This window comes from Cyprinus carpio, chromosome A22, assembly GCF_018340385.1.
Source record: "Cyprinus carpio isolate SPL01 chromosome A22, ASM1834038v1, whole genome shotgun sequence".
In the NCBI taxonomy this organism is placed as follows: Eukaryota; Metazoa; Chordata; class Actinopteri; order Cypriniformes; family Cyprinidae; genus Cyprinus; species Cyprinus carpio.
This window is the reverse complement of record NC_056593.1, coordinates 17,888,062-17,960,150: the sequence shown is the minus strand read 5'-3', so window position 1 is coordinate 17,960,150 and position 72,089 is coordinate 17,888,062. Positions and strand designations below refer to the sequence as shown.

General features: G+C 36.1%; 1 long non-coding RNA gene across 2 annotated transcripts; it reads left to right on the top strand.

Moving 5' to 3' along the window:
- Positions 1–17,703: 17,703 nt before the first annotated feature.
- LOC122134920 lies at positions 17,704–55,970 on the top strand. Of its 2 annotated transcripts, none has more exons than XR_006153219.1 (5): positions 17,704–18,092; positions 42,892–42,915; positions 43,020–43,206; positions 51,320–51,395; positions 52,737–55,970. It is a non-coding gene; the product is annotated as an uncharacterized LOC122134920 (long non-coding RNA). The 2 variants fall into 2 exon arrangements; XR_006153218.1 differs by having other exon boundaries at positions 52,636–55,970.
- The last annotated feature ends 16,119 nt before the right edge of the window (positions 55,971–72,089 follow it).

The following is a 72,089-nucleotide window of genomic DNA, read 5'->3' as shown; positions in this document are numbered from 1 at the left end:
ATAAAAAAAGAAAAAAAAAAAAGAAAAACAACCTTATTATTATTATATTATTATTATTATTATTATTATTATTATTATTTTTTTTCAAGGATATTGTAAAAATGAAAAAGAGTTTTTAAAGGTTTTTTTTTTTTTTTTTTTTTTTTTTTTCAAGGAAAAAGTATTTATTATTACAACTGGCATGAATTCATTATTTGTACACAACCGTTCAAAAGTTTGAGGCCTGTACTTCTGTACTTGTTTGAAGAAATTAATACCAATACCCAATTCCAATATTACAGTATATATTTATTAAAATATATTTATATTTATATATAAAAAAACATACATACAAAAAAATGACCAAAAATATATTTGTATATATTATGTAAATATATTTTGAAAGATATATTAGCTAATATATTTTTTGCCCAGATTTTGAATATGTTTAAATATAATTGAAAATATATATTTTAAATTGCTTAGTTAAAATATATTTTATTATGTTTTATTTGTCGGGATCAGCACAAGTACAAAAAAAAGTTTCCCATGCAGATTTCGCCTGTGTTAAAGGGGTCATATGATGCTATTTTAAAGATCATTATTTTGTGTATTTGGAGTAACAGAATATTTTGACATGCTCTGAATCACACTGATTTAGTTTGGGCTGAATAGATTCTACAGCCCTCTTCAGAGCTTTAAGTGAACAACCCCTGCTCAGAGTGTACAAACTTACTTTGCTCTGAAATATAGCGGTCTGAGGGCAGCTGTGTTCTAGCCTGGCTTCTATGACGAGGTTAGGTTCCCCTTGGCACAAAGACTTTTGTAAGTCTTTGTCTAGGAATCTGCTAATAGAGGATAGCTGTGTTCCAGCCTGTAGACTTCTCACCTTGTTAGGGTTTAGGGTTTTTAACAGTAGATGGCCCCCTTTTGGGTGTAGTTTGGGCAGGCTTCAGCCTTATCTGAGGGAACTGCTGTTCAAGCATAGCTGTGTCCAGCCCTCTACTGTAGTGTTTATTGCCACTGCTTGCATCAGGCTTTGATCTTGGATTAATGATGTTTTATGTGTTTGCTCTTTAGTGAATCATTACTGATGGTCCAGATCTCCCACATGTGAGCTTCTGGTCAATAACATGGTAGTTGCTAGCCCCTATGGGACTGACACTAAATTAGGGACCTGCATAGTATTGTGCATCAGAGGATGGATATATTTCCGTACAGACATACTTGATACAGCTATCTGAGGCTAGCTGTGTTTTAGATTGTAGTTGCTGTGAGCGCTATCCTGATAACATAGCTATCTGAGGATAGTTACTGTATGTGGTAGCTCTGTGATTGCTCCCCTGCTTAAAGTTTTTAAGTAGCGGTCTCCTTGAGTCCTTGCTTAGGCAGTTCTATCTCTCCTGCTAGGGTAGTAAGCCGATACCCCACTTTCTGTGGTCTGGGCAGTTTTGAGGGAAGGTCTTACTTGATGGCTATCTGAGGCCAGCTGTATTTTGTTTGTCTTGGTCTATGAGTCTTTCATAAGACCCATAGAATATATAGCTATCTGAGGATAGCTATAGCTATCTGAGGATTACTATAACTCTTCTTGCTTGGGCATTAAGTAGCGAGTTCACTAATTTGTCTCTTCGGTGGTCTTGTGTATCCAGGCTAGTATTGCTCACATAGCATAGCTATCTGAGGTTAGCTGTGTTCTTAACTTTGGTTTGGTTTTTCCTCTTTATCTTAATTTAAAAAAAGTGGAAATTTCCATACACCTTGGCGAGGGGCCCTCAAAAAGTTCGAAGGGTTGTGTGGCCCAGGTTGCAAAAATGGCTATATCACCTCCTTGGTCTCTCACCAGGTGGATATGGTTCTCCATTTCTGCCAAGTTATGTGAGCAGCCCAGGGCATCAGTGGCTTGGCCCCTTTCTGAGCAAAGGTTAGGTGTATGTCTGTCACCTCCTTGGTCTCTCACCAGGTGGATAGGCATGCACCTCAGCATGGCATAGTTGGCATTTTGTTCCCCATAGTGTCCGCTATGCCTTCGCCCTGCCTATTTACATCTCCTTCAGACAAATAAGTTGGTGACATATTCAGCAGGTGCCCTTTTATACATCCAGGCACCCGCATATGATGTCAATAGGATACTGGCAGCATTCCCCATAGTGTCCACTAGAGGATGCAGCGCCTCAGGGAACTATGGTTACATGCATAACCCGAGACGATTTTTGGGAAAAAGTAAGGTCCACACCCTAAACCTAACCATCAGGCATAAGTAGATTGTATGAAAACACTTGAATGACATTGCACGAGTTCATACGAATTAGCCACCATTTTGGCCACAGTAAAACACTAACAAACAAACAAACAAACACATTCATTTCATTCACTAAAAAAAACACACAGTTGTTACATTAAACTCATCTATAAAATAAAACTCATACTAATAATTATCAAACAAAACTCACAACGATGTAGATATTACAGCAGAGATTGATGGGGCTACGTGACGGCGAGAGAAAGAATGTTACAGGGATGCCGACAAAAACAGATCCATTTTAAATAGGCAGGGCAGCTCTTCTATGAGTCTTCAGAGGGGAAAACTTACATCTGCATCTGTCTTCTGATGCCAGACCACAGAGAGTTCAGAATGACGCAGGGAGAAGTATTTTTAGGGTGTGTATGAATTTCAAACAGATCAATCTGGAGGTTAGTCAGACTCTTAAGTCAATTGATGTTTCAGCAAGCTGGAACAGCAGATCAGATACAAGCAAGCCTGAAGACATACAGTGGCCTCATAAAGTATTTGGACATGTAAGGCTTGCTTAAAAATGCATGAATGTCTTCACATTATATAACAAAATATCAAACCCACATAATATATTTTAAAGAAATATAGCCCTTTTTAAGCAGATCGTTTTTGAAAAAGAATTTGTGTGGTTTAAAATGAAAAGAATAATGGCTATATTGTTCAAAATTAAGACTTAAGTACACTTTCTAGTTGTCAAAAGTTGGTGGGACATTTATTAAAAGATACTGTGATATCTAGCAGAATGAAATTCATACATTTTAAAAGTGTTTTCAGCTGCTTGTAATGTGTTTGAGTGCACTGGTTAAAGGGATAGTTCGCCCCAAAATGAAAATTTTTTCATCATTTACTCACCCTCATGTAGTTCCAAACTTGCATGAAAAAACATCCAACCAAAAAAAAAAAAAAAAAAAAAAACACTATTAAATCAATAGCTACCGTTAACTGTTTGGTTACCAACATCGTTCAGAATATCTTACTTTGTGTTCAACAGAAGAAAGAAACTCATACAGGTTTGTAACAACATGAGGGTGAGTAAATGATGACATCTTTAATCCACAAGATTCTGAAAAATTGAGCTTGTAACAATTGCTTGCATCAGTTACAAGCTTTGATGCATTTATGGGGTTTTCAGGTTCAGTCCAGCCTGCATCATGTCCTTATTACATTCGTCTTCACTCCTCTGCCTATGGATTTCAAGTATTCTACTATTTCTGTCCAGTAATGTGAAAAATCTCTTCTACAGTGCATGAGAGTTTGGGAAACACATTCACATCAAAATGTCATAATGTTTTACATTGCTCCAAAAAACTATATATGCATATATTTTATTTGGTCGAACTCTTGTTTGGCTATCACTTTTTTGTCCTTCAGACTATAGGTACAGTCACATTTATGTTACATCACATTATGTTGTTCAGTGAATTTTGGGTTCAAATTGGTCACATGAATTTGCCATGCTGACCAACAGAAAGTTACTTTGAAAGTAACTTCTGTGTGAGCTGTGCATCATACATCACAACACTTTTGACATATTTGGACAATGGACCATTGTTGCCTAAAAAAAAAAAAAAATTGCCTACAAAAATTTGGACAATGGGGCACTGTTGTCCATTAAATTTCATGAAAATTTGGTCAGTGGACCAGTTTTGCCCACAAAATCTCACCAAAATTTGGATAATGGGAAATTTTTGCCTGCAAAATTTTATTTCTATTGCCTACAAAATTACTATATTTATCAACAAAATGTTGTCAAAATGTGGACAATGGACCATTAATGTGACAACAGGTATCAGGCCGATTTGCAGAATGGTTTCTGTTTCTTCCTTTTAGTGGTGAGCACATCTATCCTCTTCATTTTTTTCTTAAATAACTTGACTTTAGTTCATCCAGTGACGTTTAAAGGTGCTGGTTTTGGGTCTGGTATTGGCTGAATATTGACTTTTGTGATTACAGGTTGTTTTAGAAACATTTGTGCCATTTTTGCCAGGGTTATACTGCACGACAGGTTCCAGGTGTCTCTTTGAAGACAGTAATTTTGTAACCTAGAAGTGTTGCATCTAAGTCGACATGCCCATTTAAGAAGTTTTTGAATACAGCTGTCAAGTGTAACAGTGTTTATCTTACCTTTTTAGAAATGTTTCACTTCAGTTGCTTTGTAGATTGTAGTTTGTAATGGACAGATTGCATGCTTACCCTCTAATTCATGTCATGGTTGTAGGTTTGAGTATTCACTCCTGAATGTACAATTCACTCATTGTGAATAAACTACACTATTAGCATGACAAGCTAAAATAGCTTTCTCCTTTCAGGATCATTTGTAACCATCTCTCATCTTTTTTTTTTCCTCTGAGTGGAACAGGTCTTGTCCATCTTTTTAAACAGGATGTCCATTTGACCTCTTAAGCTTTGAAGTTTCATGTGTATCCATGTGGTTTTCATCTGGATTTCTGTTTTTCTAGGAGAAAAAGGGGGGAAATTACAAAGAGGAGACAATATATGTGAACTGAAAGGAATTAAAAACCATTCTGTCATTTCGTTTTTTTTTTTTAAGCTGTTTCTCATATAAACGCATCCCAGACCATCTTATTACCGCTTCCCAAATTTATTCAGTTCATTTCAAATTCAAGCTTTGCTGAGCAAACAAGGAGTAATTGAGAAAGGATGAACAAACGTAGAATGAAATGTATAAGTGTGAGAAGTGACAATAAAAGTTGATACTGCAACTTGTAGCAACTTGCAGTTGTAAATCCCATTTTAATTTCCTTTTAATGCTCATGTTTTGGTGTTATCATGGTTTCCATTTTGTCTGTTTGATCATAGATAGGATGTTTATTATTATTTATTTATTTTTTTGGGAAAGCAAAACTATCTACTGATTTGCTCCTCAATACATAGTCTTATATGGTACAACTGTTCATATCTCTAAGAAGTTTCTCTGCATAACTTTCTTTTCTGCTGTAAAGTTTAGCAGAAATTAAAAGCAAAACACTCACAAGTTTCATTAAAGCATATGCTGATGTCACATATTGTATCAACATATGTTTTTTCAACAGATTGGTTCCAAAAGCTAGTGAGATCATTAAGGAAGCATTGACGCAAAGGCTGTTCAAAATCATGGACATCTTAGCTTCTAAAACACCTTGTTTTTGTGACAAGCTGAATGGAAAAATAAACCCAGGGTGGTGGACAAGCAACACATATTTTGTATATTTTATATATACACAGTCATGGTCAGAATTACTGGCACCCTTGTTAAAACATTTGCGATCAGAAGCCAAAAAAGCTATAATATCTTTGATAGCTAAACAAGTTGCAAGAGAGGTGTCACCACCAACATGACAAAGCAATTTAATTGAATAGATCGTTGAGATCGCGAACACAATTCAAACACCAACGTGATTTTATTCCTAAATTACAATGATTCGTCTGTTTCATTCCTCAACCTTTGACGTGTGCGATTACAATGTTGTGATCACTTGTTGGTTCATCCGTGCAACTGTAGCATTTGGACCAATTAGGCACACAACTATTTCTTATATTTAACAAAATCACTAACGCCCCCTTCACCTAATCAAAGGGCCAACTATGAGGGTCTATGGACCCTTCCCCTGAAATGCAACTAGACAAACTATCTGATAACACTAGTTTTATGGCTCAAGGCAACTCTTACTCAAGTCTCTCTAAACAGACACATAATGCCCATAAAAATTGACTCTTCTCTAATTAATTCATAGGAAAACCTTTCTTTGAATGAACACACATATACTTCAGGGAATTGTGTATGTTGTTACTCTTCTTGTATATTGTCTTTGGTATTGTATACGGTTTTATGCATGCTTTTGATAGAACCACTCGTTCATGTAATCTTACCTGTATCTAATCTTATCATGTTTAGTATCTATGTATTCGTCTTCTGATGATCTAAACGAGATTGTATATTATATGTTTGTACATAGGCAATATATTAGTGTTCTAAGAACCCTTAGTAATTTTGCATTAACACTCAATCGAGTTCCATTTGCAAATTACCATGCTCTCAGACAAAGGGCCGTAAAACTCTTCATTATTTCCAACCTCCCGCTTGGAATTTCAGCCTTTCTCATTGGACAAGCCCATCCTGAGAGGCGTGAATCTTCTCAGAACTTAAAAGGCTCATGCACAGTTCCACCCAGGTCTTCTTCTGCTAAAATCTTTTGATTGCGGCCCGTGTGGAGAGCCTGAGCTGGTGCGGGCATGCCCGGTGAGCTCCAAAACATAGCTCAGTCAGTCTGCGGTTCTGTTAGATTCTGAGAAGATGAGGATATGAGCTAGTCTTCTAAGGACACCCTAAGTTCGTGCCAGGCCTCTGCCTTGACTTTCCATTCACCAAAGATCCTAGGATCTCAGCTGATGTCTCTCATAGCTATTTTTCACTTTCCAATGGGAAGAAACTCCCAATCACCATCGAGTCAGAACATCTTTGGAATTCATCACTCTTCAAACCCGGAAGAAAGTGATCGCGAATCTCACACCACAGAACCTCCAAACCATCAAGACTTTCATCCGAGGCTGCATCCCAACACTCGTTCCAGGATAAGGCAATGCAAGTATCGCACATTTAACTAAACAAAACAGAGGTTTAGTATAAGCTATAGACCCCATTAAAAGCGGCGCTTATGGTTTTACTCAGGTGGTTAACTGACTCTTTTCATAGCTTCATACTCTGGTTTTTCCTGATGGTTTCATTCATCCACTTTAGCTCCCCTTTTGTATGCACGCGTGAGTGTATGTATGTTTGTTTGTTAGACTAGTTTGTGTTAGTGTTTAGTTAATAAAACTCTTGTGCACAAATGACATGAGTTTCTGATTCTGCCTTGCAAATTAATTGTCCCTTTACGATTTTGATCCTTGCTACATACTCTAATGCATTATTAGGCTACTGTAGGAAGGTTGTTTTCTGTGGCCACAAAAATATCCTTTCTTAGAGTTGATATGAAATTACACTAAATGTTCGCTGGACGAACAGATTAGTTGATGGGAGTTTAATTCTGCTACAGTTACCACTGGCAGCTCATATAAATAATTGTCATTAATCATAATTAATTGTAATTATTTATATACATTTCCCTTTTGAGCTAATTTACTATACAGCGTACAATCACATCAGTGTGATTTGAACATTTAAATTTGCGTTCGCCCTGCCACTGACCTAAAGAGAGCAGCTGTCTGTCATGAATAGGGTTGGGTTATTGTTTGACTTTTATCTATTCCGATATCCCAGCTGATGATCTATTATTAATTTCCTGTCTCTTCTACTGTACCATTCTATTGATTAGATAATGAATATCAAACATGATCCTGTGTCTCTAATTTCCTGTCTCCATTACTTATTGGAGCTGAATACCATGAACAAAAAAATCAACAGGTTAATAAAAAACTGGACTCTTTAAGAGGTGGTGGTGTGAAAAATAGAACTTTTTTCTTTCAGTGAAGTTGCATTGGTGTCTCTCACGCGCAGTTCTAAAGAAAAAAAAACAGACAAACTAAACAAAATGACATTTTTTATGTAATTAAAGCTGTTTTGTTCATGATAGACAGCTGCAATAACTCTTTAAAAAAAATGGCAGCGCAAACGCAAATTTAATGTGATCGTACACTCACATGGAAAACCAACAAAGTGGATCAAAAATGAATTGGAATCGCAAGCAAATCGGAGAGGTTAAGGAATTCAAAAAGACGAATATCATTTTTATCGTAGGAATATAATCGCAGTGTGGTGTTTTTGAATTTTGTTTCGCGCAGTTCTATTTTGGTCACACCAACAGCTCAGTAAAGAGTCAAAGTTTTTATGTATTACCTGTTGATTTTTGTTCATGGTGGATTTGGTTTGCAAAAAAAAGATTACCCACAGGATAAAGGTTTGATACTCATTATTAATTACATCAGTGAACAATGGAACTGGTTGAAAAGATTGATAAAATTCAAAAGTTTGTGATAGCACAGTTTAGTATCGAATATCATAGTGTCAGTGTTTTTTTTTTTTTTTTTTTTTTCTCGTACCTATAGGTTTTCCTTTAACAAGTCTAGTGAGTATGTTGTCAAAATTTCATCATTAAAATAAAAATTTAGAGTATCTCCCGTTATTTCGCTTGAGCAACATGTAACATTACCCCATAAAGTTTTGTACTGAGTTCATCATCATTTGGTGGATCATTGTTGAAAAAGTTAGCTGAAACTTTAGCTTTTGTGATGTACCTTTAGTATCAGGTCGATCAGATTCTTTTCTTTTAAGGTTTTATTGACTTTTTCTCTCCTGATTTGTTAAGTAGGCCACAGTCTATCCATTTATATTTTTCTTGAACTAGGAATTTTTAGAGTGCTCCTACTAGCTTAGCAACATGCCTAACACAAAACTAAGTCTCACAACATTTAACACTTAGGATCAGGAATTTGAACAAACTCACAAAATTAAATCTCCCAAATGGACAACAAATTATGCTGGATGAGCTACACTGTAACATTTAACACTTAGGATCAGGAATTTGTTCAAATTCATAACTTGAAATGGAATAATTAGTGAACATTCTGTCATAATTTTCTCCCTCACGTCATTTATAACCTGTGATAGTGTAGCTAGCTTTAGCAAACACTGCTAATGAATTTTTGCTGTATGCTGCCGGTTGACACATTAATATATAATTCAACTAGTTTGTGGTCACAGCTCTGTGTATATCGCATAACAGCTCTGAATGTGGCTCATCTGATCAGATTTTGGAGCCACAACTGTGCTTTACTAAATTATACATCAATGGAATGGAAGTATCTGAGGACATTTGGCCAATATTACAGAGGTAATATTAGTGGTTAACATAGAATGGTACAGTAGAAGAGACAGGAAATTAATAATAGATAACCAAACTGAAAACTTTCAAATTTGTTTTCAGCAATGTTCATCAGTTAGTTAGGCCAGAATGTTGCTGTATGTATAGTCAGCTGAAGTGTTTGTAAGTGTTAAAGTGCTGATGGCTGACTGTTGCTAACTGTTGCTATAGTTACCCATAAATGTGGGCAGAAGAGGGGAATGCTGTTTCTAATGCGCAGATCCTGGTATTTACAGACAGGTCGAACCAGCACTTTTCAGATAATGGCAATGTGACAACTATGCTGCAATGTTTGGACTGAAGACTATAGTATAGCATTTGTGTAAATGTTACAGCATTTATTTATAGAAGCAAGGATCTTGAGGTCCTACAGTATATAATGCCATTCAACTAACACCATATATATATATATATATATATGGTATTATATATGATATGGCATTTTATATAGATGCCATTTAGAAAAGCTTTAATGCATCTGTTTATTATGAAAAAATATATATATATATATATATATATAATATAATTTTCCATGCTATTAAAGTGAAACAATGTACAGAACATAAATATAGGAGTCTAAAAAAAAAAAAAGAAATTTTATATTCCTTTCTCTGGCCTATTTCAGATCATCACTGTAGCGCCATTTTGGAGAATATGAGCTGAATTTTATATATATATATAATATAATATATATATATATATATATATATATATATATACACATATATATATATATATATATATATATATATATATATATATATATATAAAATATATATATATATATATATATATATATATTCATAGAAGCCTATAAATGGCATCTGAAATATTCTTATATATATATATATATTGACAACTAAAAAACCACAAAATGTGCTTTTTAGCTTATTGAAGGGTTATCCCATTTAATTTAATTTAAATCTTTACAGCCAGAGGCTACACAGTGTTATGATGAATGACAACTAAAACATCTCAAAAGCTGATCTTTCCAAGATGCCGGATATGATGACATGTCTGCAGCAGTCAAATTACATACTTTATATATGTTTTTATATGCAGTACCCTTTCAAAAAGTACACATTTGTACCTTATTTACCCCCAAAGGATGCATATTAGTACCTAAAACACACCAGTAAGTACTCATTAGTACCTATTAGTGTACATATTGTACATATTGATAGCTTAAAGGTACATACAGTAGTAGTACCTAAACTTCACATTTAAATAACTATATGGTACGTATTAGTACGTATTAGTACAATAAATTTACATATTTATACCTAAAGTGTGCATATTAGTTACTAAATTGTGCATTTTTGTACCTAAAGTGTGCATATTAGTACTCATTAGTACCTAGAGTATACATATTAATACTTTAAAGTAACATTTTTAACTAAAGTACCATAAAGTTAGATATTTGTACATAAAGTGCACATGAGATTGAGTTGAGATTGAGCACCTTAAAATATACATATGAATACTTTAAGGTCTATATTAGTACCTTAAAGGGATACTTCACCCCTAAATGAAAATTTTGTCATTAATCACTTACCCCCATGTCGTAACAAACCCATAAAAGCTTTGTTTGTCTTCGGAACACAATTTAAGATATTTTGGATAAAAACCGGGAGGCTTGTGACAGTACACTGACAAAGTCCAGAAAAGTATGAAAAGCTTCGTCAGAATAGTCCATCTGCCATCGGTGGTTTAACCATAACATTATGAAGTGAAAAGAATACTTTTTGTACACTAAGAAAAAAAAAAGAAAAAAACCTCTGTCTCTCCCCACATCACTGTACAGCCACTCCCCACATCACAGCAGATCAAATTCTTCTTCTGTGTCAGCCGCTCATATTCTCCAAATGGCGTTACGGTGATGTGGGGTGAAACAGTCACAAGCCTCCCGGTTTTCATCCAAAATATTTAAATTGTGTTCCGAGATGAACAAAGCTTAAACTTGGTGTGGAGTATCCAAAATATCTTTAATTAAACAATTAAAAAATTTAAATCATCCTTTCTAATATGCCTTTAATGTTACATATGAATACCTTAAATGTTTCCTATTAGTACTCATTATTAAATTATTATACCTACAGTGTACATATTAGTACCACAAAGTTACACATTTATACCTACAGTAAAATACCTTAAAGTTACATATTTGTACCTAAAGTGTGCATTTTAGTATCTTAAAGGGACATGTTAGTACCTTTAAATGTACACATGGGTTCTTTAATAGCATAATACCTTAAGGGTAAATATTAGTGCCTTTTGAAAGGGTACTGCTCTAGTCACAGCTTTTGTACTTTTTTCCCTGCAAGTGTATTTTTATTTTTTTAATAGTTAATTACATTTCCCTAGTTGAAATGGTTGGTATGTAAATGACCTCCTTAACAACAACTTAATCTCATGTTCTTTGCAGAAAGCCTTTTTAAACGACACGGGAAAGTACTTTTGAAACATCTTTGTCTTTTATCCTTTCTTTTAGGCATTTAGCTTGTCTTGTCATGCGCTCCTCCAGGTGTTGATCACGACTTCAGTATAAATCTAACCTCTCATGCGTCAGTCTAGAGCTGAATAGTTTTTATTTGTAAGAAGTCTGACTTGAAGAGCCTTTGGTCCTTCCCCTCCTACACAAGACCCCATGACTCATTCTCTGAGCCGCAGTCGACCATCACGAAATCCCTTTCCGTTTGCACCGACTTGATTTTAATTCACAGGAGCTTACCATTTTGGTAGGCTATTACATTTCCAAAAGAAAGAATTTGTAATATTTCAGTTCAGTAAAAGCAGGGCTGTCGACAAGGGGACCTTTGAACGTTCACAGCATGATAGGAAATGTCAATTTGGGAATGCTGGGAAAAGACAAATCAAGTATCATCTAATTTCTGTGTATGCCATGTCTTTTAATAAACCATGGAGCATGTTCTTTACATAGCAGTTTTCTCTACTCTTCTTTGACTCGAAGGTTTCATGGATTCTAGTCATATCTGGCACAATTCTTGTTTTCTGTGCATTAAGAGGTATATGTAATGGCAGAGTGACGTGTCACATGCTTGTACCCTCATCTTTTATTTAGCTTCCCACTCTCGGTGGTGTGAAGGGAGAATTTACAAGCAGCTGCAAAGGGCCCAAACCTCCTATAAACCTGTCACACGTTTTGTTTTGATGCAGTCACAAATTTCACTATGTCCCTTACTATTCTCTCAGTCTTAAACACCCATTTTCATATAAATAGTTTTTTGGTGATAGACAGACAAATGAAGGTACAAGGTCACAGAGAATTGCTGCTGCTGCTTTTTTTTTTTTTTTTTTTTTTTTGCAAATAAACTTCTAACATGTGTAATCTGGTAGAGATTCCAAGGTATGTCTACAGCATGATTATTAAAGGAACAGCTCATCTCAAAATGAAAATCTGCTTAAATTCACCATCCAAGATGTAGATAAGTTTGTTTCTTCATCAGAACAGATTTGGAGAAATGTAGAATTACATCACTTGCTCACCAATGCATCCTTTGCAGTGAATGGGTGCCATCAGAATGAGAGTCCAAACAGCTGATAAAAACATCAACATCAAGTGACACACGTACATCACTGGTAGACCCGACAGAGACAGACTGCACAGACTAGGACTTAAACACAGTATAATGACCAAACACAGGTGCACAGAATGACTAATTAACCTAATGAGGACAGGAACATGACCAAATAAGGGAACACCGGAACAGAAATAGGGGCACAACACGACACAATCAGTCCAGGGGCGTGACATTACTCCCCACTCCCGGAAGGCGAGTCCTCGCACCGTAGAACATCAGAGGGGAGAAAATGGCTGGGAACTAAGGAGGAGGTTCGGGAGGAGTACGGACACCCAGGAGGGGGCCGGCAGACAGAGTCCAGGGAGGAGACGATGGAGGGAGGAGACAGGAGGGTCTTGGAGCAGGAGGAGTCCAGCTGGAACCAGGCCATAGCCATAATTTTGACCAACCGACGAACCGACTAACCAAATAGCAATAAAGGACAAATACCCAACGACTCCAGACCAACAGACCAAAAATGGCAGATGAGCACCAGGCGGAGACGAGCGACAGGGAGGATCCGGAGGTCCTAGGTAGATCATATGTCGACCACAACTCACCCGAAACAGATGCGAAGGAATGGATCCGGGAGGCCGCAGTACAGCCAGATTGAAAGAACTGAGGAGGAGCCAAGGGGATGAAGGAGCCTTACAGAGCCGGAGGGACGAAGGGACGAGGTAAAGCCAGAGGAGTGGAGTCCCGCGATGCAGGATGGTCGACGCCAGATCAAGGCAGAGCCGGAGGAACAAGGGAGCTTGGTGGAGCTAGTGGACTGACAGGCCATGGTGGAGCCAACGGGTTTACGTGGGCTTAGAGGCTGGAAGCGATGTCAAGGGAAACTCCAGCCACAGCGATGCTGGAGGATGGTAGTCCCACTGAGCTCACACCGCATAGATGGTGGGTTTAGGGTGAGCAGAGGTGCCGCCAGACTACACCAGAGGAGGAGACAGGAGAGGGTGGGAGGGTAGGCATTTGTGAGCCTCCGGGCTTTCAGGGTTAAACTCTGGATCGGGAACCCCCTCTAGGCTAAACACAGGAACAGGATATTGCTCTGGAGGAGCGGACACTTGTGGGTGCTTTGTAGAAGTGGGCACTGGAGGGCGCTCTGGAGTGTTTTTCCGCACCATACTCAGCTCACCCTCAGGGGGTGGAGGGGCTGGGCTTTTTGCTGGGCTGGGCACTGGGTCTGGAGTGGATCTGATGAGATCCACAGGGCACGATGGCGATCCCGTTTGTCTGGATATCCACTAAACTAAGCTAGCGAAATAAACACAATGACCATCTCTTATAGATATCTCTCCCCACGCTTTGTCTGGATAGCTGGTAAGTTCAGCGAGGGCCAGAAACAGTCTGGTTTGGTCTTCGAGAGAGCGCTCCCCCTGCTCCAGCAGGAGGAGGAGGAATTTGTGGCGAAGGAGGGGATCCATAGAAACAACGGAATACTACGCTCAAAAAAAAAAACTTTCGGAACACACGGAGGTGGCGCTGTCTGCTCAAGGAACACTGAGCCGTTGTTCAGAGCTAATATAATCACAAGGTCACTGTGATTTTGCCAAGGTAGACCTGATCCTGGGTCAACATCTTTTGTTGATTCTGGATCACATTAGAAATATAGACTTAACCCTCTCCTACCCCTAAACCTAACATTACTGGATAGTGGTCAAGGGTGTTCAAAGCAACCTAGCCCTGAGGGCCTAAAACAGATATTTCCTGAAAATATCTCATGTTAAGTTTGGAATGTTGTTCCAGGATCAACAAGTTTTGTCTTCGGAGAGAGCGCTCCCCCTGCTCCAGCAGGAGGAGGAGGAATTTGTGGCGAAGGAGGGGATCCATAGAAACAACGGAATACTACGGAAAAAAAAAACACAGAGGGAAAAACAAAAATGGTGGGAACACACAGAGGTAACTGTATTCGGTCGGGTCTTCTGTCACGTAACGCTGCCGGAAGGAACACTGAGCCGTGGATAATCAAAAGAGACTTTAATATAATACAACAAGGTCACCGTGAAATCATGCTCACCAATCCAACACAGAGGCTAAATCCAACACATGGAACAGGAGATTGATACACATACATCACTGGTAGACCTGAAAGAGACAGACTGCACAGACTAGGACTTATAAACCCAGGATAATGACCAAACACAGGTGCACATAATGACTAATTAACTAAACGACGACAGGAACATGACCAAATAAGGGAACACAGAAAAAGGGGCAAAACATGACACAATCAGTCCAGGGGCGTGACAGTTTGTTTTTCACAATTAAAATTTTATGTCACTTTAGAACATTATATCTCACATCTGTGACATTAAAATCTCTTAATATGACTTTAGATCTCACCGTTTCTTGTGATCGTGATGACACTGAAGGTGAGCGTGGCTGACAGAGCTAATTTCTTTGTTATTGCAACTATATATTTGTATTTTCATAATAAATTGTAAGATATTTTTGATATATATATAATATATATATATATATATATATATATATATATATATATATATATATATATATATATATATATATTATTATTATTATTATTTATATTTTGTTTCACAGTCAACTATATTTTTATCATTCTGAAGCAGAAATCAGCTTCCATACATTACATATTTACTATACCACGTGCACGATTGTTTATGTAGAGTGACCACAAAAAAAAAAAAAAAAAAAAAAAAAAAAAAGAAAAGTTATTTATTTATTTTAAGCTAAATCAGCTGAAGTTGTTGTCTAATTAATAAATCACCTCAATATTCTTCAAATTTTGGGAAAAGACCATACCAGAAAAGACCAGGGTAACCACACAGTCTTATCTTTTCTTGTTTTTTTTTTTTTTTTTTTTTTTTTTTTTTTTTTTTTTTTTTTTTTTTTTTTTATCAGCATAATAAAAGCCTCAAGCTGACACATCTACAGGGTCTAGGAGAAAATTTTCCTTTTCTTAAAGTACATAATACAGACTACACCAGTTATAGCACCATATGCCATGAGAAATGCAATAATCAATGCGGTTTGTGCAGTGTTTTTTCCTACTGTTTAAGATGCCACATACACTGAGTTTGCATCAATTGAATGGACACAAGGCAAATTCTCTGTGAAGATCTATTTACATTTTGGTCTGTACCTCACAAAACAATATTGAATCTCTTCAGAAGACACACATTAAGCCTACAAAGTCATATAGTCTGCTTAGGCATTTTGGAACTTGGACATAGTGCCTAATATTTCCTTTTGTATTCCACAGAAGAAAGGAAGTCATATAGGTTTTGAACAACAAGAGAATCAGTAAATTATATCAGTTTTCAAATGCACACTGAAGCACTAAACTGCCTTCCAAATTAAACCAGCAGTGGTGGAAGTCTTCCTTTTCCACAGCAGTTTTAATTGACACACAATTTCCAAAAGTATTAAGTGCTCAAGTGAGAAAATCATATTATTCATTAAGAAGGTGTCACTTTAATTACCTGTGGGGTGAAACACTGAGAGGCACGGTTGTTAATGGACCTATCATTCAACCCCACCATCTTTCAACATTTAGTAAACGTACTCTGCTACTAGTCAAAGCATGAAAACATCTGATGATGCATTATTTACATTTTATGATGAGAGTAATACTCAAAGTTGGCACCAGCCCATAAAAAATTAAGGGGTGGGGTTGGCATTTGCGTTTCTTGAGTGGGCCTTGGTAGAAATCGTGGGGGTTTCTTCTGGAGAGCTACAGTGCAAGAGAGTTTTGTTGGGTTCCTTAAATTCCAAAAGATCCATGCTTACTCAGTCAAAACTCTTATTGTTCCATTATAAGATTATTTTTCTGCTGATGTGTTTGGATGATTTATTCCTGGTGCTGATACAGGTTTTTCATGAAAGTGTCTGTTTTTGATAACCCTTCTTATTGATGGCACATGAACTGGCTTCTCACAGCACTCAAAAACCAAATCAAACTGTCTGCCTTAAATTATTAATCTACGTACCAATTACGCTCAGATAACTTTCAGATGTTTCCTTTTATTGCTTCAAAGCTCCTGCAGTGTGAAGGGTGATTGTTTCAATATTTAGTGAAAAGTTTTATATCGTCTCAGTTACTGCACCATAGTGCATTCATTCACTTTCTTGCATAGGAATTGCAGTAGATAGATCTCACTAAATGGATAAACTGCTTTTAACATGGGTGGGACTGTAATCAGAGTCCCTCTATGGTGCATGGTAAGATAGCTGCATACTCTTTGCAGCATCTCTTGGCCTTAATATGTTATCATAGTTACACACTCATCTTAGGAGAGGAAAACCTTCATGGGAAGTTCCTCCTGTATCAGTAAATTTAATGACTGATACGCCATTTGAAAACGTGTGTGAAGACGTTGTGCAGCAGTAATCCATAAATTAATGTTCCGAGGTAAACTTCAACAGAATTCCCCTGCTCAGGGAGTAGGGAGCAATGAAGACTGTGTAGGAACCATGTCAATGGGAACACAGATCATGCACGTAAACAAATACAAACAAGCAAAATACCTGAATCAGGTGTGTTGACAAAGAGAGACATGCAAAATGTGCAGAACTGGGGGGCGTGAGGACTGGAATTGAGAACCGCTGACCTAGAGCAGGGATAGGCAACTTCGGTCCTGGAGGGCCACTCTCCTGCAGAGTTTAGCTCTAAGCCTAATTAAACACACCTGAACAAGGCAATCAGTGTTTTCGGGATTACTAGATAGATACAGGCAGGTGAGTTTTTATGAGGGCTGAAGCTAAACTCTGCAGGATAGTGGCCCTCCAGGACCGGAGTTGCCTATCCCTGACCTAGAGGCTACATTACTGCAGACTGCAGTTCCAACCTTGCTCGAACACACCTGCCTGTTATTTTCAAATAATTATCATCAGCTTGATTATTGGATCAGGTGAGTTTGATTGTGGTTTGAGATTAACTCAGCTACATTTGCCCTAAGACAGTGGTTCTCAATTCCATTTGTGGGGTACCAATGCTCTTCACTTTTTGTATGTCTCTCTTATGATGCCCTTGGTTTAGTTCATGGATCTCTCTCCTAATGAGCTGATGATCTGAATCAGGTGTGTTATGAAGTATATGGATAATATACAAAATGTGCGAAGCAGTGGTACCCCAGGACTAGAATTGAGGACTCCTCCCCTAGGGCATTGGTCCCCAACCCTGTTCCTGGATCCCACAACATGTCATCATGATTTGTGTCATGTCTGATTCATGTCATAAACTCAGTTTTAGACACTAGAAGACCTGCCATGGGTGTGCCAGACAAAAGAGACATATAAAATGTGTAGTGTTGTGGGGCTTCAGGAACATTGTTGGGAGCCACTGCATGAAAGTGTTGAGTCCACCCTTCATCCCTGTCATGATGTGAAAAGGTAAAAAATTTCAGATTTACTGTAGCTTCCCTAAACACCATGCAACAAACAAACTGACTGATTGTTTCACATTAGTCAAACAGCTACTTCTAGACTAACCTGGAAGCAACTGAATCTGGAACTCCCTCTTAACCTCGAGACAATGTGTTGCTATTACCTTATGTAAATTTCATATCTTTCCTGTGGTGGGAATGATTAATTGCTGCCTTATTTGAAAGCCCAGTGAACAAAAGGCAGGCTGCTCTGTTTCCTTATGTCATGAGATGAAAGACTGAGATGTCCCTAATTGTCTGGAATGTGCACACAGGAAGAGATTTTAATATTTTATGGAGCTATGCATTACAGTTGCAGGGAATTATGGCTGATATAATGAATTGTGCTTCAAAGTGTGTATTTCCATAAGTGTGTGTATGTGTGTTTCCCAGAGCTCATTTGTACAGGGTGAGGAAGCATTTAGTCATGTTCTGATTCAGACATATCGCTCTCCATTTGTGACTTAGTTCCACCTACACTATTCGTGGGAGACTCCCTGGTAGATCTCGAAACTTGGTTATGCCAGATGGGGTATAGTTGAGTGTTAAGGGTTTTGAGAGTGTCTGATTTTGGGTCCGAAAGGAATGCTCTCGCAAGGCCAGGGTTTTCATTATTAAAGTCTTGTCCACATGGGCCCCGTCCCGACTGGCACCCTCAGTCCTTTCAAACTTCCTCTGAGTCTGCACTTTACTGCAAGGACCACTGGGTAATAGTTCTCTGTGAAGTCCACCACCAGTGCAAACTCTGCAAATGAGTGCATCAGGGCTTATAGTGACCGCAAAAGGCACTCTGGAGAAATAAAATGATAGAATGTGTAGCATTAAGATCAGGACCGTGCATTTCATTCTGGCCCAAAACTGTCTGAATTGCTGGTGAAGTGATCAAATTTGTTTTAGTGCCATTTAGAAGTTGTGAATGTGAAATCGGTCGGTGCAGGGCTGTCGCTGGGGTTTCCAGGGCCCTGCTACTGTTTATTTCTTCAAGCCACCTCTTTATGCTACTTATTGCCTTAAAACTTTCAAAGCTTTGATTCCACAAACCTCACAATCTTCCCAAGAAAAGTGCTTATAATACTATCCAGGTACCTTTTAAACTTTTTTGTTTGTCTCAGACTCTTGGAAGTTGTTTTAGTTGGCAGTTCGATTGAAGCTTAGAGGTTAGCATGTTGAACCTTGCAAATGTAACTTTGCAAATGTACTTTCCGGTGTTCATTAATGTGCCATCTGAGAAAAACAGGTTTTGAGAAGTTTAGTATGGGGAGTTGATAACCTTGTTGGATTGACAGATTTTATCACACATATTAGCATGTTGAACCATACAGTATGGTGGTACTTATAAAGTTTAGTATGGGGAGTTGATAACCTTGTTGGATTGACAGATTTTATCCCCCAGATGGTTATCTGTTTTATTTAAAATTTGATCAATTAAATACTCTGAAAGTGAATTATATGAGGGCAGTGAAGTGTGGGTTTTTTTCAGTTATTGACTGTTGTAAATGAACTGATGCCTTTAAAAAGGCAACACGATAATGATTACAGTCTCAGAGCATATCATTCTCTTCTGATTACAAAAATATGGCTCAATGAACTCTGATGAGAAATGAGTGTCTTCACATGAATGAGAACATACATATAATGAAAGCTATGGCGCTGTTAGCAACAGAACATGAGTGCTTTTCTCTCTACTCAGACATGTACATTTTAAGGCCTGTTGGCTTGTCATGTATTGGTTAGGTTGTGAAGACAGGGACATGGTTTTGCAATCTGTAACAAAAGGGATAAACTTTACTTGCCCTAGTTTTGTACATAACCCGACTTGACTTGTAGCCAGAAGTACTATTTTTGTGGTGATCTTGTCTGTAATCACATCAGACCTACCTTGGGTTTTATTTCTCCTTTTTAGACACTGTTTCTGAATGGAACTGTCTCACAGCAAAGCATCTCATTAAAGTGTGTTTGGGTGTCTAATTAAAAAATTACATTTTTAAACAAGATCAAAGTGTTCTTCACTTACAACAACAGTCATTAAATGGTCCTCATAAGATTTTGAAGCTTCTACTTGACTGACTTCAGACACTGTAATTAAGGCAATTTTTGAGCCAATGGTATGTTTTGCACATCGTGGGTAGTTATCATTGGTGTACACTTTATTATTTTTTTTATATGGAATTAACTCTCATAGCAACGAACATAAGCCACAAAAAAAAGAACTAAGTGGCAACTTAATTAAACTAAATGACAATGCCAAAGAATTAGGATCCTGCACAAACAGAATTAAACCACAATACAAAATCATGAACCAGGGCTTGAACTCCTCCACTTTTGGCCCACGTCCCTGTTGGCTGTAGTAAAGTATGTAGTTCACATTTCTTAGCTCATAATAAAAGAGCTTTCTGAAATGGGCTATAATTCACTATAGTTTTAGCAGCTATTATGTTAAACACGAGAATGAGCCTTTTTCCCTGCACTAAGAAATACAAGATCCAAGCGTCAGAAGATCCAAATCTGTTCAAAGTTTCTATCCACAGGCCTTCTAAATTCAGGCTGTGGATGTTTTAAACTGCCGGTGAGTCAGAAGAATGTTTCCCAAAAGCATAACCATCTAACTAAGTTCCTAAGAACCCTATAACTAAATACATAACTACAGAACATATTACTATATTTGAAACTCACCCAAAATCAACACAGAAACATAGACGAACAATCACTGAATCTGTACATCTACCATGAAAGCAAACATTTGAGTTCCGTATTGTTTCTCATTTCAGATAACTGAGTGTACATTTATTTCGATGAAAATGATTCATTATACACCTCACGCACATTTCCACAGGATATCGGTTTAGGAACAGTAATTCATGAATATTCATATGGTGACTAAATGTTCTACGAAGATTACCTATCAATGTCAGTGCAAACTAATTAATATTCATGAACTCAGTTTACTCTATAAAAGGGACATCACAACTCTCCACAACACGGCAGAAAAAGAACAGAAATGTTTGCAAACGCACTTAATTTAAAATAATAACATGGGTGTTATGGACAAAGCTTAATTAAATGAGTTTCAGGGTAATTATAGTTAACTAAAACAATAAAATACTTTTGTCACTTTACATTAAATGAATGTTAGCTGAAATAAAATGTATGTATATATATATATATATATATATATATATATATAATATTCATAATATAATATATTAATTCGTATATATATATATATATATATATATATATATATTAAAAATAAATGAATAACTTTATTTCAGGTATTATTTTTTATTATTCAACATGTCTCATTTTCATTTATTTTATTTTGATGTACTATAATAACTAAGACTGAAATAAAGATAAAAGAAACAGAGTTCTAAAAAACAAAACTAAAACTAAAAATGACAAAAAAGCATATAGCACAATTGTTAAAACTAAATTAAGTTAAAATAAAAATATAAAATACAAAAAAATAATTTCAATATATTAAAATGAGTGAATAAATAAATGCTATAGTAGTATTTCAATGATATTGAAATTAAACAGGAACCTATTAAAATGAATTTAGCCAAATATATAAATATACTTAAATGTAAAACAGTATTTCATATGTCACATAATTTGTTGCATAATTGATTCCTCATTGATTCTTAGAAACTTCCCTTTTGTTTTTATTGATGCCACATTAGTTGGCTAAAAGTTTGTTGACATTAACGAAATCTAAGGTGTTTTTTTTTTTTTTTTTTTTTTTTTTTTTTTTTTTTGGTGGTTGTGATATGTATTTTATCCACCTACCCATCTTTGGGACTTTGCGCCTTAGGAAATATGATTCATTACCCAGAATACATTGCAAGTGGGTTATGAGCCTGGCCACCTCCACAACAGCACTTGCTTCAGGCTGGATCTAGGATCAGGATTTTCCTTCAATGCATCACAAGAACTGTATACTGTGCAACACAACTGAACCAAGTATAGGTGAGGGTGCCTTGAGAGAAAAGCCTCAGGACAGCAGGAGGTCCTTTATGCCAAGATCTCATATGTTACGCTCAGGTGGTCTTGTCTTAAAATGGAAGACAAGTGTTAAGGGGAGTACAGATGTTATATATATATATATATATATATATATATATATATATATATTATATATATATATATATATATATATATATATATATCCTATATAGGATTATACTTATATATATATATATTAATTAGTTATCTTCCTGCAGGAGACTTGGCTGAAAACCAATGAAAGGAAAGGATATGGAAGCTCATTTCTGCCAATTCTAGCAATTTTGAGTTTATATCTCACAATTCAATCTTTTTTCTCGTCATTCAAAATAAGTAAATAAATAAATAAATAAATAAATAAATAAATAAATAAATAAACAAACAAATAAAAAATTAACTCTGAATTGCAAAGAAAAAAGTTAGAATTGTAAAATTCTGAGAAGAAAAATCTGAATTGTAAGATATAAATTTACAATTGTGAGAAAAAGTTGCAATTACCTTTTATTTATTTATTTATTTATTCTAGGTGATTCTGACATAAATTCTGAATTGGGAGATATATTTAAGATTTTTTTTTTTTCTTGCTGGAAATAAACTGTATTGTGAGATATAAATTCATTATTCAGTTAAAAAAATAATTGCACGTTACAAAACGCATGAGGAAAAAAGTCACAATTGGCTTTAAAATATTATTATTATTATTATGAAACAGGCTTATGCATAAGTTATTCCTATGTAAAATATGAAATGTAATAGTTATTTCAGTATATAATAACAACAACAACAACAACAACAAAAGTATCTTCAAACATAAAAACTAAAAGCTCATTTGTGAGTTTTCTTTCTTAATTGGTCCTGATGCAACAATGATTTATTTTGTAAAACAGCTTTGTTTGTCTTTGACCTCCTCATGGATGTCCTGTGTGTAGCATCTTACTGGTTTTATCATTTATGGAAATGAAATATCAGAGATTAGACATGGTCAATTTTGCAACTGTTGGCAGGCCTGCGAAATTGTTCAAGCCAGTAGCTCTTTTCATCCAAACAATGTTCATGGATCATAGCATTTCAGAAAAAAAAAGGAGGGGGGGAAATACAGAACTGGCATAGAACATGCAACATGTGCTTAAAGCTATTTGAATTAGAAAATGTTTTTAATCGAATGCATTGACTCTTTGTGTTTAAGCTAAAGCAGCTGCGGCCAGAATGTGACTGGATCTTAGCATTGTGTGGGTGTTGCTGTGTTTGGCTTTTAAATTTTGCATTCGAAATGCTGAAGAGTTGTGCTAAGCCTGGAATTCAAGACCTCATTCCAGCAACAACTGTTTTCACAATGACAGCCACTGAATTGCTAGGTTGTCAAGTCATATTGGTAACTAGGAGGCGTTCCTGCTAAATTACAGTGTTCAGTATTTACAGGATCATGGTGAGCCCTGTTTTCTCATTGGTAGTAAATCTACTCGTTTGCATACATAAATTACATTTTCTGTTTGGTGAATTAAGTTGCGTTCACGTTAGCAATATTTGGGCAATTTTGTAGGTATATAATTTGGATTTTAGCGAGAAGCTAAAGTTAAAACACTGTAATGATGAATTTGTTTATTACAAACGTGTAGTTGTTTGCTTCTCAAGTCATTAACTGATGGACTGGAGTGGTGTGGAATACAAGTGGATTATTGTGATGTTTTTAACAGCTGTTTGGACTCTTGTCCTGATGGCACCCATTCACTGCAGAGGATCCACTGGTGAACAAGTGATGATCATTTTTAGGGATATTGGATTTAAGCAGTCAGTATTAGCTGGTTTTTCTAGCTACATAGGTCTGGTTGTACAGTTCGATGGACTAAAAGCAGTGCAGGACCAGGCCACTGCTAGCAGTAAAAGCTCAACTGAAGTGTTTACAGGTAGCTAGTGGAGAGACCAGAGTAAGAGTAAGAGTAAGTAAGAGTATTTCAGGAGGTTAAATAAAAGACAAGCAGAAGAGTTTTGAAAGTGCTATAAAGGAGATGTGCAACAGATGTAATTTTTTTTTTTTTTTTTTTGTAATGACCAAGGAATAGGGAAGGAAGAGACTTTCACTCGGCAGATATTGAGGATTTCTTGGGATGGATAGAAATAATTAATTCAACCCAGCCTTTTAACTCCAATCTGAGTGCTGAGGGACTATGTGGGGAGAGAAAAAAACAAAACAAAAAACATTTGAGGTCAATTGGGAGATTTTTAATTTAAGACTTGCCTCAAAAAAGCCCAGTGGAGTCAAGTCATGTAGAAATAAGGCACATTTTGGAATAATTGTATTTATGTAGTATAAATTTTTGTGAAACATAATTAAAAATTCTGTTTAGAGTCTAGATCCATGAAAACTACATTTTATCAAATGATTCTAAGTAAACCTTTACACTTCCGTATGTTTTACAAGAGTGTTTACAAGAAAAAAAATATTTTTCAGTCTTTCTGCTTCAAAATTTAATGTGTAATTCAACATTACTTGCTGTTTATTTGGATTTTTTTTTAAGTCATTCCTATTTATTTATTTATTTATTTTTCAGTGTAACAGTGGCATGATGCTTTTTTTCTTTCTTTTATAAATGTCTTTTTTTTTTAAATTATTGTTGGTAAACCAGCGTTAAAGTTGTTAGATATGCACATTTTTTATAATATTTTTAAGAAAGTATACATATTTTCTTATTTTTTTATAATCTCTCTAAATATGAAAATAAAATGAATGAATAAATGAATTTAAACCAAAATAAATATTACATTTATATTAAATATTTATTAATTCATATTTATTAATATTAAACATTTAATAGTCTTAAAATATATTGATAACATTTAACAAGCATTTTCGTGTTGGTGTTTTTTTAAATGTCTCTCTTTTTATATATATACATTTCTCAAATCATTGAAATTGTTTGTTCACTACAATACTTTTCCCTTTTAACAAATTTGCGTGTCAAGTTGTATATGAGTAATTGGTTACCATTCCTTTTTTTTATTTTATATATATATATATATATATATATATATATATATATATTATAAAGTATTGTTTAAAAAAAGGTCAGAAATGTGAGATATAAACTAGCAGTTGCAAGTTATACAGTCATAATTTGTGAGATTTTTATTTATTTATTATATAATATATAATTAATTTTACTAAATTAACAGTTACAGTAAGTTAAATGGACAGCCCTACCATCAGAATTTTTAATTTTATGTTTTATTTGTTTTTTAAAATAATTTCTTAAATTTTTAGAAAAAAAAAAAAAACTTAAAGGGGTCATATGATGCTTTTTTTTAAAGATCATTATTTTGTGTATTTGGTGTAACAGAATATTTTGACATGCTTTAATGTTCAAAAACCACATTATTTTTCAAAGACTGTACATTATTGCAGGTCCTCTATACCCCGCCTTTCTTAAACGCGTCGTTTTCTACAAAGTCCCTCCTTCTGACAAGCGCAGTCTGCTCTGATTGGCCAACTGAGTGCATTGTGATCGGCCGAACATTGCAAGTGCTCTTCGGAAATGTAAAGCCCCTTTCTATAATCGCAAGCTTCATCTTTCAAGCCTGAAAGGGGAACAGAGTCGCGTGACAGACACAGTGATGAAGCTCGTATGTGTTTGCAGTACACAAGCCACGGACGGTTAAGACAGCTGACTCCACTGTGTGACCCTGTCTCTCTCTCTCTCACTCGCTCTCGCTCTCTCTCTCTCTCTCTCTCTCTCTCTCTCTCTCTCTCTCTCTCGCTCTCTCTCTCACACACACACAACGCGCAAAACTCCGTATTTGAACAGTCAATAGCAAATACTTACAAAACATACAGTAGCTGATTCAGAAGCGCCAGATTGTCATAGCAGTCAGAATGACCTCCTCTCCTAGGTTCACAAGACGGTCATCCATAAAATGCATTTCTGTTCTGTTGTAAGTAATCTTAAAGATTCCTAAATGCATCTACTTTCGGAAGACCAAATAAAGTGCTTTTGCTTTGGCGTAGAAACACACAGCGTCTCCCTGACATGACTGCTTCAACACTAACTGCAGTTACTCAAACCACGCCTTCTTTCTTTGTGTGAACATTTGGGCGGCATTACACAAATATTTCCACATAATGATGTAGATATGTGGGGGCGTGTTAGAACGAGCTGTTTTAGGGGGGTGTGGCAGAGTCTTAACTTTTATAAAGAATATCTCTTTGGATTTGAGACTTTAGTCTTTGCAACTTTACAGATCTTCTTCATGCACTAAGAGCTTGTAACACTCCAAAAAGAAAGGACAAATTGAAATCACATCATATGACCCCTTTAAAAACAAAAATAAACTTTTTTTTTTTTAAACTGCTGATAGTCATGTGACCTTGTTTCTGATATGAATTATAAGCACTGATGTGAACCCTTTTCATGAAACCGGCCTGACACCGCAGACATTTCCTGAGCAGTGAACCGTAGAAATATGCCACATCATAAACTAACAATGCATGAAAATATCACCTCCAGCTGCATATTTGCACAATTGTGAGGGATTTTGACCACTGTGGCAATAAAGTGTCAACAAGTGTGTCTGTGTGGGTGTGTGTGTGTGTGTGTGTGAGATATTTGTGAGACTCTGGGAGCTGAAGCCACCTGCCTGGTCCAGAGGCAACGCTGAGCAAAGCACTTGCACTAATCAATCACGGTGAGCGCAGCTGGGCCTGGCAGGAGTCAAGATGACTGTGGATATTGGATCTGGTCCATGTTACCTGGGAATTTATGGAAATGGTGGAAGAGAGAGCTGGCAGGTCACAGGTGTTTAGCGGGTCAAAAGGGGATGCTTGATTTCTCAGATCTGGATATAAAGCATCCTAAAATGAAAATGATGTCGTTACAAAAACCTGTATGACTGATTTTATTCTGTGGCACACAAAAGCAACCAGTGGCTGTCAAGCTACAAAAAAAAAAGCAACATTAGGGCCAGTTCACACAGAATGTGTTTCTGTGGTTTGCATTTATTTATTTATATTTTTCGTGTTTACATAGAGACACTAATGAAACTTGTTTTCACCACCAAATAAAAAAAATAAATAAATAATTGTGACTTTTTTACCTTGCAATTGTCTTTTTTTCCCCTCACAATTATAAACTCACATCTCTCAATTCTAACCTCATATCACATAATACTAATATACAAACATGCAATTGTAAAAAAAAAAAAAACACTAAACTCTACAAAACATTAAAAAAAACAACAATTACAAAAAAAAAAACAAAAAAAAGAAAAAAAAAAAAAAAAAATAAAGAAAAAAATGCAATTGTAATTTATTTCCCTCAAATAAATAAAGTTAGAATTGAGTTTATATCTCACAATTCTGACTTTATTGCAATTGTAATTTATTTCCCTCAATTACAAATTTATTTCTCGCAATTGCGAGTTTTTCTCAAAACTCATAATTACGAGATGAGTCACAATTACATTTTTGTATTTTTATTCAGTAGTTGTAAAATGGTTTCCATAAAAAAAATCAAAGATGAAGTATCACATTGGAATAGAAAATTCACTTATTGTACCATGTGCAAAATTGTGCGCAAAATCATTGTACGAATCTCATTAGAAACATAAACATACTCTGGTTGCTTTGCTGCATAAACATGTTTATATAAAATTTTATACATGCATATTGCATCTTAAATGGATATATTTTTATATGTGCATTATAGTGTGAGATGCAAAGTTGCATGGAAAGCTCATACATGGAGATGGTATGGGTGTGTTTTACGCAAATTACATACCTCAGACACGCATTTGCTTATTTAGAATACTCCAAATTCATTAACATTAGAACGAAGCTGCGAATAAGTTTGTGTGCAACCCTATACAAATTTTTCTTGAGAAGTTATCCTGTGCGTATGAATACAAATACGTTGTTATTACTGAATGAGACCCAGTATTTGTGGAAAATCAGTCAAATATACATTTATTTGTCTGTAAAATAGATGGATCATGCATCTCCATTGTAGAAAAGCAAAGCCAAAATGTCCCAGATATGGCCGCTGTCCTCTTGCATCAATGATGTGATTTGGAGCCTGGATCTGCACAGTAGTGATCATGAGCTGGATTGACATATCTAAGTCCCACCCAAACTCCAGCAGACCCAATCACAAACAAGCACACAATAATGACACCACACCCTGTTTTTATAGCATCAAATAACTAAGTAAAAGCAAACTTATTAGAAAAATGAACAGCGTAATAAGAACTGCCTAAAAATATTGAACCAATTAAACAGTACAACAAATATTTATTTTTGATTAATGTACTAGCCTATAAAGTGCTTTACATTTACAGTAGTGAAAAGATTTTTATTCCAGTACTGTAATGAGAATTGTGGTTGGGGAAATGTTAAATTTTCATAAAAAAAAAAGCTTCCTTTCCTTTCAAAGAAAATATTACTGACTTTCATCCTGAAAGCAGAAGTCATTGCCATTGCACTGAAGCTCTGCGGCCTCTTGTACGGAGGGCTGATCTCTGCCGAGTGAATCAAACAACCATTAGTGCGGCGCTTCACTTAGTCAGTTGAATGAGCTCTTTTGGTCAGTCAGCAGATTTCTGGGATGAAATGCCACGTCAAAGCTCTGTCTGTTCAACAGAACGAGGTCGACATGAGGTGACAGGCCGATCCGACTAAGACATACACGCTTCAGTGACTCTCTCGCTCAAAAATACTTTTTTTAAATACTCTTACTTCATATTTTGTCTCAAGTATTACAGAAAATCCCATTTCCGAGCTGGAACATGCATGTAAGGCCTCCCTCACATACATTTTTAGTTTTAATCAAACCCGGTGCCATCAAATTATCAGATAAAGAAAGGCCACAGAAAATGGGATTTCAGGAGATGGTGTGCATAAATATGCCACCACGGTTCAACCTCGGCGCGGATAAGAGCCGTTAATTGGAATGAGAACCAGGTCATTATCGTAATATACCTTCCATCGACTCCCAACAGTTCCCGTGGGATCTGTTACAGGGGAGGTCGGTTGATATTTCACCCGGTCGCTCGCTTCCAGGCCTGCAGTATTTACAGGGATCCAGCTTCATGTTTTATTATACAATCGGAGTAATCAAGATGTGGAGATGAGCGTGCCTGTCTGTTCTTGATAGATGCACGGGAACCTTTGGGAATGATTGCGCGCATGTAAATGCTGGAGATATGAAAAGATAACATAGCCCGGACAAAATAAACAGCTCTGGGTTTTATTGATGCAGGAAAAAATACATTCATAGGTTAAAAAAAAGCACCTAGATGCAGCTCAACAGAAAGAAAAAGAAATCAGCTTTCAGACGTTACATCAGAAGAAGGAGTCCCTGCTTAGAGATTCAGCTCACTAACAGATTAACACATGATTATGTGTAACTATTGCTATCATTGTGTTGTTTAATTGGTCACCTATTGTTATGAAGTTCAGCAATTATATATATATATATATATATATATATATATATATATATTAACATTTTGATTTAAGTCTAATGTGTCATCTGTTAATAAGCTTTATTTCAGTGGTAGCATATTGTACAGAATATTCACTGAATTCCCTGTTGAGACTTGTTTAATTAAATCTGCATATTAACATAACCAAGTATGAAATTTAGTATTCAGAAATTAGTATTCTTATTAAAATGTCCCATAAACTGGGATATAAAATAAAAATAAGCAAAAACATATTGGACATACAAAGTGTTAGTACTTGGCTACCTTTCAGTTCATTAGTTAGAATATAATTTTTTAAATTGGCATATTTACTTCCAACACAGGCATTCCAATCCAATGAATAATATCATTAACATAGTTCTGAACCTTTAAACATTTAGTAATCCTTCTGACCTGCACACCAACATGGCATTTAAAGAAATGGCTTTCCATCACATAAATATAAACAGCAGGACTTACTTCTGTTTGGTGTGATTGATCTCTTTTTCATAAACAGTCTCCCTTTCTTTTGTCTTTTAAGATGTATGTATTTATTTATTTATGGTTTGTGGTGTTATGATTTCTAAAACTTGACAGATGTCCAGCTCAGGAAATGAATTAAATAATTTATCAAGGGAGACCGCTGGACCAGTCAAACATTGATTCCTAACAATAAACCCATCTAAACTCAGAGAAAAAAAAAAAATATATATATATATTTTATTTTATTGCCAGAAACTGCATTCAGTTAGTACTAGCACTGAATTTAATTAATTATGTGTTTTTTGTAATATTAGCTGTTTTGTCTCACTCACAAACGTTTTGTCTGTTTGCAGCACTGCATATAATAATACAAACATTTGAAAAGATGGTTAAAATGTCAAACTTAATATTACAATAACACCTAATCTCAGTCTGACACTGAGCATCTCGTTCGCTTCCTGATAATTTTATAATTATATTATATTACTGTGTACTAATTAAATCTTAAAACGCTATGCTTTCAGAAAGCTTTAATCATGACTGTTATAAAAATGAAACATCTCTGCTCTCTGTGGCTGGAAACAGAAATCAGACCAGACTTGAACTTGCTAGATTCATCCACTGGCTGCAGTGAGCTGCATATGGTGAAGTGCTGACAGCTCAACACATTGCCCTCACAATGTCTTTACAGTGTTTATCATTAAACCTAAACTATTCCTCCTCCATAGATCTTGCAAAAAGGTTGGCGGAACTGTGAAAAGACTTAGCTATCTAGCTGCAAGAAGCACACATTCAGATGGATTGTGGGCTTGATTATGTAAATGAGACGTTTCTAGAAGCCTAGCACATTGCAAGATAGTGCCTTACTGTTTAATATTTTAAAGTCAATGTGAATTGCTGTTTGCAGCCCATTTGACTTTCATAATGAGACATATTTGGAGTAGGTTGGGATGAGCTCTGTTTATTGAGAATTAATAGAAATGTAAAACAGAGGGTGTTACATACAAAATTGAGTCAAACTAAATGTGAGGTTGCTAAAACAAATGGATAAAAATAACTATTTGGCTATATATATATATATATATATATATATATATATATATATATATATATATATATATATATATATATATATATATATATATATATATATATGTATATATATATGGGTGAAAGAGAACTTATGTTGTCCTATTGGAATACAACACAACTAAACACTAAGCATTGTACACTTGCCAACTTTGTTAATGGTTTTAGAAAACTAGGCATATGTTCTAAAACTAGTATCAAAGTTTGATATCCTCCAACTCAGTAGAGTCATAGTCTAGACTAGAGTCTGTACTCATCATACACTATCTTAAATCTGCAGACCGGATCTGACTTCCGGCAACTAGCAGTGATTTGTCCAGACTATAAATTGTGGCAAAAACTTTTGCAAAAATTGTGTAGTGTGTTGCAGGCTTTACATACTCTTTGATTTGTTGTAAAAATGTGTACTGTAGAGTCAGCAACAACAGATACCAGAAAATCTTACAGGGCAACAAGGTTTTCTCTTGTAATGTGGCCTAACAGTTAGCTTGCCATTAGAAGTGATTGAACTACTTGAACTACCCGACCTTAATAACATTAGTCCCATGGTGACTTCATCATTTACATCTTAAGTGTCTCAGCTGACACTTAAAGTGACTTACATGAAGTGCACTAATCAGGTGAATGTCAATTACCATGACAGACTATTGAGAGTACATCACATGCTAAATGTGGGCCTCAAAAACCTTTTTTTATTTTCATCTGATTGCTTGAAAAAAAAGTCCTCAACAGTCTGCACAATTTGAAGTATAATTCATGCCAATACCACAAATGATATGGAATGATTTCTGCAGTAAAATTAAATACCTAATAATAATGGAGTCCACTAATAATATTTTCAAGTACTTTCTAAATGGGACTGTGTATTAGTAGCTGATTAACACTTCATGGAATATAATAGGCAATAAAATTATTCACTGGTATTAGCTGGCAATTATAATGCACAGAGTTTGTAATTTGGTATCATTTTTGGTTTGCTAAAGCTGCAAAATTTGTTCAGAGATCCAGTTACATACAAGTAATAAAAATATGATGGAAAGTGCTTTGAATACTGTTTTAAATAAATATGAGAATAGGAGTGCAGTACATAGCAGTGAAGAATTATTCCTCTGTTTCTCTGAGACCATGAGGGATTAGACTCGCATATTAAAAATGTCACACCACTGTAAATCTTGACTTTATTGTACCTGGCTATGAGGTGCTTGTGTGTGTGTGTGTGTGTGTGTGTGAGTGTGTGTATATATATAAATATATATATATATATATACATACACACACACACACACACACACACACACCACACACAAGCACCTATATACAAAGTTCATGTATATATATATATATATATATATATATATATATATATATATATATATATATATATATATTTACTGCTTCAATGAACTTTGCATTGCATACAGTATTATATAGAGTGAATGTCTATAGTAAAGTATATACAGAAAAATAATAATATCTTATAATATTAATAGACATAAGAGATAATAGTTAGAAAACTAATAACAGAAAGAAAATAGCAAAGTAACATCAAACTTACAAATCAAATCAGAAGAACCGAACATCAACTAACTCTCATTAGAGTATTAGTAGACCACCATGTTGTGACTCACCAATAACTCTCACATCTTGGCAGAGTGACCCGAAAATTGTGTCCTTGCAGTAAGACTGTTAGGTACTCGGAAAGAAGTAACTAGAGTTAGACCCAATGCAAATGTTTCTTTGAAAGTATAATATATTAAATCGGAAAAAATACTATAAAATATGTAGTGTCTGAAACCTGTCTTAATTTGCAGTGGAGAATGGGCTATCAAACAGCTATCATATGATTCTAGTGAACAACTACTCCCATAAGGATATTGCGATATATCGTTTATCGTGATTTTTTTTTTCCCCACAATAATTGTGTCACTCAAAAACAACACTTTAAACCCACAAATCACAGTCAAAACCTAAACAGACTCACCAACAACAGACCAAAAATACACACCCTTCAAATCAACTCACCAGACACATGAACTCACCAATTACTTTATGTAAAGTTGAAGTTGCATGATGACATCACATGGATTTCTTCGTTCACAAAATCCGTTAGCAACAATGAAACTACAGGGGGACAGCACTTGGCCTGACATGCTTGCAGAAATCTGTTCAGGACACCGCTGTTCAAAGCTGTGAATTCCATCAAGTCTTGACAAGTTTTCACAGTTCCACATGTAATAAATTTTTTTTTTTTTTGTTTTTTTTTTTAATTTCATAAATACAGCCAATGTACAGATGAAGAAGAAATATATATCTGAATGTTTTTTTTGCATTGTCACTGGCAGGTCTATTTGTAATCCCGAGGCACATTTAGCCTAGCTGGTTAATAAATTCACATTCCTTAAATCAGGAGATTTATTTGATGCTTGATTCTGCCATCAAAGACAATAAGTCAACTCCTTTAATTAAAATCTTGATTCTGCCATCAAAGACAGTCAGGCAACTCTTGTCATTAGAGGAACTTCAAGACTTCAAGTACTTTCTACTAGAGTCCAACCCAAGGGAAACCCAGATGTCTTTGCCTTGATGTAAAATGAAATACCTAAAGATCATGTGTTCAACAGGAGAAGATCGAAGAGTTATGTGGTTCCTTTTACCAACCTTTGTGAGAAAGGTTTCTCTACTCCCACTGCAGCCACGACAGCAGATCTGACATTGAGCCAGATGTTTGTGAGACTCTCTCACCTTGTCCTTGACATTGCAGAGTTTTTCTTGGCTGAACAAATTCCAGACTCTTCCACTGAAATGCAAGGATGCCCTAAACCTAGCTTTAAGTGGCACCTTCTACTAATTTCAAAGGGGAAATCGCTACTTGTTTCAGGACACATTCTTGGAGAACGGGCACATTAAGATGGCCAGCAAGATAAAAGAGGTTCACGTGAAGATCAATGTTCACAATCCAATCAATGTTCCATTGATTAACCTTCAGAGAACCTTCCAATGTTTAGTGCTTTACTACAGAAAGCAACTAGACTTGGCCAAGAGATCAATATTTCTTGTAGATGTTGCAACTTTACATTCTGTGGGCAAAAGTAGCCATGGAAGATATGTTTTGTGATAGTATTTTGACTAAATGCATTTTTGTGATCTTCAGGCATTATAGCCTGACTTAAACTGGGCCTACTGTCACTTGTCACCAACTTACTGAAGCACTGATTTGGATCACTTGCTTCCATTAAGATCCCTAAAGACTTAAATGGAAAATCTAGAGACCTTTGTGGGCTTGTGAAAAGGTGTTCTTTCTGTAATATTAATGGTAAAGTAATGGCTTCTATTAAATCCTCGTCAACATACTATATATATATATATATATATATATATATATATATATATATATATATATATATATATATATATATATATTATATATATATCTCAATTATTTTGATACAATTCCACTGCAGTTTCCAGCTGAAATGGACAATAGTGGCAGTAAAACAGCCAAAACTTTTGTTCCTGTTCACACAAATTATCATTATCATTATCACTATCGATTGATTACTATTCTTGATTATTATTTTTATTATTTATTTTATTTTTTTACAGCTCCTTTTGACCTCAAACACTTACATTTTGGTGTTTGCATCACACAATCAGCTTTATGGTTTTTCTAATGTAATAAACTTGCTCATTAGCACACCTGGTATGCAAATACTCATGTATGCTTTTGTTAATACTATCAGTTAGGATTAGGGTAAGGTTTAGTATAGTTGGTTCTTTGTTTTTAAATGCGAAAGAACATTAACCTTTTGCGCCATTCGCTGGACATTTCATTTCCAAACTCTCAGGGTTACAAAGGCCAATGTTGATAGATTCACGTTCTTCTGTTTCAAACTGAACATGCTTTTATCACCACTCCCTGGACATTTGAAATGTTGTGAAATGCGCACCAAGCAAAGCAAAACAATGTATTATTTACAGAAATTATGTCACAGACATGTTTAAGTTTTTCCTATTCGTAATTTTGCACTTATTGGCTGTATTGGCACTATTGGTCAAACAGGCTTTAAATGGATTAGTCAAAGATGAAATTTGGATTGAAACAACAAAGCTTTATAAACAGTATGCATCTATGTTCCTTTATTGCCCATGACATCTCTAGCCGCTAATTATTGTAGCTTCAACTTGGTCTCAGAGCTGGTATAGTGAGCACCTAAGGGCTGAGGCTGTGATAACTATGTAGGGTTAGATCAACATAGACTTTAATCTATAAATTCCTGTGCTGTGATTAATATTGCTTGTGATGTTTTCTCTTTATGCAGCAACACAAACACCAACACTTTCCCAGCACTTAGCCATTTAATGCACTCTCTGCACAGATGGGCACATTATTGCACAATTAAAACTGTACCCATCAATGAGACATTAACAGTGAAAAGACACAATTTTCAATGTGATTATTTCTCATTGTTTTTGACATATCTTCTTTTTTTCTCCTTCTCAGTCCTCCGTTCGACCCCCAGAACAGCTGGATCTGTAAAAGACCTCAGGGAAGCCTTCAGTTCTTGGCACCAACATGAAATCTGAGATAAAATCTGCTTAGACAAAGACATCAAATGTACATTTAGCTGGTGTTAATAGTGGTTCTAAGAAGTCTGCGTCGATTATTGGTTGGATTGAAAACGTGGTTCGTTTTTATTTTATGTGCTGGGGGTGATGTCAAGGTTTTATCCTCTTGAACAGACGCTTTGTAGACCAGGCGGTGTCTCTTTATATAGGGCTCTATGGACACGCCAGATGGGTTATTCGGTGTGTTGCTGCAAATACAGCCTTCCTGTTTATAGTAAAAGTCCTCCGTGACAATGCTTGTAAAAGCACAGGGGGTGGAATTATTCAAACAGTTTCATCCTCAAAGGCTGTTCACTTCTTGACTTATTATTCTACAAAAAATCATGAAAAAGCATGTTGGAGGAAAGTTTGCTTTAAAGCTGCTGTAAGCAGTTTTTATGAATACTGTGCATATAATGTTCCTACTACCTGATAGATAGCACTGAGTTAGGTGTCCTGAGAAATGACCCTTGTGTCGGCGACAATCCTAGAGACTATAAACCACAGAAATCAATCTAGGCATGGTTTGCATGTTAGCCAATCAGAAAACTTGGAGCTAACTCTATGCCAGTGGTGTCAGTTTGGGGATGGGGTTACCTATTTGTATTCTATGTACAGTATGTTCTATATAGTATGAATGTGTATACTATAAACGCAACCCAGTACACTTTATCTGTCATGTTGTTATTGACATGTGACCTACAGCGTCAGTTGCGTCACTTCATCTCCTCTGGGATGGTAAAGTGTCCATTGTTGGTACTTTGCATGTACTGTTTTATGAATTGTGTGAATTCAGACCTTTTTTATGTTTTTGTTTTTAGGTATGAAATTTCTAATATAGCTGAAGTCTATGTTAGCCCGGTTTGCATAATGTAGAGACCCCTTGCTGGTAGATGATGCAACTACACTTTTTCCATTGACAGCCATTCAAAAGTAGTAATGTATTCAGGAAAAATAAAACTTTTCATAAACAACTTCATAAATATTTCATTAAATCATTGTAGATGTTTTGCCATTATGCAGTTTCTGCACTTGCACGATGCAAACTACAGAAAGATACAAGCATATACAATTTATTTTGGACTTACAGTATGTAAAAGAAAACTTTGTCACCACAGGAAAGTTTTCCTAAGATCCTGGGTTGGAAAAACAGCTTTTTGAAAATTCTTCAAAATTTCTCCTTTCTGTGCCTTACAAAGCAGTTAATATACTGGCCATTGATGATTAGAGATGTAATACAACTATTCATTTATTTATTATTATTATTATTATTTTCTCCCTGAAGTTTATTAGAATTGAATCTAGTAAAATCAACGTTTGGCTGGTTAGCTTTGTTAGTTATAGATTGATTCAATAACTACACCAGTATGCTGACCAAAAAGCATGATTTTCCATTGATGACTAATTCAAAAGCCATTATATTATGTTAAATAAGGGTTTTGACACCAGAGGAACATCTTCATAGTTTCTATAACTATTGGCAGAAGTACCTGCTTTCTGGTGTGTTCACACCGCAGGAACTGGGAATGATTTTAGTTACAACAACCTCTTTTGAGGGGACTAAATTAGCTCCTACTTCAGAGTAGGGTCTAACACAGCACAATAGGAACTACCTGTAGAATAGAATAGAAGAATATAACTTTATTGTCATTGTTTAGGAACAACGAAATACAGTTTGGCAGCTCTTCAGATTAGCAGGTAACAAACAGTATGACAGTGTTTATAAACAAGAAACGCAGACATTATAAACAGACAGCAACATTCAAACAAAGACATAAATACAAAAATATAAATATAAGTATATAATTACACTGAGGAAGTATAGTGAGGTAGTGCAAGAGATGTAATAGTGCAGTATGGTAATCTAATGGGGGAAGGATTGTTGCACTTTGTTAGGGGTAGGGGTTTATTGCATGAGTCCTTGAAGGAAGTGGAATTACGTATTTAAGCATCTAGCTGCCTGAGGAAAGAAGCTATTTTTGTCTGTTTGTTCTGGATTTTATTAGTCTATATCTTCTCCCCGAAGGTAGAGGGGCGAACAGATGATGTCAAGGGTGAGTGGGGTCTTATAAAATGCATCTGGCCTTCTTTTGGAGTCGGTCAGTGTAGATGTCACCAAGTATGGATAGTGACGTACCAATGACACGCTCAGCTGCCCTCACTACTCGCTGCAGGTCCTTCCTGTTCTCTTCTGTGCAGCTGGAGAACCACACCATGCAGCAATAGGTTAGCAGGCTTTCTATGGCTGAACAGTAGAAGTTGGTCAACAGGTTTTGTGTGAGCCAGGCGTGCTTCAACTTCCTGAGGAAGTAAAGTCTCTGTTGTGCCATCCCCACCTGCTGGGAGATGTGCATAGACCAGGTGAGGTCAGAAGAGATATGCAGTCCAATGAATTTGAAGCTCTATACCCTCTCTACCTCCTCTCCATATATGAAGAGGGCAGAGTGCTCAGTGCGCTTAGATTTCCTGAAATCCAAAATTATTTCCTTGGTCTTTTTAATGTTAAGATCCAAGTTGTTGTAGGAGCAACATTCTGTGAAATGCTGACTCCCCTCTCACTGTTGTCTAATATCAGCCTGACTATCATGGTATCATCAGCAAACTTGACAATGGTATTTGTAGGATAAATAGGGGAACCGTCATTGGTAAAGAGGGAGTAGAGGGAGGGAGTAGGGGTCTGAGAACACACCCCTGTGGGTGTAAGTGTTCAGAATGAGTGTGAATGATGTGAGATCTCCCATCCTGACCTTCTTGGGTCTATTGCTCAGAAAATCCAGTATCTATGTGCACACTGAACTGCCTAAGCTTTTGAACCTGTTTATGTGGGCTGACTGTATTAAAAGCTGAGCTGAAATCCACAAATTACATTCTTACAAAGGTGTTTCCACTGTCCAGGTGAGTAAGCACTGTATGGAGAGCTGTGATGACTGCATCCATCGTCGATCTGTTTGCTTGGTATGCAAACTGATGTTGATCAAGGTTGGTAGGGATGGAAACTTTAATATGAGAGAGGATGAGTCTCTCAAAACATTAAGTGATAATGGGGGTTAGGGCAACTGGTCGGTAGTCATTAAAGCAATTCACTATGCTTTTCTTTGGTACTGGGATAATTGTAGCTGATTTGAGGCAGATTGGAACTGTGGATTGCAGAAGCGAGAGATTAAAGATGGTGGTGAATATCCCTGCTAGCTGGTCTGCGCAGGCCTTAAAAATTCTCCCTGTTGATTCTTCTCATTGATTCTGCATAGTGTGGATCTGACTGATTCTTCCTTCCTTTCTTCTTGTTGATTCTGCGTACATTATACATTGTGTACAAGTGTACATTGTGTATATTGTGTACAAGTGTAGACTGATTGGCTGAACGCATGCTATACGGAACACCGGTTCTCGCCATTTTTAAAAAGCTGTGTAAATCCACAGTTTACATACAAACTCCATGAACTGACTCCACAAACATGGAAAACAGCAACAAATGGACAGAATGTCAAATCATTTTCTTCCATTTTTAAAACTGGGCACATTTTCATGCAGTAAAATACTTAAATGCTCCATTATGCCACTAGGATCTAAGATAATGATCTTCTGCATCTTTTTAAATAGTTTGTCACAGACACTGATAATTACAGAGGATGCTATAGCGACCACTGTCACAATTACATTTGCTAATAGGATAACAGCAGAAGTCGGAAACAATGCAGAAAAACAGCTGTGCACCAACTGACCCAAAACTGGGGGCTGGAAAGACGAGTGACAACACAAAAATAGACATGTCAGGCAGTTACAAGCATATACATTATGCAGTAATGCCAGTTTGGTTCAGTGCTGTACAGCCAACATTATTTACTTGAAATTCCTAACAACAATTGTATGGAAATAGTTCATTATAAACAAAAATGCTAAATTGATGAACATTAGGTTTTTAACATGGTGTCCAAGAGGAACAACTTAAAGGGTTAGTTCACACAAAAATGAAAATTAGCCCATAAATTACTTACCCTCAAGGCATCCTAGGTGTTTATGACTTTCTTCTTTCAAACAAATCCAGTCGGGGTTATATTAAAAATTGTCTTTGATCTTCCAAACTGTTTAATGGCAGTCAGCAGGTTGAGGTGCTTCAGCCCAAAAGAAGTAAAATAAAAAGCGCCCATCCATAAAAAAAAAGTGTCTCACATGGCTCCGGGGAGTGAACAAAGGCCTCCTGTAGCGAATCGATGTGCTTTTGTAAGAAAATATCCATATTCAAAATGTAATAATCACTTTAATCTAGCTTGCACCAACAGTTGTACACGGAAGCACTTGCTCAACCATTGGCTTAAATTGGGGTCATGGCTATATGTCCATTTGACCAATGGTAAACAGGGAGTGTCTGGGGAAACTTGTTTGAAAACAATGATTACTTTTGCAGTTACATTTGGTCTTGTGTAGTTAACTTGGCCTTGGTGATATCATGTTTTATACATTTTGATGTAAGTAAATGGGTTAATTTTAATTTTCAATGATACTTTAAAAGGGTCATATGATGCAGTTTAAATTTTTCCTTACTCTTTGGAGTGTTACAAGCTCTTTATAAAAGTTAAGACTTGTCCACACCCTCCTAAAATGCCTCATTTAAACACACCTCCACATATCTACGTCATGATGTGGGAAGATTTGCATAACACTGCACAAATGTTCATGCAAAGAAAGAAGGTGTAACTTTTATTCTTGCTGTAGTATTGTTATTACCGCCGCCATGTTGTGGAGACGCTGTGTTTTGTTGTGAAAGGGAAACTACTTTGTTTGGCCTTCCAAAAGAGGACAATATCTGGTTTGTCATGCTTAGAGCTGATCCGTGCTGGTCGCTGAGGAAATACATCAACTTTGCACTGTGGATCGCCGGATCGGCTTTCACCATGGACGAAGTAGAGTCCGTTAAGGGCCAAAACATTTCTGTCACACGCTTGAGGTATTCAGCCAATCACAACTCACTGGATAGCTGGCCAATCAGAGCACACCTCGCTTTTCAGAATGATGAGCTTTGTAAAAAATTAAGCGTTTCAGAAAGGAGGGGCATAGAGAAGTAACAATAATGTACATTATGTGGAAATTAATGTGTTTTTTGAAACTTAAACTGCATAAAAACATTGCATTACACTAAATATACAACATAATGTTCTTTTTAGCAACATCATATGTCCTCTTTAATTTTTCGCCTCAGTCTTTCATCTACTTTTCCACTTGTTTCATGTTTTATGTCTGCTGGACAGTTGTGCACTGTGTTCTTTCCAGTTGATTTGTTATTAATTGCTTTTTGTAGATGCCTTTTTCACGCTTTCTTCTTTCTAAAACCTCTGAGATACAATTTCACACTCTTCTAGCTAGGCGAAAGGGGATAAAACTCCCCAAGGCTCCTAAAGTTTGAACATATTTCACCACAGATATGAAGAGTCCACATTTAGTGACACAGTTTTGGCCATAAAGATGCTAGCTGCTTTGCGCATCACTAAATTTGATGAGAGAATAACAAATAGCTTGGGGAAAAAGGCACTTTTCTTGGAAGTTCTTATTTTGTTGTTTATTTAATTTAATTTGCTGTAAATGGCAGTGAAGTTTAAAATAAAACAACAAGCCATGAGAGAATGTGCACAATTTATTTTAGCATGGTTGTCAGATGCAAAGCAGCATGCTTTAAACCCCATTAATCATGGTAAAATCATGTTAATGCACAGCTTTGGGTGTCTATAATTGGAGATACATTTTGCATTTCAGAAAAAAAAAACTGTTCACTTACAGTAATTCTTTCCAGTGTTTTATTGAAAATATATTACATTTTAATAATTCAGTACTTACAGTACAATACAAGTTACTTCCTTTTTTTTTTTTTTTTTTTTTACTTTTAATAAAAACCTGATTTCTTTTGTAGTATTATTTGTCAACTCTGTTTATAAACTATTTTAGGCAAAAGTGTAATATTACCTCAGTTTTAAGTGTTGGAATGTAAGGACTAATTGCCTGATTTGTCTAACAGAGTTTACCCTTAAAGTAACAGAATTGTAAAGTAACATAATTGACTGGTCGACTGTCAGATTTGTTAAATACTGTCAGCATTGTTACTCTATCTTGTTAACAGATATTGACGGTAATAATTGACAATTTAAATTTTTAACCAAAAACTCCACTTGCTTGCATAAATGCAAAGAACACATGGCACTAATTGAATCATGCTTAAAAGTGTTTAGATAACCCAGTGTATGATCACTGATAAATGCTGTTTTTCTTTTGATAATGTGGTAACAGTTTTGATGTTCTACAAAATAGCTCTTCGTGTAAGAACTTTTTAGATTAAAATATTTTCTCAGAGCGAGCACACAGACTTTTCAGTGCTTCAGAGCTTATCAGTGAGGGAAAGTGACAATTTCCTGTATCTTACATAGTTGTGAGAGATAATTCCATCAATTTAAAGTCAAAGTATGGTACGGTAAAAGAGTCGATTTATGTACACACATTTTTATAAGAAAAAAGAAGTAATTTTATGGTGTAGAAATAGGAAAATAACTATTTAGGGGTTTTATAAATAAAATTAATTAAATATTACCAAAAGAAAAGTAAAATAAAATATTTTGATTATACAATGATACATAATGGAAAGAAAAAGAAGAAAAAAAACTAATTCAGACAATAAGAAATCATGATTTTCAGCTATATAAGACTTTTTTTTTTTTTTTTTTTTTACATGAAAAAAAAATTAAAATTAGATTCACCCAAAAATAATGGTCAATTAATAATAATAAATAAATAAATAAATAAATAAATAAATAAATAAAATTGAAGATGTAATTCCATTAAAACAAAACAGATACTTTAAACTGCTAACAGAAACAACTTACAATAGCCAAATCAACTGATAATGAATGTAATAGCTAAAATATGAGTTTATAGCTAAAATATTACTGCATGAATAGCATGTTCTTTATTAGACACTGAGGGCTTTTAAAAACAGGCTTTTATGTTAACATGGTCAATATTGTTATAAGAAATGTTTTCCCTTTAAACCAGTATTGAGTTGGATAAATTTATATGCTTCTTTGCTAGTCTTAATTGAATTTCTCTGTAATTAAAGTCTGCTTCACCTATTTTCTTTCTGTCTGCTTCTTCAGATCTCACTGATTACCTCCGAAAAGGTAATTAACTTGGCTGTAAATATCTTTAGCCATGTCCCAACACGGTGCTGTATGTTCCCAATATTTGGACATTGATTTTCCTGTTCTGTGTCCTACTGTAATAGCACAAAAATCTTGGGTCGGCTGCACTGCCAAGCGGATGTTTGCAGTGGTGGATGGGAATCATAGCGATTTGATCGCCTTCTTGGAGTACTTGTGGTCCAAGATCAACTGGACAAAGACGAGAGTGAAGTGGACCCTAAGAGGGGCAACCAGACGATGAACACCACTTGAGGAGAAAAGCAATTGTTGGTATGGCAATGCATTTCATCTGACTTTTGCTCTTTTTTGACATAGACTGCAGGGACCTAAATGGCTGATATTTGCTTCCTTCTCCTCCTCTGCAACTTTTTAACCTATGAGCAGTGTAAAGGGATAGATCACCTAAAAATGAAAATTCTGTCATTATTTACTAACTCTCATGATATACTGAAACTGTATTTTTTCATGTGATACATAAAGTTACAATGTTTAGAGAATCTGTTCGATTTTATTATTTGAAGTATCATAGATAGAGTTATGACATTTTTATTGTGTCTCTTTAATATCTTTTTTAAAGATAACTGAATGTTCATTTGGCGAGTTTCATAATTATATTGCATCACATTACATTGGAATAGATTATAACCAAAGGTTTTCCATTATTTACTCACCCTCATGTTTACTTGTAAAACCATATACATTTTCAGAGATTTTTTATTGCAGTGACAGTTAAAAATGAACATTTCTGTCCAAAAAAAAAAAAACTTAACCGTAAGAAACAAAAATAACATTATTATTGTATTAGTCTGTGAGCACATTTTGCCAGTTAATTATTTTCCATCCCTTCCGTGGATGATTTTGTTAATTAAAAATAAATTTACATCGACAGGCTCTGCCACATTTCATGGCAATATAAACAAACATGGTTATGTAGTGCTAATGAATTAGATGTTTCATAGTCTATTGAAGACTTTTAAAAAAAAAAAAATATGTAAAAATAAAATTAACCGTGAACATCTGTCATAATGTCTTCAATTTCATCTTCAAACATTTTTTTCTTACCCTTTCTGTGTGGATGAATGTTATACCTGACATTAACAGTTTTTATCCTGATACAGTGCAAAACTCTCAAAGTGATTTTTATTTAAATTTTTTCGTTTTTAAAATGGCATCTTCAACATCCATCAGTGACTCCCCTCATTGTCACATCTGTCGGCTGTTTTTATCTGAGAAAAAGACACACAAGGAGGTGGAAAGGCTCTCCGGCAGATGCTTTGTTAAATACATATCACATTGCTTTAGAGCTAAGGAGACACCAAGGGTATTTAGAAAGTCATTGGTTTTCGTTGAGGCCTGAAATTAAATTGAGAAACAAAAATGACATAAGCCATTGGAGTGGAGAAAAAAAGTGTCCATAAAATCTGGAGCATGGCATGCGTTCGGCTCAGTCTCTGGAGAAATGAGTGTCCATCTGGAATCCAGAACTGCTACCTTAGGACTGTTTTAAATTTCTAAGACCCACAACCCTTTTATGGTCCCAAAACAACTTGGACTTCGAATGACAAAGCATATGACCTAAATACATTGCCATTTGCTACAAGTAATTCACTCCATTCCAATTAAATCACTGCATTATATTTTGTTATATTTTGTAAAATAGGATTTTCCTTTTATTTGTACTATGCAGACATAGAACTTGCTGCTAAGTAAGGCTTAGTCGAATTTGTTATATCATTTACATCAGTGGTTCTCAATTCTGGGCCTATTTTGTACGTTTCTCTTATCAATTCAGAGGTTTGTTCTAGTCGACCGTAAGTGTCCTGCGAAGTGAACATCATAGGATATTCCACCATGATTCCAGTTTGACGGGAACATATATGTTCCATTCAAAAGACATTAAAGTGTGCAAGATGTGAATTTAAATAGTATTTATTTACCAAGGTATATTATGTCACACTTCTCTAGTAAGTTTTGTCTGTGTGTGAAGAAAACTTAATGTTAAGTGTTGTTAATGGATATATTTCAGTGGGTTTATGTTGTAAAATTAGTCTAGTTATCTTGGTAAACTGCTGGTAACTGGTAACTTTACGCAGCAACTGCTACGTAAATTTAAAAAAAGTTTATCTAGCTTGCTTTAGTTAACATATTCCCCAATGACAAATCTGCAGACACATTCTGCTCATCTGATTTCAGAAGCTCCAAACACTGCAGCTGACTTCTGATTTACCTGAGACAGCCTTGGAGGACAAATGGTGTGTCTTAATTTGTTAATTAATATATCAGAATTTTCAAACATCATGTCTCCATTCCCTCCTTCAGGGAACGAGGGTTACATACGTAACTGAGACATTCCCTTTCAGTCTGTCACTCTCATTCGTTGGTGACCAACGAATTGGGATCCCTACCAAAGTGCCATGAATGCTGCCCCTTCCAGTGCCCCGTACAAGCCGCCTGCACCTCTTTTAGGTGAAGGCCAGGGCTCGCAACAAAACAAACAGTCAGCGTTATCGTAGCACTACCCACTCAGTGAGATTGGATAACACTGGGAAGCCCCATCCTTCCCGAAGGAGGTTTCGTAAGTGCTTACACATATGAACATCAGTTTAGGTGCATATGGAAGATTAGTGAGTGAGGGCCTGGGGCCGGACATTATGCCACCTCTGGCTGCTGAGGGGATGGATGAGCTTGACAGGGTCTACAGTACAGACTCTCTGAAGCAGTTTTAGCAAGCCGACAACTTGTTAAGGGTCACCCAGTCCACAGCTCTACAGCTCTACAAATATCTGTCAGCGAGGCACCACGAGCAAGCACCCAGGAGGATGCAACATTCTTAGTAGAGTGAGCTCGCAACCTTAGTGGGCTGGGCACACCCTGTGCCTGATAAGCCAGGGTCATGGCATCCACAATACAGTTGGACATTCTCTGCTTAGAGACGTCATTCCCCTTCTGCCGGCCTCCGTGGCAGACAAAGAGCTGGTCTGAGGTCCTGAAGCTTTGTGTGTGTTCTATGAAGCATTTCAAAGCTCGGACGGGACAAAGCAAAGCTAGGATTGGGTCTGGGTCTGCTCCTCTGGAGGCAGCGCTTGCAGGCTCACCACCTGATCCCTGAAGAGAGATGTGGGAACCTTGGGCACATAGCCTGGCCAAGGCCTCAGGATTACCTGGGAGTCAGCTGGCCCAAGACCACCTTGTTGGTTGATGTATGCAACGGTCGCTGTGTTGTCTGTTCGGACCAGCACGTGCTTGCCTCGTAAGTGCCCTTTGAGCCGGTTTGAGGCAAGGTGCGCCACTAACAACTCTATGCAATTAATATGTCAGTGCAGTTGGGGGCCCGTCCAACTCCATACTGAGAAAAGAGATCCTCTGCATCGGGGAGAGTTTGCTCTTTTCCCAGTTGACCCGAAGACCCAACTGGCTGAGGTCCCTGTGCGCGAACAACTGATCCCGAGACTGTGCTAGTATAAGCCTGTTGTCAAGACGTGCAAGCGGGACCAGTGGGACCACCGCCATGGTGGAATGCAGGGACCCAACTCGGGTGGCTTGTGGGTGGACTGAATAGGGGTCTGAGTTTGCGGTGCAATGCTTACCTGGTTCCACAGTTTGGCAGAGGGTGCGTGAATAGGGTCTTTGTTGACGTTTTCGAACCGACCGCTGCTGCTTGCTGGTGACAGAGGAGGATGAGTGTGGTCCGGTGTTGATCCATCCGTGACTCTCTGTGCTCTCCTGGACCACAAATGTGGACAACGCATGACCCAGAGAACTCACAGTGATCAATGTCACTCGGAGCGTGAGGTCAGTAGCGGTTCGGAGCTCTTTCAGAACTTCTGGATCATGTCCACCCTCGTGCAGGTCCTTCAGTTCCTTTGCCTGGTGCACCTGCAGTAACACCATAGCTTGTAAGGCAGAGGCAGCTTCACCACAAGCCGCATATGCACCACCTGTCAGACCAGATGAATGCATACAGTCCAGGGAGGGGAGTGACGGGTTTCCCCGCCAGGACGAGGCAGTCTTAGGACACAACTGCATCGCTACCGACAGCTGTACCGGGGGGATCGCCAATGCGGGGGCACAACTATTTAAAAGGTGAACACATTTACTGATGCTCAAGAAAGCAACACAATGCTTGGAGCATAAGTAAATAATGTTTTCACCTTTTAAAATACTTGTGTACGAGTCCTTTTTCCTCTGAGTGAAGAGATGGATCTCAAAATTATAAGTCTTGTCGGACAGGGGCCAAATATGCAGAAGATGCTGGAAAACCAAAGAATTTGCGGGAATTGGCGGATTTTCGGAAGAACAGCAGGCAGTTGAACTGAAAACATAAAAAAAAACAGCTGTGGGTCATCCAGTCTATGTAAACTTTTGAACATTTTTATAAATTATACATTTTGATTTTTATAAAATCAGTAAATAAAATTGCTTATTCAGGATGGTACTAAATAAAAATAGCATGCATTATGATCCCTCTTATTTTGTTAAAATGATCGCATATTCTGCTAGGGCAAATTTGGTCCTGGAGGGCTACTGTCCTACAGAGTTTTGCTCCAACCGTAATTAAACAGACCTGAAGCTAATCAAGGTGTTCAGGATTACTAGAAGGCTACAGGCAGGTGAGTTTGATCAGGGTTGGAGCAAAACTCTGCAGGGCACTGGCCATCCAGGACCGAGTTTGCCCATCTCTTAGCTAGGGGTATGTAAACTTATGAGCATAACAGTATCTTCTATAGCTTCTAACAGGCAGAATTAAATGAAATATATATATATATATATATATATATATATGGCGTTGTCCTGATGGTGCCATTAGAGTTGTAGAATATGTTTGTGTGTCTGTCTGATTGAGATCTGATTGAAAGCAGTAATCACTGTCCTGGCTCGAGTGTCCATTGCAAGTGTATTCATTATTGTGTTTGTCTTTTGGTTAGTATATATATATATATATATATATATATAATATATATATATATATATATATATATATATATATATATATATATATATATATATGTTTTCTTTTTAAAAATTATTATGTTTTTAATCATTTTAATTATTTACTTGAAGTGTCTGTGTTTGCAAAATATTTAAAATCTTTTTCTCAATCTAAATGATGTTGCAGTCCTGCTGAGTTTGTTTAATAATATTTGCAGTCCTGTGAAATGTTTGCAGTCTTGCATTTGCTGAAAAAAAAAAAAGAGTTTTGGTGATGCGTTGCTATGTTTGTGGCTTTGGTGACAGTTTTTATAAGCACATATGACACATTTTTGTGTAGAAGGCCCGTAGCATTTAAAACATATTAAGTGTATGGTAATTTATACAGTAGGTGTTTACTGAGACATGAGTCTCCGTTTACAGAGATTTAACTGGTTGTACCCTGGATATTGTGGAGACGTTACTTCTCATGCACAGGGATGTACGTGGGTATACCGGTGAGTGAGTAAACATTTACGTCCGTGTCTGGGAGTTAATTGCATTAGTGATCGGACTGGAAAATTGCCGGGCACAAAAGAGTCCGTTTCTGACAGTGTCAAGAACCAGAAACACCAGGGCACATACACAGAAACTGCCGGAAACAATCCGTTTATTGGTTCGTGCACTGATGTGAACAGTCCGGAAACGTGCCTTTTCATGCAGTGCAAATTTCTCTGGAATGGTTGATTCTGATTGGTCATTTGCTGCGTTTTGCATTTGAATACTTTTTGCATGACTCATCAGCTTGAATTAGTGTGTCATGCCCATGTATGTTATTTATTTTTCGTTATGTATCGATTGATCAATCGACAATCAGTCAATCAATCAATCAGTCAATCAATCACACAATGAAGTCAATGAGGTCCAGTGTTGTTTGGTCTCCACTCTTCTTCAAAAATATCATATTTTGTGCTCCATAAAGTCATACAGATGTACAATGACTTTAGAGGTGATCTGTCCCTTTAATTTAGTAGAACTGCTGCCTTTATTCAATGCACAGAAATGTTGGGGAGTAACTATCTCTTACTAATATATCACTTTAACCTGGTTTTAGTGACACATCAAGAATGCTGAAACTGAACATTTCCTAATAGTGTTGAGGGGAGAGACCCCCTTCCCACTCTTCTGATGGATAGCCAGTGCTGCTTCAGCACAACTCAGGAAGGAGGCCATCATTTGATGCTTGAACATTAGACCTAAAGTTCAATCACTGGATCCTACAGCAGTAATAAAGAGACAGAGCCTTTTCATTTGTTCTGGAGCAAAATTGTCCTGTGAGGGCTTGGTGCACCTCTCAACACAAGCGGCACTAAAACCAAAATAATTACGCCCTGAGATGGTGCTGTTGATGTGCAATAGTTACTAAATATTAGAATGTTTAATTTAGTTTTCAGTTCATGTGAGGTGAATTGTATGAAACTGTACCTATTTTAGGGAAAAAAGTAAAGTATTTTTTTTTATTATTTTCCAAAGTTATTGCGTTAACTGGTTAACTGGTAAAATAAAATTAAAAAAAAATAAATTAATAAATACATACATGCATGCAAGCATACATACATAAATAAATACATTTAATTTATGTTTTAAACTTATTGTCTAAATGGGGGTGGGAAAGCATGCATTCTTCAAAACTTCTTTTGTGTTACACAGATGCAAGTAAGTCATATTGGTTTATAATGGGATTAAACTCACTCTAATGATGACAGAACAGAGTACATCTATCCAGAGCCCAAACAGCATTCAGAAATTTGACACCGCACTTCAGATGGACTGTAACTTCTGTGTTTTCTCAGAAACAAATTTAGCCTCATCCTTGAAAGTGAACCATTTTAAGAGAACCACCACTGATCAATGATTTAGTCTAAGATAAAAACACTGACTTTCTTATATGTACAGAAAGTTTTGGAGCAGAAAGGAGGTTAATTTCAAGACTGTGCTCAGTCAAATATGCACATTGGAGGATTTAATGAGAGATGCTGTGGTCACAAAAAAAGCCAATTAAACTCTTGTGGGGCCTTCGGGGAACTTCTAGTACTTTTCTTTTTTCTTTTTTTAATTTGCTTTTTGCTGTATTCTCAAGAACAGCTGGTGAAGTCTGTGTTCACATTAAATTATATTGCTGAGACATGACTATTCTGTCAAATATATAGTGTGAACTTAAAGAGGTCATATGAAGCGAAAAGCTGCGTGTTTGTAAAAAATCTATTATAATGCTTCCTCTAGTGAAAATGGATAGAGGAATCATATTTTGGCAAGAAGCAACAGTTTGAAGTTCAAACATATTATTGATAGATTTGGATTACTTGTGGATTATTGTGATGTTTTTTATCAGCTGTTTGGACTCTCATTCTGACAGCACTGTAAGAAAAAGTGATGAGGACATTGAAGCTCTAAATGAAGATGTTTATTGCAGCATAGCAGTGACAAAGTACATGTAATACCTTGGGTTCAACATAGTGGGAATGAACCACGAACATCCTAAGCTGAAACATTTTATACACTTATAGTTTACTACCCTTAATGTAAATTAAGTTGCTCCTGTCGTTACAGCTGTGGTCTTTATGTTAATTAAGTTCTGACACCCTTTGTCTGAGGTGGTTCTCAGTGTCCCACACCTGCTTCCATTCTACAATTGGTCACCATTTGCTCAGGATGTTATCATCCCAAATTATCTACAAACAACATAACAGTTGACTTTCTTCTTCTCTATAATAATTAAGCCATTTTGGGAAATGAGCATGATCAAACATATTGTGGAGTATATATATATATATATATATATATATATATATATATATATATATATATATATTCTTGTATGCTCACCAACGCTGCATTTATTTGAATAATAAATTTGAATAATAATGTGAAAACAGAAATATTGTGAAATATTATTACAATTTAAAATAACTGTCCCCTTTTTGAATATATTGTAAAATGCAATTTATTCCTGTGATGTAAAGCTGAATTTTCAACATCATTCCTCCAGTCTTCAGTGTCACATGATCCTTTTGCTTGATGGTGATCTAAGCAGGTAATTATTAACTCTGTCATGTTTTACAAATGACCTTTCTCCGTTGAACAACAACAGAGACTTTCAAGGTAATCTATATGAATGAAGGTTTGGATATCCCAGGTATCACGGGGATCCTGTTGCAGATCTGTCGCTAGCTCATTAGCAATGCTACAGTCTTTGCTAGCACAGCACCTGCAGGATTACTGTCAGTGATTAATGTTGTTATTACTTTTTGCTGGGGAGCTTGAGATCTTCTGGTTTGCCATGTTGAATGCAAGTTTTGCTCTGTAAACAGGCAGTTTGAGGAGGCGTATGGTTTGACACAGCTTTCATAGTCAAGATATATATATATATTACAGTTTAAAATACTTGTCTTATGTCCCATGCATGTCTCAACAGCTTTTGTCTTTCTGATGTCTGTTGACTGTTTCGGCTCTCATTCTGACGGCACCCATTTACTGCAGAGGATCCACTGGTAAGCAAGTGATGTTTTGCTACATTTGTCACATTTATCTCATTTACATCGTGGATAAATTTTCAGCAACTTTTAATTTTGGGGACAAACAAGTGACTTTCTGCTGTGGAACAAAAATGTAGATGTTTAGTTGAATGTCTCAGCTTCTCTTTTCCATACAATGAATACCAACGGAAGCTGTGAACACCAAAAGCACCAAAAAACACCTTAAAAGTATCATAAAGTTGGTCTATACTAGTGCACTATTTCCTAAATCTTCTGAATTTTTTTTTTTTTTTTTTTTTTTTGAAGAACAGACTGAAATTTAAATTATTATTCACTGACAGTCTTTCTCTTAGTACTCAAATCTAGTGATTGAATAATTCTTAAATTCACTTGTAATATAACTGATTTGAGTTTTTAGTGTTTTGGTTAAATGTCACTTTTAGGTTTTATTACACTATAATTAACACGTACATACTGAGTACAATTAACTAACAACATGAACTAACTATAGGTTTAGGTTCAAGGATAGGGTTTGGTTTAGTTGCTTGTATGTATGAAGAATTTACAGTTATTACTATAATAAGTATATGTAACGTGTAACAAAGACCATATAAGTGTTTTATTTGAAATTTATTTTGACAAAATAGTATCAGTTTTTAATTATAGTCATTTATTGGTTATCGGTATGACATGAGAATAACTATCATCTTATTGTGTCGGATATAATTTTATTATTGCTTAAACTAAACTACTGACATCCTCAGCATCTCCATAGACTTCCATTGTATGGAAATGAGCAGCTGGGACATTCTGTCAAACATCTGCTTTTGTGTTCCACAGAAGAAAGAAGTCATGTGTTTGGAAGAACTTGAAGGTCAATAAATAATGACAATTTTCATTTTGATTGATCAGTCACTACACTTTTGGTGTAAGATTTAATTTGAAACGATTTTACTCATAAATTACTAGTAAATTTCACAAATAATCATAAAGACACATCAAATAACAAGTTGAATTTAACATGAAATTCTGAAGTAGAAAGACTGATAAAGTATTTTCTTGCAAAACGTACTCTAGTAACCTTAAAACTTTGTAACTTTGAAAAATCACAATGCATTTCTAACTATTTGTATACTATTACACTTGATCAGTTATCAGGATGGATTCACACTTTTCCTTCTAGAACAATTTTTCACACCAGAACCAAAATGTGGATTGAAACTGAATAACCAGCTTCCATCTGCTTCCAATCCAGCCTCCTGGAAGATCAAAGCCTGGTCCGACTGTACTTTCCAACCCAACAGGACAATCAACAATCTCCGTCTCTTATCACAGACTTTGTTCTATTTTGTATAGGTGCCTATGATGCTTTGCAAAATGTATCTGCCGCATCTGAAACCTGGAGTCTGAGAGAGAAAAAAAGGGATTGTAGGGTAAGACCACAGTGAAGATTAAAAGCTGAAGCCAACATCTGTTGATTCGAAAGACGGACAAAGAAGACGCTTGACGCTTGGCAACCGCAATGATGAGGCCAAATGACATTCCTAATGATTGTGCACTTCAAAGTGCTTCCTCTGAGAACAGGGAGCATGACTACAGAGGAAACTCAAGTAAAGTATATGTCAGACATCTCTATTTCAATTGATATATAAGAATTGTGGGATTTCACCAAAGGAATCCAAACTTTTTCACTAGATTATCTGATGTAGTAAACTTTGCCTTTTATCATGGACATTTTATGGTTTTAATTAGTAATCAAGAACCGAGTAATGCTTATTAGCGGTGTTGGCTAAGGCTAGCTACTGATATTACACATACTTAAGGATAAAGATGGCATGAAATGAAAGATTTAAATGCATGTAATAGATCAGTGAAAACGAAAACTGCTGTCCGGTAACGTATGCCGGATTCTCCATTCATTTAGTTGCAATTCTGACTTTTTCCTTAGAATTGGGAGTTTATATCTCTCAAATGCAAGTTAATATCTTGTAATTCTAAGTTTATATCAGAATTACTGGGGGAAAAAGTTTGAATAGTGAAATACAGTCACTGGCTTCTTTATTAGGTACACCTTGCTAGTACCAGGTTGGACCCTCTTTTTGGCTTCAGAACTTCCTAAATGTGCCCCTATTATACCATTTGTAAGGTTCTTAATATTGTTTGGGGAGTCTCATAGATTTACATGCATGCAGGGTCAAAAAACGCTTTTGTTTTCTCAAAATATGCATTTAATGTCACCTCATTTTCCAACAATTCTCAAACAATTAGTTCAAAGCAGTTTTAAGATTCAGGCTCTCTAAACCTCTTCTTTCCATGAGCTTACTCTGCTCTGATTGGTCAGATGGCCCAGTCTGTTCTGAGTGTTCTACCATGTACAGTGCGTGTTGGAAATGATACACCCATTGTCATAGTTCATTTTGACCACTCGATAGAAAATATAAAGATCTATTATTTATCATACTTACAGAGTATGAGTCAGTGGAGACAGCTGTTCCAAATAAACTGGGTACTGAGCTCGTCTTTCAAGAGCAAGCAGTTTTGAATCCCGCTTTGAACTCAAAGAGATAAGAGAAGCAGTCGTCAGTAAAATGACGGGAACACAAAAAAAGATTGGGGTTGTTCTGCTGTGAATTTTAACCACTGAATCTTTGCAGCCTCATGATTCGGCAGTGAAAATAAAATTAATTTACTTTCAGAGTGTAGGACACCGCAGCTTCTCGACATGATGTTAACCACACAAAGCTACAGTGTTTGAGGGTGGGTCAAGTTGTTCGCGGCCAGCCAACGTAGAACATAGGTGGGCATTATGCAATGTGTGTTACCCCGTGAAGTGTAGCTGCAACGGAAGTGAGGTTTGAATTACTGATGACTCGTTTAGCCTTTTCTGAGTCGTTCCTTTCTTTTGGGAGACAATAATCGTTCACTTTCGGCTTTACAACTTTGCAGATCATTTATAGTCACTTACAGCTACATAACACACTGCATGAAAGGCAATATTCATCGTAGCATTGATTCAGCAAGGTGCTGGAAACATTACTCAGTTATTTTGGTCCATATTGACATGATAGCATCATGCAGTTGCTGCAGATTTGTCTGCTGCACAATCATGATGTGAATCTCCCATTCCAACTCATCTCAGTGCTGCTCTAATGGGGGTGAGATCTTGTGATTGTGGAGAGCCATTTGTGTTTAGTGAGCTCATTGTCATGTTCAAGAAACCAGTCTGAGATCATTTGAGCTTTGTGACATGGCACATGGAAGATCTTTTTCCAATCTTCTATTGTCCAATTTTGGTGAGCCTGTGTGAATTACAGCCTCAGTTTTCTGTTCCTAGTTGACAGGATTCACCAGTGTGGGCTTCTGCTTCTGTAGCTCATCTGCTGCAAGGTTTGAAGTGTTCAGAGATGCTATTCCACAAACCTCGATTGAAACGAGTGGTTTTTTGAGTTACTGTTGCCTTTCTATCAGTTAGAGCCAGCCTGTCCTTTCTCATCTGAGCATTTTCAAGGCATTTTCACCCACAGAACTGCCTCTAACTGGATAGACAGCAAGCAAGCTCACTAGGTTTTGGAAAAGAGCCATTAAGTCCATTTAGGAAACGGTGAGAGCATAAACATTTATTATTATTATTACGCAGAGGTGTAGGATTCTTGTAGGTTGGTAGTTAGCATAGGGGCACTATTGTCAGAAAAGTGAAATCTGATACCAGCCAGTTTAGAAACACTGTCTTACTAATTATTTGGCTGATCTCAGAAATTATTCAAGACTATTTAAATTCTCATTCCCTCAAGGCTTTTGCAAACATTATTTTTGTTTATTTTATTTTTTTTTTTCGTTTTTTTTTTCTGCACAAATGAGTAGTGCCACACACCTTCAATTGCGGGGTTGGGATTTCAGAGCATTCATGCTATAATTACATGTTTGTTTTTGTCATTTCAAATAGGTCTTTAAGAGAAAATCAGTGGGACAGGTCAGATAACATGAGTTTTTATCCCTGAAACAATTGCTTGTGGAGAGGGAGGATACGTTTAAACAATACGATACCATTTGTTATATTGGAAAGTGTTGAAATGAGCTGTGGGATATTGTCTCCTGTGATGCCTGGGCTCTGGGCCAAGCTGAAAACTGGCAAAATGTCTAAGATGGCCATTGAGAAATAAACATCTGCTCATAACACTGCAATTGAGAGAGAGAGAGAGAGAGAATTTATTTAATTGAGTTTCAATGTGATTTTTCTTCTCTCTCTCTCTCTCTTTCTCTCTCTCTCACTTGGAACAACAATTGGTGATTGCAGTGCATGTTATGAGTGACCTGATTTTGTTTTTGTGAGTGACTGGATTTCATGAAATATATGTATATATAACAACGTTCTTTGCGGCAAAGCTAAGGAATGCAACATGTAATAATTACTGTCTTACACAATTTAGAAAAGCAACAACAATATATACAAAGTCCAAGCTTACCCATCTAGAAGCTAATCATAATCTAAAGTGATTTCAACTACAGTCATGTCATTATGGGAACTTGTTTCCACCACGGAATCAAAGAAATTAAAAAGGTAATCGTGACATTTTATCTCAAATTCTGAAGTTTTTCCCACAATTTTGAGATTTTATCTCACAATTCGGACTTTGTTTTTGCATTTCTGAGAAAAGAATTGCAAGATATAAACATAGAATTGCACAATATTCTGATTCAGAATTGTGAGATATAAACTCAGAATTCTAACTTTTTTTACCTCATAATTCTGAGTAACATCTTAAAATTTTGAATTTTTTTTATTTGGAATCTGTATTTTTTCTGAACTCTGAGTTTACATCTCACAGTTAGGTTTACTGTATTTTTTTTTTCCACCATAGAATAAGAAATAAGGTAATTGCAACTTTTTCTCTCACAACTGGATTTTTGTCTCACAATTGCGAGTTTACATCTTGCAAATCGAACATTTTTTTTTTTCTTCTCAGAATTGTAAGAAAAAAGTCAGAATTGTGAGCTATAACTTAGATCTGTGAGGAAAAGAAATCATAACTGTGAGATAAAACAAATGTTTTGAATCTGTTCACATAAAGATTCATTCACTGATGTGTTACACAGATGATATTGTTACTGGCAACAAGTAAATGTCTTTATGTGCTATGAGAGAGTGTCACTGAATGCAAAGTTTTCTTTGATTTTGTCTGCCTGGCATAATATTTAAAATGCAGGATATGACTGAATTTGAATGTACATCTAATAGTTGTTCAAAAGCACAGATTAAAAAAATAAAGAATAAATAAATACTACGCACATTTGATCATTGTCTCAATTTGGCTGCATGCAAAACCAATGTAGTGTTTTGTTGTGCTACATTTCTAAGTGTTGAAGAAAGTATCTTACTTGGAAAAACTACAGTTCTTGGAACAGCTCTGTACATGCTACTGCAAAATGTAGTTAAGTCAGAGTTCCTACTTTTAGTTAGTTACTTCCCAAGACTACTGGGGACTGCCATCCACAACACATTTGCTGTGTTTCAGCTGGGTAATTCTTACTAAAAATCGATCTGGAGAACAGTCATTTCCAACGGCCATGAAAGTTGCAGTGATTAAACCTAAAGGCAAGAGTCAGGGTCTTTCTCTTGCATCAGTGCTCATGTGGATATTCCTCCTCTTCAGTCTGCCTCCACACTGCTGCCACACGACTCACACCTCGTCTTCCTTCCCAGCATCCTGTGGGCTTTCTTTCCTTCAGCTACTTTAATTGAGTGGGTGATATGTGTGACCAGCAGCAGCCAACCAGCTAAAAATCCCCAGTGGCTTCTAGAACCATTACCACTTCTTGTTTTAACTTGGATTTGCCACCTTCCAAAAAAAAAAATATATATATATCTTGCTGTATTCATTATTCCATCTTTTTGGTGCATCTTTATGTAACCTTGATTCGTCTGCCAAGGAACAGCAGCCAAAATACGAAGCCATTGTGTGGAAAAAACGAGGCATGAAAATTTCTGCAGCTCTTATGAGTTTAAATACTGAATAAACACCACTCAGAAGCAGGAGACTGGAGATTGGTTTTGGATGAAATTGGCTTTCCGTAAATGTGGAATGAGGTCGGACCATATTTTTGTTTGGCCCTGTAGTCTGTAGCAGATATAAGGCGGTAGTAACCAGGTAGGGCTCTCGTGAGCATGACTGTTAGAGTGAGCGTCTGTTTGACGTGACCGCCGCCAGATGAGCAGATGGATCTCATGTCAGGAGATTATTCAGATGCCAGTTTTCCAAATACACAATGGTCGAGACCTCTCTTACTCAAATAGAATTATTCTGTGGTCATTTTCAGTCAACATTGAAGAACAATGTATTCACTTTAAAGTCATGATTAAATGAAGGAATCAAAATATGTTTAATTGTAGGGTGGGAACATGGTTCTATTTAAATAAAACTGATGAGGTCAGAAGTATAAACATATTCATGAATGAGTTAAATAAGAAATAAGATCTATAACATGCATTTAGAAAATAGCATAAACTTTCATTTCATACTTCAACTTGAAGACTTCAGTGTTCAGTTGGTCTTTTCATCATGCAGTTCACAAACTGACCAAATTTGAACTTAATTTGCTATACAGCAAAAAAACATGAATATTTTAGTCAAGCCAAGAATCAAGTGCACTTAAGACTCTAAATCAACTCTATTGACCTTTGAATTGATACTCTGTTGAGTGTCTGATTAGAAATCCCACTAAATCATTTTACAATGTCGTCTGTATTGTGATTATGACTTTTTAAATTGTAATATTTAATTGTACACCATACAATCTTCAAGCTAACCATTTAGTAAACTACCTTCTAAATAAATATTCTAGCAAACAAGTTTTGCATACTACCAGCATATCATAACCAACTGTTATGACCAAGACTTAACTGTGAGATTAAACATTTTTTATGTAACAAGAAATTGATAGCAAACAAGTTTTGCATACTACCAGCATATCATAACCAACTGTTATTGTGACTTTTTAAATGTTACATTTATGTAACAAGAAATTGATTGTGAGATTAAACATTGCTCATTCTTTTGGCAAGTTAACACTTTAGCAAAATAGTTTAGGATACAACTTGCATAACCCAGTGAACTGTTATTACAAGCTTAAATAGTTACATTTAATTGTACATGACCAAGATATTGATTGTGAGAGTAAATATTTCTCATTCTTTTATTTTTTTTTTAAGTTACTGTATACTTTGAAAGCTTTTAGCAAACTAATTAGCATAGCATAGTGAACTGTTATTACAACCATTTATAAATAATTACATTTAAATGTATATGACCAAGATATTTATTGTGAGATTAAATATTTCTCATTGTTTATTTATTTTTTTAAGTTAACTTACACTTTGCAGGCATTTAGCAAAGTATCTTAGAATAACTGTAACACCATCTCGTCGTTACAGTAACATAGCATGCTTAGCCTATCCAACCAAAGATTATTTTACCCTACACTTACGTGGTCTTTGAGTCAGAAATATAATAATTATCAGTTCTGAGCACATGAATGAATGAGCAAAGTCATATTTCCGAATCAGAATTGCAGAGGTTTTGTAATTGTGATGGTGGAAATTAATTAGTATTCAAGGTTTGCTTTATTTAACACACACACACACACACACACACACACACACACACCCACACACACACACACACACACACACACAAACAAACAAAAAACGTTTTGACACCATGCATAAATATGTGATATAAATTAATTTTGAGCATTTAGATCCAGATTAAGTTATTTGAGGTTACTGTTATTTTGTCTTGTTTAGAATATGTCTGTGTTATATTTCCAACTATGGAAACCTGTGTACTCGAAGGCAGCATCAATGAATCCTTAAAGGGTCTGACCAGTTTCAATTCATCGGATGGACAGATTTATTCATGAAAACTGAACTTCTTTGTACTTGTTTCCTCTCCCCATCGGATCACAACTCTAGTGTAACTGCACGTTTACTCTGCTTGTCGGTGATCATTTTGCCTTTTTTCTTTTTCAGATTTTTGCCGAATAATACTACTGGAACAATTGGATCCAGCATTGTTGTGAACAAACAGACAAAATGTCTTGTCTTTGATGTTAAAAAACTTTATTGCATCTGAAGCAATTATGTTCCTGCAAGCTCACCTTTCTTGGTTTGTCTTGTCAAAGCTTTTATCTCTAAATTGCCTTCGATTTGTGCGGCTTCTTGCAGTCATTAGTTTTATTTCAGTCCTCCCCTGAGTGCCGCAGCAGGATGCAGCGTCGTTATAAATGTACTTTACTTTGCCACATTTAAATCAATGTCATGAAATCTTCTTCGTTTTAGGCATTCTGAAAGACAACTCGAAATGTTTATATATAAGTATAAAAAAATCAAGCTGTCAATTTTGTATTTAGCAGTTAGTGATTTAAATTATGTTCATAATTTACACTTCACACTGAAACCATTTTCAAAACATTTTCTGCTGTACACAATACTATACAATGTTTCCTTCAAGTCATGTTGGAATTATTGTATTTATGAGACGAGTGTGCCGCCATAATGCTATAATTATGTGGGAAACACTTTTAGCCTCAACTTTGCTAGTTGGGAGTGTCTCAATTAAAATGAATACAGCTTTAATGGAGAATAGTGATAAAGCTTGCCAGAAACATTAATCATTTAGCCATCTGTCAGGCTTATGAAAGTTTTATGAACATGTAAATTGGAACTATGCTAGCATATCATTACATATTTTTGGCTAGTTCTATAAGTGTCACAAACAACCTAACAATGCCTTAGTATGGTAAAGGATGGTTTCTACTTTAATTACATGTTCATGAAGTCTTTTTAATACAGCAATTAGCATTAATGAGACATGTTACAAAGCTAGTCAAAGGCGTTAGCTATTCTCATTCACGCGTTTTGAAAAACCCATCTCATTAATGTCGCTTATTTTTTACAGTATCTTTAACGTTAGATCGTTAGAATAGACTGATTCATGTCCATGTTGTAATGCAAATAAATAAAGACAAACTAACTTATATTAAATGATGAAATGAAACTTTATTAACAAAAGTTGCTCTTATGGATCCGCCATCATAGTGTCAGTGTTCTCACATCACTCTCATCAAATGACAAGCGCCATCTGCTGTCAGAGAGTGAATTTGTGTCTCATTCAGCCCGTCTGCTGTTTCTATTTCATGCAAATATGTTCTATGTAGCATAATTTCACTAAGCTAATGTTCAGACCATTCTGTTTTTGCTTTCAATTTTGAACGTATAAAATCTAATTTACATCAAAAACTGCTCATACTATATGTAGCATGTTTGTTTGGATCGTGATTAAAATGCAGTTGTTCTGCAACTGTTTCATGCAATCTGATTTATATAAAGCCACAGCTGGGGGAAAACCATGATAAACCGTGAAACCGCCAGAATCACAAAAAACAAATGTGATACAGATTTTTGGTCAAACCGCCAAGCACTAACGTGTATGCAGAAACTATGCTATTGTATTATTATATATTTTTTTACTAGTTCTATCAAGTGTCACAAACAAACTAACAATTCCTTATTATGTTAATTGATGCTTTCTTCTATACATGTTCATGAAATCCAGTGGTGTCTTTAAAAACAAAATAGCATTAATGAGACACGCTACAGAGGCACTAGCTATTCTCAGTCATGCTGTACATGTTTTGAGAAACCCATCTCATTAATGTCTCACACAGTCTGGGTTTCATCATCCATAGTTCTCCGTTACAGATCTTATTTTCAAGCTTGTGCCCTTTTCTAGCTAGTCATTACTGGCTAATTTTCTAGCTAGTTGGCTAGCTTACCATGCTTTACTCAAAGTAGATTAGCTAATGACAATCTTAAACATGCTATATTGATTAGCCACCATGCTAACAACACATAGCTTCCAGCTTTAGCAATATTGTTCAGCAGAAGTGCCAGGATAGCATCTGTTCATTAGCATTAGCAGCAAAATTAGCATGGCTTTGTCTGTTACAATTGCAGTGATATCTTACTTCCAACACTTTGAATGTTGTTGCAAACCACAACATGGCAAGAATTATATTGGGCCCAGGAAGCATATAGTGAACTCCACAGAGATCCATCTAAAGATGACACATCGTTTTGCCGCCTTAAATTCTGAAACAACTCGCGAGCAGATGTTCATTACTCTTATTTCTCAGAATCTCCCTCCAGCAGGATGGGTGAATTATTAATCATATTTAATTAAGTCAGAGTCATTTTAATATGGCCTGCTGAAAGCACTCTAAGATTTAATTATAGTGCTGTATTAGCTTAGAGGAAGCATATTGTCCTTCTCTGATGTTCAGATGTTGATTCGCAGAAGGATAAGCCAGAGGATTTAGATAATTAGTCATATTTGTCATGTTCGTATTCAACTCTGCGTCTCACTCACTCATATTTATAACTAAATACAAAAAAAAAAGAAAAAAAATAACCCAACCCCTGTACAATTCTGTGCCACAATAAACAATTTATAATTTTATTCAGATGTTAAACACATTGAAGGCATAATAATTGTTGTATTATTCATTAATCCTATGTTTTTGTTGTTGAGACCTTGCGTTTAAGACCTTCCCAGAAAAAAAAAAAAAAAAAAAAAAAAAGTGCTTTTCACATTTTAGTTCTTCCCTACAGTGACTATATGATGAGGAAATCCAGTTTTGTAATTCTGGACAGCTCAGAAACTCATAACTTTCACCAAAGACATTTTACTGGTCTTATTTCTAAGATTGTCTCTCTTTTATTTGATCTCTAACTGCTTTGCAAAAGGTACATCAACTTATGAACTGTAAATGTATATGTACATATAGAAAATGTGCTTTATTGAATATACACCAATGCTCACCTCACTGTAAACTTGACTCTCCTACTTCATTTACCTTGACAGCTCAATAGCTTAGCAATAATCACTCAACACAGAGAGAGAGGGAATTGTGGGATATGCTGTTGCCCCTTCATCTGTCTGTCTTTTAGAATGTGTTACATGGAAATCATTCTCTCTCCCACGCACTCACACACACAGACACCTTGCCGAGGTAAAGGGCATGCTTTTGTGTTCGCAAATTTTTCTGTTTCAGAACTCAGAGGCTTTTTATCCATCGAGACCTCATGGTCTACACTGCGTTGCCATGACAACCACTGCTCGAACAGGGGGTTGTTTGTGGGGCTCGGCTCTCGTAACTAGATGTGTTCATGCACCATAGACCGCGCTTAAATCAAACAAACACTATATGTGGAGGCCAGAGAGTTATTCAGTATAAATTATAGACATTCCAGCATTGACACCATGCTGCCATTTACTGCGCTCTCTGAGTATAGCATGTACATCAGAGTGGGATGCCTTGGCACGTATGGCTTGGAAGTGAACTGAATATATGATGTTTTCATAATGTTCTTTACCTGAAATGTAATGAAAGGTTGTCTGAAGCCAAAGTCCCCTGGGATTCAGATGATGTATGCTATAGAAAAAATCTGTTTGCAATTTAAAAATGGCTGAGATGGAAAAGTAAAAGATCAGTATGGATGGCAGGACAGACAGATGAGAGAAAAGGGACAGAAGGAAGTTACTAAGCATGAATGAGTGTAAGAAAAAATATAGATAGATAGATAGATAGATAGATAGATAGATAGATAGATATTGTCAGATTATAGATAGATAGATAGATAGATAGATAGATAGATAGATAGATAGATAGATAGATAGATAGATAGATAGATAGATAGATAGATAGATAGACAGACAGACATCCAGATAGGTGTGAACTGATATATTTGTCTCTCCATTCTTATTCTCCAGTACTTGTCACACATTTTTTTTTTCTTCATTTTGATCATCTGCTGAAAGACATGCTGACAAGCTTCTAAGAGATGACGCAACTACTGTATAGTGCACTGTGATTGTTTAATGTTTAACAGACAGGGTTGCTCTTGGTGATGTCTGTAAAACATAAAATGCTGAAGTCGTGCTTTCATTTTCATCCCAGTACATCTGCTGTCAGAGATCAAGCCACTATGACTAGCGTGCAAAGCAGAACAAGATATTCCACACCACATGGCAGTGTGCCTGATCGCAATGGCGAAACAGAATATGCATGAAATCTCAGACTTTTTCACAGCACTCTTGATTGCGCACTCAGCAGAGATGGTCATCAAGACTGTCACAACTCCAGTTCTCCGACTCCCTGTGGTGATAGACACCCTGATCAATGATATCATCAACTGATGGAGAGCTTGATAGCAGGAACACAAGCCCCATCACGGGAATAATTGATTGAAGGTGTTTCAATCTCCACTGTGAAACAATTAATGAACAAGCTCACACATAAAAAAAGAGTGTTATGTTTGCTCAAAGTACACATTTGTATTGAATGTAAGCCCATGGCATCACGGTGAAGGCAAATGTGTGATTGCCTTGGGCTTTGCTTTGTTTTGTAAAGTGGTGGGCACAGTTGGGGGTGAGATTTTTACACACACACACACACACACACACACACACACACACACACACACACACACACCTGTGTGGCAACCTTAAAAATTAATTTTTCCCCAAAAACATCAGCTTTATTTATATTTTTGCATACCCCAGACTGCAGTTTGAAAACCATCTAGTAGACATATTGATGCAGAGATCAGAATTTGCCCATTTAAAAGAAAAAATTTAAATGTAAGCAATAACTGCAATCATTAACATTTCATTTCATATAAATGGAAGTTGCTTAGCTGGCGCATGACTTCATGTCAAAGGCAGTTGCTTAGCTCATTTGGCAACATTTACATTTCAATATACACATTTTATTGATGACATTAACTCCTTCCATGCTAGTGTTAAAAAAAATAGTTGCCAGTCACTGCCAGCATTTTTGCTAGTTTTCACTAAATTTTCATGGCTCCCAGAATCGTATACCACTTCCAGGGTCGACATTTCATTCGGTAATGTTAGGCAGTTTTGATTTATATGCCATTCAGTGTTTGATGATCATGTTATTTTACATATGCATTTGCTTACATATGGAATCACTTGTTTCTGCTTATTCACTGTGTTTTGATCTCTTTCAGAAGATGTGTATTAGCGCCTCATACTGTATAATAGTGAAAACACAGAAAGCCGGAAAATTCTGTCAATAGTCAGGAAAGAGTTAAACATAGTAATGTTATTATTTACATCACTGTACTGCATTGCACCATAATTGAGGCTTAGCAAATGGCTAACAAGATCACAAAGAGAAAAACATGCACACTCTATCATATCTGGTGAAAACCTCAATCGTAAGCCCTCTTTAGATTTTGACATCAAAAAGGAGTCAGATACTCAATCTTAGACTTGCTACGCATGATTGCAACATCATAACCTTCACCAAGCTCCTGGAAAAGTTTTCTGTTCTATTTAATACATGCAGTATATACAACTCAAAGGCTCTGCCACCGGAGCCAATTACACCTCCAGAATACAAACTTCTAAAAGAACTAGATTCTGATACTTTCCAAAGAAAATGTGAGTGGTACTTGGCTGCATAGGCCTGGCTTTTATGATGCTAGGTGTTGCAGGCGATTGTCAGCGGCATTGCTATGTGGTTTCTTGGGTGTTCTGGATCTGTTTTTCTTTTGTAGGGCTTTAGAAGACTTGGAATACAGTGCACACAGGGGTTAAATAAGATAGAAAGGTACTTGGGTAGTCCCTTGTCATTGCATGGCAAGGAACTTTGTGAAGAGGTCTTAAAAATTCTCAGCTGAGAAGATAAGGGCCGGGAGGCTTGAAATAATATTGAATTAGTATGGTTTGTCTGAAGTTGGCCTAAATCCATACTGACAGGGATGGCTAGTGTACAACACTGAAGGGATGGTTTTGCTTGAGCACAAACTGGCTAACTGAGTCCTTGACATTTTAAGTTAATTCTACATGAACAACGTCAGTGGTATTTCAAGGGTTCATAACTAAGAACTGTGCAAGAAAATTGTTGAACCAATGTTGGTAAATTTAAGCAATGATCAGACACAGTGACCTTTTCTAAACCCACAAGTTTCTGAAGTGATAAGCTGTTACTCTCTCAGGTATACTGTAATGAGGGATGTGGTAGGAGAAGTCACATTCCCCACAGTCTTTATGTCACTGAAACTAAAGTTGTATCAAAGTGTCCATTGATTTAAGATAGCGCTCTCTTCATGCTTTGTTCTGCTTTATGAATATGAAATAAATGTATTCTAAATTGCTAAGACACATTTTTGAAACCTAAAACACCTTTTCAATTGTATAATAAAACCAAACAAACAAAGTGGCATTTATTCTAAAGGTTTCAAATGATCAAACAACACATATTTACTTCAGAAACACACAGTTACAGCAGGCAGTGAAAAAGTCAAAGGTCAGGAACCCAACTAAAGCAAGCACTTACCTCCATAACGGTGACTTCAAATATTATTATTTTCAATAAAACAGTGCTAAGGTTTCATGGAGGCTAAGTGAGGGCTGCCCGTGCAGGGCCAGTGCTCAGGAGCCAACGTTTTGCCGATGAGCAAATTCTCAGGGGCCTTGCAGGGGCCTTGCACTGGCAGCATGTAAAGGGCCAGTGCAGGCTTGTTTGCAGGGATTGCATCTATGCCCCCTGCAATTACAAAATGTCAAAAAATACCTAAAACCAAATTACCACATTCCATAATATTCAAAACCCAACAAAAACAAAACAAACAGCTAATCAAAATAATAGGTCTTCAGGCAGGTGATTGGAGCAAGCTGGATCTAAACTCTGCGGGACATTGGCCCTTCTGGAGCAGGATTGGAAACCCTTGATGGAAGTTGTATGGATATGTGCTGACCAGTGCTTCTCAAACCTGTCCAGGGGAGCCCCCCCACCGACTGCACAAATTGCACGTCTCCCTTATCTAACACACCTGACTCAACTCACCAGCTCATTAGCAGAGACTGCAAGAATTGAACTGGGTGTTTCAGATGAGGGAGTCATACAAAAAGTGCAGTGGTGTGGGTCCACAGGACAAGTTTGAGAAGCACCGGCGAAGAACAGGAATGTCCAATCCTGTTCCTGGAGTGTGTTGGAGCAGGGTTGGAGCTAAACTGCAGGATGTCCAGGACCAGGACTGGACGCCCCTAGTGTAGACACATTTTTGTGGTACAGTATTACAGTTTTTGAGATTTCTTTTTTAAATGTACAACTTTACAGCTCCCCCCCAACTGCTTAGACACTGAAAACTGCAGTTTCTCTACTTGGGACTTACATAACACAAGTTTCTCTTTAAAAATATGTGTTCTTTGTACTTCTCTCATCTTATCATTAATTTTGTTCTCAGTAGGAACACAATGAAGTAAAAGTTAGCAAATAGTACATTAAACCAAAGACTGAAAAAATCATGAGTGATCTTTATATATTGAAAGATTATAGATGAATTTAAGCAGCATGCAACTGTTTTTGTCTCAGAGATTTGCAAGGAGTCTGGATAATTTCTCTAAAACTTCACAAGGAGTGAAAGAGCACTGAAGCTTCATATTAATGTTTTTTTTTTTTTTTTTTTTTTTTTTTTTTTTTTTTTAAGTAAAATGTTGCTGACAAGGTGAAAAATTGGTTTTCTGTTTAAAAAAAAAAAAAGTCATGATTTCTCAAGTCAGAATGCTTTAGTAACAACTTCCACTGTAAACTTTAACAGTATTTGTTGTTTTTAGAATATAAGAAGTGGACAATGACTAGATAATACAGAAACAATTTCAAGACATTACCCAGGTCAGGTTTGAACCTGGGTTCACATGAGTACAACAAATATGAGCAAGCATGCAACCTGTTGTGCCACTGCTAAGCAGTAACTTTGTCACAAAAAAAACTTAATCTACCACATAAATGATTTGAAAACACCATATTCAATGAAAGTTCTGGTGTATGGTTAATAAACGTGTGGGAGGGGTGGAGATGAGCACCATGTGATTAAACAGCATGCTCTGTAGCCTTCTGTATTGCTTTTACAACCAAACTTAGCAATGGAAGTTTGCTGAAAAGTTGCTTAAACTATATGGTCTAAAATGTTGACTACATCCAGTTTCTTTTCTGCGTTAGAAGATCAAGCTTTTAAATGGAGTTTGTTGAACAGTTAGATTCAGTTATAAAGGGGGTCACCCACTTCATGAGAAGTACTATGGCAGGTAGGATGTGTTTTTCTTTACTAGCATATTCAAGATGAAGTTAATGAGATTCCAGATGTTTGAGTTTTAATGTAATGCTAGATTTAGTACCGATAAAATATGATGGAACACTTTGCCCAATCCACTTGCAGTAAATTTGTAAAATGGAAGTTAACTCCATACTTTTGTGTTAGGACTATGTGAGTCATGTTTGTTGACAAGTGAAACTGGACAGTGCATTTCTGGACTGGATCAAAATAATAAATGTTGAAAATATGTTTTTGCATAGTAATTTTAATGTTTTTTTTTTTTTTTTTCTTAGCTTAATAAGTAACTATAAGTACATTATTCATAGGTTGATTCCTCTTTCAAACATAAATATTTCACTTTCAAATCATTGCTGCTTGTTTAAGCATTCCGACCAGCACCCCATAGCATCACAATGGTGTGAGACTGTGGGTGGGACTATGGCAGATGGGGGAGTGTTCAAGAAACTTTAATCATTATTTTTACAATGACATTAGTAACGAGGAAATTGCATTAGAGATCACTCTGATTTGCCATTATGAGACTAGTTATTTAATTCATTTGGTTTGCTGTTATTGTCAGATAGAACTGTCCTTTAAGAAATCCATGAAAGTACCAGGCTTTATTCATTATCAGGTCACTCACAAATGTATTTAAATGTCCCTTTATTAGGCGTAGAGTTTAAATATTCGCATAAAGGTATTAGCAATCACCACCCTTTTTTAAATGTGTAACATTATGGCATTAAATACATGGGAGCCTTGTAACAAAACAGATGAAATCTACTATAATATTTCCATGTGCATTGATAGCATGACATTTTCCACCTGTGAAGCACAATGCCTTTTAAACTAGACCATTCACATCAAACTAATAAAACGTCCATGAAAAGAACTTTTAATGGAGGCTAAAATGTCTTTTCCTCCCTCTAGATAAACCACCTTAGAATAAAAGCTTTTTAATATTTATTATCTGCATTTGGCTGGCAGGTCAAATTGACAAACCAGTATTGCTCTCTCCATAAACTTAAAACTGGGAAAATATACTGTTTTTACCCATGAATCAGAGTTGCTATGTGCATCGTTGAGTCAGAAACTGCATACTTTGGTCACCTGGCAGCCTATGTGGACAGTGCTGGTCTGTCATCCTACATGACTAATGTAAATGTCATCCTGCAACCCACCCACAATAACCCGCTTAGCAACCAATGGCCTTTAAATATGCTTGCCGTAGGAGTGAAATGACAACATGGCGTCACGAAAACTACTTCAGCTAATGACACACTGAGATGCTAAGCAGTGATTTGTAATCAATCTTGGATCTCCAAGCTGAGGTTTCACTCCCACAATAACTGAGAGAGGAATTTAAAGTAGCCATAGCTTATAAGTCGGCATTGTTTGCAGAAGAACGTCTTATTGTTTGCCATTGTTAACAAAGGAATTGTTCTCTGTTAACAATGCTAGGCTTAGTTGGTATCAGAATTCCTGCATGACTTGGATCTGGGAGGGATTAGAGATTTCTTAAACGGTGGTCTGAGGGAGCTCACATAATTCAGAGTATTTTCCACAAAGCTGTGGTGTGTTTCAGGTCGGCAGGTGCTAAATTGATATTTAATGACATTTTTTGTAAATGAAATCTAGAATTTTTTCCCATATGCGCTAAGAGTAGATTAAGAAAATTGATTGGAACGATTGTTGGTCGATTGTTGTTTATGCAATTATGCTTTCTGGCATCGATTTCTGATTTTTGCTTGGGGTGTAAACAAATTTTGAACCCATTTTCAAGGGACTGGATAAATTCATCAGTACTTCAAAATGGGATCCTTATAAGATAATCTCTTGTGTTTTAGAAATGCTGTAGGTGATTTCTTCCAAGTTCACATGTTCTCCTGTCTTCTCTCTAATGCTTTATTTGGTATTCCGAGCATGTTTGCGAGAGCACAGAAGGAGGTGACAATTTGTGCATTTCTCAGTTAATTGCTATTTACTCACCCCAGGCTTTCTGGAGTAAACCGCAAACGCCTGACACTTTGTTTCGTTTTCTTGCCTTGCCTTATGCTGTTGTCATGAATTGATTTGTGTTTTAAAGCTACGCACTCCAAAATTCTATTACGTCATTTTTATCTTCACTTGAGGTAGGATTGAATTGAGAAACTCCTCAAACGGATGTGGCCAATTGTATTGTTGTTTGACAGGCAACGCAGTCAGTCTTGGTCTGATATAATTATGATTTAACAAGAAATGATTAGTTTAGTCTAAAATCGATTCATCTTTTGGGTGCCGTGATGAGATTTCTAAAATGCTTTAGATACTTTGATTTCACGTTAAAACAACAGTGCTTATAAACTTGATTTGATGTTAAAATGGCATTGTATGGCTTAGTGTGAAACTCTGAGTCTTTAATAGTCCTTTTTTAATATCATAGTCAATGCTGCTTATGTTTAGTTCTCAGCCATGCAGGCTATTTGATTTTAAACTAATCAAGAAGTTGGTATTAGTCAAACAATACTATACTGCACTTTACATTAGTAAATGTTGAACTTAAAATGATAATTCTGTCATAACTTACTCATCCTTATGTTCCAGATCCATATGTCTTCACTTCTTTTGTGCAAAGCAATGTCCTAGATTTCCATAATGGGGACTGATGTCATAAGTTGTCAACTCTAATTTGCGCCTGTGTTAGATTTAAATATGATGGGTCAAAACATGTCAAGTTTGACCTCTTTAAGTGTCAGTGACATCAAGCCTAGAGTGTTAAGTGTTAAGAGTAGGTAAGTATTTGAATTTAATGAGATTTGAGACTGTGTGATTTTCAGCAAATAACAAATTATTTTGGTCTCTTCATTAATTGAAATAAACTTGGAATAAAGCACACTAGTTGTATGGACCTTTTTCTTTCTTCTGCTGGTTTTGATAATTAATTTTTTGGGTAAACAAACCCTTATAAAATAAGCAAAATTATCTCTTACCCTTATAAGAGGGACCAAAACTATATCCAAACCAAGGTCTCGGTTCAAAAATTAAAATATTCTGATGTTTTTTTCTTTCTTTCTTTCTTTCTTTTTTCTTGTCTAATTTAACTCTTTTCCCATCAGCATTTTTTTTTTTTTTTTTTTTTTTTTTTTTTTTTTTTTTTTTTACAGTTGCCAGCCACCACCAGAATTTTTGATAATTTTCACAAAAGTTTAATGGCACCCAGAATATATCAATGCATGACAAATATTTATAAAAAAAGAAAGGAAGGAATCTGTGACTTGACCAGTGTTCCTGTCCTACTTTTTTGAGCATTTCCTCCCCCGTAAAAAAAAAAAAAACCCTTGCAAGTGCCACCACACAGGTAGACTACCAGTTAGACTACCAGTCTAAACCAGATCTGAATTTGCGATCGCATGCTGCACTTCTGTGAGTTCTTTTTTACGAGGTTTATTGCGCTTAATAACTCTTTAAACATCAAGCACATCCTGCACTTGATTTTCTCATTCATGTATGTTTCTTATTCTCTCCTAAATTGACGATTACTTTAAACAGTGCTGCACTGTGTGGATGTATAAAGTTTGGCCCGAGCAGTGATCATGCAGGGAACTGAAACAGAGCGCTGAACTGTCCTGCTGTCGCACGTCGACACAACTATCAACATATCCAAAATATGCCAATAAAACCCTGTCATTCTTAAAGTACCAGTACTAGTAAAATGAGGAATCGTACCATTTTTAAAAGCGGAGTATCGCGATACCTTTTAGGCTACCGGTTTATCATGCAACAATACATTAAACTTATGCAGAAATGTGCGCCTTGTTGATAAGAGACACATGATAAATGAAAACAATATGTTTGACAAAAAAATGTGAAAACCAAATGCAAACAAACATGTCTGATATCATCCGACTGGATGGATTCATAGCTTGAAGCTAAACAAAAGGAAGTCTGTGACAATCATACACTACATGGCATTTTCTATTAAATCTTTTAACTCAAATCTGCAGACTGGCTCTGACTATTGGCACCTGGCGTTGACTTCAGATCAGGGAAGAAATCATGGCAAAAGTTGTGTAGTCAGATTAGGCTATTCCAACCTTTAGAATGTTCTTTTTTTTTTTTTTTTTTTTTTTTTTTTTGGACCAAACCTGTCATTGTAAATAACCTCTTTAATAACCTCTTAAAGGTATAATAACTTTCAGCTCATCTTAAATGCCCAAAAGTAAGACGTTTAATCAATGTGCAAGAAAGAGCTACAGACTGCACCATCTTGAGATAGTCTCTGTAAAAAACTATTTAAAATACACAGTGCGTGAAAAACACAACTCTGAGTGCTGAACTCCCTTCAAGCAATCCTGACAAAACTTCCTACGAATATTTCTAGAAATGCACTTTAAGAACTTAAAAAAAAATCTACCTTAAGAAGATTTTCAAGAATCCAGCCTCAGAACATAATAGAGACTCGGTGGAAGGTTCTAGAACACCCTAGCAACTGAATACCAGTGCAACTCAAAAAACACTTTTACCAACTGGACATCAACCACCCAGAA